This window comes from Vulpes vulpes, chromosome 5 (genome assembly GCF_048418805.1).
Source record: "Vulpes vulpes isolate BD-2025 chromosome 5, VulVul3, whole genome shotgun sequence".
Taxonomy (NCBI): Eukaryota; Metazoa; Chordata; class Mammalia; order Carnivora; family Canidae; genus Vulpes; species Vulpes vulpes.
In genome coordinates, this window is record NC_132784.1 from 114,106,901 (window position 1) to 114,175,669 (window position 68,769).

Consider the following 68,769-nt stretch of genomic DNA (forward strand, 5'->3'; position numbering starts at 1 on the left):
GATTTGGAATGACTTGGACTTGTTAATTAACCTAAACAGTCACATTCGTCTGCAAGGTGCATTATTGTTAATTAAAGCTGCGATTCTCCTTGTGCCCAGACGGCGGGCTGCTGCTGTCAGAATAATTAGATAGCGTGCGATGGTTTTCATGCAAATCCCTGGCAATTAGAGCCGGCGAGGAATTGGGTTTGAAATCCCAGTGAAGTTTTCAATCAGAATCCCCCAGAGGGTCGCCTCTGGGCGAAGGCAATGATGGGGCTGGGGCGGGCGGTCAGGGACTCGGGACTGGGAGAAAGGGTGCAAGGCCAGTGCGGTTCCTCCAACCCCTGGACGGAGCCCAGCCCGGGATGAGCGAAGTGCGGGCATCGCTGTGCCACTCGGTCTTCCCCGAGCAGTGCGGGTGCCCCTCCGGGACACGGCGTGCGCCCACCGCTGACCCCCTGCTCCCGTCTCTCGGGGGTCCCTCCTGCTGCGGGAAGGCCCCATCACTCATAGGCAGCTAGTGGCCCTGCCGACCCGAACACGACATCCAGAAGGATTGTAGGGAACCAGGAGCTGGGTTCCTCCGGGGTTGCTGGAGAGATGCCAGAGTGAGGGAGGCCGGCGGCAGGGAGCGGCTGGGTTAGATGGCCTGGGGTGACAGCCTGGGGTGGCAGGTCCCCGGGAAAGCCTTGAAGGACCGGCCGAGGTCAGGATGAGGCCTAGAAGCCTCCCCCACCCCAGGGCAGTAGGCAGTGCCCACAGGGCCCTGGGGAAAGAGTGGGGCCAAGCGACAGGGCAGGGGTGGGATGGGCAGGAGATAAACCCGCGAGGCTGCCCAACCGCCGGCCTCTTATCAGCCACCGGCTTCTGCTTTGGCCTTTGCTTGGTGACAGACGAGATAGGGGGCTCTCTGGGCTTCGCTCCAGCAGAACCCCGTGGGCACTATTTGCATCTGGGGGACTGGGCTGGGGCTGGCGTGCAGCCGCGGGGGCCTGGGGTGCAGCCCAGAGCATCGGGGTGACCCTGGAGGGTGCAGGACGGAGAGCACCCGCCGCAACGCTCAGCCAGGCCAGCGGACATGCAGTGCGGGGTTGGGGTGCCCTGGAGTATGGGAGGGACGGGGGCGGGGTCCCTGAGAGTCACCGCCCCCTCAGCCGGGCCAGCCGGGCATGCAGGGGGGTTGGGAAGGTCAGGGCACCCAGGAGGATTGGAGGGGGAGGGCGGGGGGACGGGGTCCCTGAGAGTCACCCCCCAGCCAGGCCCTGTGCACGGAGGGGGGTGGGGAGTGGGGTGCCCCAGAGGATGGAAGGGGCGGGGCTGGGGGGTCCCTGAGAGTCACCCCCCCAGCCAGGCCCTCTGCACGCAGGGGGTGTGGAGGGGGTGGGGGCACCCAGGAGGATGGAAGGGGCGGGGCTGGGGGGTCCCTGAGGGTCACCCCCCCAGCCAGCCAGGCCCTCTGCACGCAGGGGGTGTGGAGGGGGTGGGGGTGCCCGGGAGGATGGGAGGGGCGTGGCTGGGGGCGTCCCTGGGAGTCTCACACACACTCACACACTCACACACTCACACCCCCCCCCCCAGCCGCCCTTGCGAACCAACTGCCGTCGAGGCCCTGGCATAATTCAGGGTCGTGAATTGTCTCTTTTCCCCTGGTTCTCCCTCCTCTCCTCCGGGGCTCCCGGTGCTCCCGCGGCTCCAGGGGCCCCACATCCCGCCTTGCAGCTTGGGGCGCACCAATCAGCGGCCGCCCCGGGGTTGCTAGGAGACGGGAGGTGGGGCCGGAGGCTCCGCCCACGTGCCCTGGCCCTGCCCCAGCCCAGGGATGCGCCCCCGGGAAGCAGCCCCGACCATGCCCTTCCCACTTCCCGCTTCCCGAGCTGCGAGCTGCGAGCTGGGCTGGGGGAGGCCCCAACCCCGGGGGCGCCGGCCTGAGCACCGGAGTCGTCGGTGGGAGCAGATGTCCCCGCCGTGTCCTTCCAGCCACGACCCACCCTTGCAGAGAAAGCCTCCGGGATCACGATGCAGCCCCAGAGGCAGGGGATGTGTGGAGGAGGCGCCCAGGGCAGGGGTACCCGGGTGCCAAAGGTGGAGCGAGAGAGATTTGTCCCCGGGGGAAAGGCTTACTTGGGGAGGAGCCGGGGTTCAAATCGTCAAAAGGGCGACTGGGGGGTTGCAAGTAGAAGATGCACCAGATGGGGCCCCTCCCATTGAAGCGCCCCAAGCCTCCCGACTCCTTGAGACTCCTTGAGTTTTCGTTCCCTGTCCGCATCCCACACACACACAGGGAAGACTGGGCCGGGAAAGGAAACCTATCGGGTGAGGAGTGAGTAGTAAATCCCGAAACCACATCCTGAGAGCAAGGATGGAGAGTGGGGCGAGGCGGAGGGAGGGTCTGCGAGAGGGCACAGCCGGCTCGCAGGTGCCCGGGACCAAGGCAGAGGCGGCACATGTGGATGAGGCCTCATGGGCACGCAGCCAGCGTGGATGCGGGTCCCAACAGGTGGAGCCGGACAGACGCACACACGCACGTGCATACACATACATGCATAAGGCCTAGGGGCCCGCCGAAGCCTCGCGGACAGGACTCCTAGGAAGGGGCTTTTGGACTTAGGTTGACCCGCTCCCTGTAAGGGGGTTCCTGGGGATGCCCCCTCCCCGACCTCTAAGCAAAGCCAACAGGTGTCAGGACCTGGAAGGCGGAGAGCAAGGCCGCAGGGGCCAGACTGGGCCGGGAGCCACGCTCTGTGCTCTTCTCTCTTTTCTGCTTTTCTCTCTCCGGTTTCTATTCCTGTTTCATCTGCCTTCTGGAGCAGCTTGTCTTCCTTCTTCATCTCTTCTAGTTTTTCAGGTGTAGCTACTCCCCTTATACCCTGCTGGCCCTGCGCTTCCCCTTCGAGATGGTAGCAACCCCCTCCCTCTAGAGAACATCTGTACGCCCTGAGCAAGTTTGTCCATCGTCCGCTCCCTCCCCAGGCCAGCTAGAGGAACAGATGCCGGCAGGGACGTCTGGCCTGAAATGTCTCTCTCTCTCCATTCTCCTTCCTCTCCCCTACGTCCCCGGATAAAATAAGAAACCACCAGCTTCATAAAAGCAGCATAGACTTTAATGCAGGTTGACAGGTGGGGAGAGAGCTAGGACTTGCCTCCCTGGGTGTGCAGAGGAGAGGGCTGTCTTACCGGGAGAGGCAGGGAGGGCAGGGTTGTGCGAGCGGCCTGGTGGTAGAACAGGGCCAGGAGCAGGGGTGTGGCCACACAGTGCAGGATGGCCAGGGCTTCTGCCAGGTGCTGCAGCAGGTCCAGGGCCTGTTGGGCCAGGCATGTGGACAGTACCAAGGTCTTGGACCTCACCAGAAAGTCCAACCCCTGAGTCACCCCGTGAGGCCACCAGAAAACAAACCAGGCCCACAGGACATTAACCCAGGGACAGGGCCACCTGCCCAACGTCTTTGTCAGCGCCTTGGCTCCTAACAAACCTAGTGGCAACACGGTGAAGAAGGCAAAACAGGCCAGAACGTGCAAGATCTGCAGAGACCGGTAGCCCTTGCTGAAGGACAGGGAGCAGAATCCGCGGGAAGTGTCACTGGCTAGGGTGACCGGCAGCCCCAGGAGGACAGCCACGGCCCAGAGGCCCACACTGAGCCTCAGGGTGAGGTGTGGGACCCGGCTGGCACGCAACTTGGGGCCCAGGCAGGCGTGGCACCCTATCAGCAGAGCCTGGGCCAAGGCCGAGCTGTACCAGACCAGGTGGGCCAGGTGGCACAGGGCTGCGCTCTGGACGCTGTTCAGGCCCGGCGCCAGGATGGGCACCACCACACTGAAGAGAGTGCTGCCCACGGCCAGCTGCACCAGGACGGGCCGGTCGGGGCAGACCTGCCAGTGGAAGAGAGGCCTGAGGAGCGCGAAGAGGACCACTCCCCCGGCGAGGATGCCCAGGGCGCTGGTGACGATGAAGAAGGGCAGCGAGGAGGCGTCCAGGAGGCCACAGGAGCGGCAGGGGGCAGCGGCGTCCATGCCGCTGTAGTTGTAGTTCAGCTCGTAGGACTCATTAAAGTCATCCCACATGTCGTCCTTGAAGATGAGGTCCGTAGAGGCCTCATCCGCCGCCTGGAGGACAGCCCCAGAGGGGACAGTCAGGTCACCGGCTTACCCCACTGAAGAGCCCCTGGGGAGGAGGGGAGGTTGGCCCGGAGGAGTGGGCGCGGCAGGGACTGCGGGGCAGCAGCGCCTGCGGCCCTCGGAGCCTGAGCAGGAAGAGCGGGGACGGGGCTGGACCAGACTCTGATTGCTGGACAGGCTAGGGGCGTGGGCGCCAGGGGCCTGCGTGGAAGTACAAGGACCAGGATGGGGACCCAGGGCACCAGAGGGAAGGGGAGAGGCACGGCGGTGTGGAGGCCCAGGGGCAGACGGAAGAGGGGGCGCGGCCCCGCACCTACCTGCTGCTGCAGACAGTTCCCCATGGCCCGGGAGCTCAGGGAAGGCCCAGGGCTGCGAGCGTCCTGCCGGTGGCTGCGGCTCTGAGATAAGTGCCGGGGGCTAATGAAGGCCACCAGTTCTGGGCAGGGCCCTGGGACCGGCGGGGGGAGCCAGGCATTCAGGAAGCCTTCGCCCCACGCCCATGGCCTGCCCATGCCTCGGGCCCACGAGGGGGCACCAGCCCCGCGCTTCCTGTTTGCGAAGGATTCCTGGGGGGACCTGCCCTCGGGAAAGGAAGAAGGCGGCCAGCGAGAGCGCTGTTTTCCCCGAAGGTGGAAAGGGAGGCCCTGGGGCCTGGGGGGTTTCCAGCAAGGACGGAATCTTCAAGCAGGAGGAAGGAAGGGAGGCCGGGGGGTGACTTGTGAGACAGAGATAAGCGCGGTGCTGGGAAGGCGGAGGGAAGGGGCCGCCGGACTCTCATGGAGTCTCCATCCCCTTGAACTGGATCCAAGGAGAGGGAGCTCCAGGGCTATCTGTCTGCAGGAGCGGGTGCGAGCGGGCCTGAGGCTGCCACGTGTGTGGCTGTGCGTCCTGTGCACACCCCCCAGGGCAGGGGTGGGCGGGTGTCCGGGCGGGGGGGGTGCTGGGGATAGCCGTGGAGGCTGCATAATGAAGCTCCCCCCGGGAGCCTTCGGGTGCCCGTCTAGCCGCCCAGGGGCGCAGAGCGAGCATTTTCCCGACCGCGCACAGCAAGGGGCCTGCGTGAAGCAGGCTCAGGGGGACCATGGGACAGCACACTGACATGGGCCGGCAGCCTGCGGGGTACAGCGCGCTCACGTGACCGTTGGGAGACAGAAAGGCCTTGGGCCCGCCTGGCATCTCGGCCCGCTGCCTCCTTTCGGGGCCGGGGCCCTCTGGCTGTGCAGGCCCCGGGCCAACGCCTCTGCTTTTCTGGGGCCCCTTGCCCTCCCTCCTGGTCTCTCTACTTCTCCGTGATGTCTGCTGTTACTCCCAGGGGTGGGGAGACGCCCGGGGCTTTGGGAGGAGCGGGTGAGGGGACACGGCTTCATGCCCATGAGGCATGGGGCGTTGTCCACTCAGTTCACCAAGACGCTGTCCCGCCCTTATGCAGGGGTGCACGGGCCCGGACGCACAGACACACGAGGCGAGGCCCCCGTCATCCAGGGTCCAGCTCCAGGGTCGGGTTCAACGTGAGTGAGCCAGCGACACAGTGGCTCTGGGGGGCGGGGGGCTGCCCTGCAGCAGGGTCGGCCGTGTCTCTGCCTCCACCTCCACCTACCCGGGCTCGGCCGGCACAGGGCAGCGGGGTGCGGGCAGGTGCCCCCCACCCCGAACATGCTGGGTAAAGTGAGGACCCGGCCGAAGGGGTTGACCCCCTTCTCTCCCCGAGCGTGGGGGGTGGGTTCTGTGGTTTCCCAACAGAGATGCCCTTGGGAGAGGGGGTGGCAAGGTGCGCAGCAGGTGCACGGATGCCAGGTGGGGGCGAGACACGCACACGGCCCACGGGGGCAAGAGCAGCAAGAAGGAGGCAGCCGGACGACACGGATAATCCAGATATATTGAGGGTGGCCCCTCTGAGATTAGCACAGGAGAGTTAGAAAGATTATAAAGATACACGACCCCCTCCCTGCTCCCCCACAGACAGACGCACACAGCACAACGCCCCGCCCCCGCCCCCGTACAAATATGGCTTCTGTGTAATATGGACAGAGTGGTTCAGCTCAGAGAGGAAAGGTCGTTTTCCCAAAAGCGGGTGCTGGGAGACGGGGAGCCGCCAGGCCGGGGGCCCTTGCTGCCTTACTGCTGTGGGGGGGCTGGGCTGAGGTGGGGGGGCCTGGGGCGCCCAAGGGCCCTCCGTAGCGGCCTGGAGACCCGTGAGGGTGTTACCTGAACTGAGGGGCGGTGGGCGGGCAGGGAGGACGTGCTGGGGGGTGAGCGGCCCTGGGAGGGGGGGCAACCTCGTCTCCACGGCAACGAAGGAAGACAAAATCGTAGGCAGGGACGGAGGTGGGACAGACGGAGGTGTGGCTCCCCGCCCCGCGCCCCGCCCTGCCGTCCAGGGGGCACCCAGCCCTGCCATCCAGGGTGCGCAGCCCTGCCGCCCAGGGTGCACCCAAGCCCTGCCGTCCAGGGTGTGCCCAAGCCCTGCCGTCCAGGGAGCACCCAGCCCTGCCGCCCACGGTGCGCCCAAGCCCTGCTGTCCACGGAGCACCCAGCCCTGCCGTCCAGGGTGCCTAACCCTGCCATCCAGGGAGCACCCAGCCCTGCCACTCAGGGCGCGAACTGTGGGGAAGGCAGGGACGCGGCCCTCCCGGGGTCAGCGCCACGGACAGGCCTGAGGGGTGCATAGCAAACACTGCAGCACTGACTCCATGGCTCTGAGCAGGGAAATCGAGGCAGGGGCGGATGCTCTGCGTTTTCGGGAGAGACGAGGTGATCAGCTGAGCAAAACACGTCCGGGGACTGTCTCTTGCACGACAGGCGGGCGGGAGCCACAGCGCCGGGGAGGTAGGCAGCCCGGCTGGGAGCCTGCGCCCCAAGCCCTCCTATGCCCCTACACCCCACCCCCCGCAGGCCCAGGCCCTCCCTCTGGTCGCACACACACGTGCACATACACACAGACACCAGCACGGACACGGTACCCACGCACTCACACGGTTCACATTACTCCCCTCGTTTGGGCAGGAAACAGCTCAGCGCAGTGAAGCTCCATTTAGTATTTTTGTTGTTATGTCTGCCTGGCTGCTGAGGGGTCGGGACGGGGTCGGGGCGCGGGCAGCATGAGTCGGGACGAGTGGATGCTGTTTGACGGTGGGGCTGGTGGGAGCCAGGGCCGCTGGAGCTGGAGCTCGGAGGGGCTACCTGGCTCTGCTCCCCGCCCAGGGCCTGGCTTCCTCCGCTGCGGGGCACGGGGGTCACGGCCACGTCCCAAGCCTGCCAGCCTTCCCCGGCAGGGCGACCCCGCTCAGGGGCCTGCGTCCTCCTGGGGTGGAAGCCCTGGGCCCCTGCGTGGCTGCCTTCCAGCTGCAGGTGGCGTGGCCTCCAGGCCCCGCAGGTGGCAGAAGAGGGGAGACAGGGCAGCGCATAGCTCCAGGTGGGGGGCTAGCAAAGGGAATGCCCCCTCCAGCCTCTGCTCACAATCTCCCTGTTCCCCCACATTCCCCCAGAAGGCCAGGAAGCCACTCTGTGGTCGAGGCTGGGGAGCTGGGGAGGGCCCCCCATGCCTGCCCGGCTCCCGACCTCACCCCTCCGCCCTGGCTCTCCTCCTAACGCTCCAGGGGTTTTTGCTTTCCTCTCCCAGGGCCCCTGCCCCTCCAGCCTGGAGACGTATTTGATTTGGGATTGTTATAAAAATAATAATAACCCAAACGCAGAGAAGCCACGGAAAGGGCTGAGGGCAACCCTCCCTCCCTCCCGCCCTCCTCCCTCCCCATTCCAAACCGAGTACAAAACCGCACCCAAAGCAGACATTCTGTACAGGGGGGTCGGGGGGGCTGGGGAGCAAGCGGGAGGGGCGGCCCAGGGGTCGCTCTGTACAAGTCCAGGTTGGTGATGGCCCCAGCAGTGCCCACAGGCCCCTGGGGGACGTAGCAGGTGGCTGGGCGCCTCTAGATGAAATATTCCTTCTTGTCGTCCCCGCCCGACTGCCCGCCTTCTGCATTGATGATGGCCGTGTCTGCGTCTGGGGCGTCGTCGGAGCCTTTGGCCTCGTGTGTCAGGTAGGTTCCTGGGGATGCACAAGCACCTCCTGTCACGGCCCGCCCCTCGGAGGCCCCGCCCCCAGAAGGCCCCGCCCATAAGAAGCACCGCCCCTCGGAAGGTCCCGCCCCGCCCACCACACCTGCTCCCTACCCGAGCTAGCCTCCTCCCCACGGACCCAATCTGCATCTTGCTGCCAGCATCCATCACCTGGCACACCTCATGGATGGATGAATGACTGCTGCCCTAAATTAGACTCCCATGTATGAAATAGGGAAAAAAAATCTGTGTATGTGTGCATCTGTGCATGTGTATACACACGTGTACATATGAGTATAGGTGCACCTGTCTGTGTTCTGCATGTGCGTACATGCATGTGTGCGTGTCACGTATGTGTAGACATACCTGTGTATATGTGTACATGTGAGTACATACACGCACGTGTGTGCTCACAGGCATGTGTGTGCACCTGTGTATGTGTGTGCATCTGCGTATGTGCACACATGAGGAGTACATGTGCCCATAGGCGTGTATGTGTCTGTGTGCGCATGTGTGTATGTTTGTGTACAGGAAGACAATGAACCCATGATCCTGCCAATGACGGCGTGGTACGTGCGGGGGCACGAGGGCACGGGGCTGGGAGTATATGCATGTGCCTGTGTGTGTACATGTGTGCCTCCCTATGAGCATATGTGTACATGTGAGTACGTGCGTGCCCGCGCACACACACCCTAGATGGGGACGGGGAAGCTGCAGGTCAGCCCATGAGCAGGCCACTGAGACCCGGGTGAGAGCGTCTGTGAGGAGAGCAGGCAGGCGGCATGCAGGAGAGGAGAGGGCTGGTGGGGACAAGGGGCCAGGGGATCAAAGGACAAAGAGATGAGAAAGGAAGCGGGGCAGGAAGCGGTGGGACCGAGTGGCCATGGGGCAGGTCGCTGCCTAAGGCAGGAGCTCCCGGAGCCAGAGGGGTGATCGCCAGCAATGGGGCGCAGGGCGGGCTGGGGGAGCCTCCGCGTGGCGCTGGCTCCCTCTCCCTCCCCCACACCCAAGGGCCAACCCGGGCTCCGGGCTCCCTGTGGCCTCTGACCTTTGTGCCGGATCAAGTAGTGGCCGAGGAAGATGAGCAGGATGAGCAGCAGGAAGACGATGAACGCCACGATCCCACCGATGATGGCGTGGTAGGTGCTGGAGGACGAGGGCACCGGGCTGGGGTCTGCAGGGAGGGGGCACAGTCAGACCTGGGCCGCCCTGTCTTAGGGCGCCTCCGGCCTGGCGGGGACCACGGGGCCGCGGGACACGGGGAGGGCCGGCGGGGGGAGGGCCGGCGTCTGCAAGAGTCATTGTTGGAAACAAAACCACGTAGCCGTGAAGAAAATGGACAAATCTGCCTACACTGGGCCCTTTAACCTGTGCCTGCGGCAGTGAAGCTTGGGTCAAAGTTCATCCCTCTGACACCCACGTCGCCTCTGGTCCTTGTACTTTCAGGGCTTACAGACTACTCCTTCCGGCTCTCCAGGCCCATTTGCCATTCAGAGCTGGCCTCTCCGGGGTGGGGGGCGCCCCAACCTATTCCCCATCTCCCCAAGACCAGACAGGGGTGGGCAGTGAAACCCCGATGAAGCCAAGAATCGGGAACCTGGACGGCACCTCACAGAAGGTCGTGCACTGTGGACGCCGGGTGAAGAGCAGTGCTGCTTCTTGGCGGAGGAGTTTGGGGTTCCAACTAAATCCCAGTCCTCCAGGATGCGTCCTCCGGGAGGCCTGGGCTCCAGCTTCACGTAAGCCCCACCATCCAGAGGTTGGTGGGCAACGCAGAGACGCCCTCCATGGGTGCCTCCGCCCCCCTCCCACCCACTCTGTGCTTCCTCCCGGAGGAAGCGGAGACGTGGGATGAGAGAACCTGCTCCCCACGGCGGCACCTATGGGGGCTGGATGCTCAGAGCGCACGCTGGGCCAGGCGCGCCAAGGACAGCACCAGCCTCGTCGGAGTCCCAAATGTCCGAGGAGACAGTGCCCAGGCCCAGGACACGGTCCCAATGTGTCCAAAATCACATTAGCCATAGCCGTGACTCTCCCACCCACGGGAGCACTACTGTTTTCCCACAGACTCAGCTCGAGTCCTGATGCCTCACCGACTCCTTATATATTTTGTCGTTCCTACCTTATGTCTCCTCAAGCTTGACTGGGCCAGCTTTTTGGTTCCTTGCCTGTCTACGCCTAATTTGAAAAGAAAACATTTATGTTCTGTTTTTTTTTATGCTTTGCTTGGGCGGGAGGGAGAGAGTGGGCCTGGGGGCACCATGATACGATGGGGTGGCTGTGAGGGTGTCACATGGGAAGAAGCAGTGGGAGGTCACCCCCGGCCTTCTCCCAGGCTGTAGGTGACACACAGTCCACATTAAAAAAAAAAAAAAAATTCATCCAGGATAATTGTTTCAGGAGCTCTGCAAACGGAAATGCCTTAGAAGAACACAGTTTCCCGTGGCCCCAATGACCTCTGGGGTCCTTCTCTGTTGGAACTCCGTTTTTATTCCTTCCAGGCGGGTGGGTGGGATCAGGACTGCTTAGCAGACTCCTGGAAGGAGGTGCACGACCTCCTCCTACCACCGGGTGTCAGCACTGGAAGGAGATGTGGTCAGACAGGCCTGGAGGCGCGGTGGGGGGCAGGGAGGTGGACCAGCGGGAGACCAGCCGCAGGGGACCAAGTCCCCATCAGAATGGGTGCAGGGAGACCTGCGGGCTGACGCTGGAGTTCAGCGCGTTGCCGTCGCTGCCGGCACCCTGCAAGAGCTCTGCTGGTGGTGCTGAGGCAGCTCTCACAAGCTGAGGCCTGTCCCCGGGGTCAGAATCACCCCGTCTACACAAACACCCTGGTCCTGAGGTCTCAGGTCTCTCACCCACGGGAGCCGTGAGTGCCATCAGCTCACCAATCTAATGGGCATTTCCAATATGGGAGCCGCTGCTGTTCCCCCAGACAATGCATTTCTCTTAATCTGAGCTTGTAAGGTTTTCTGGAAGGACCCCACGGCCACTGGGATCCTCAAAATTTCTGCAAACTCTCCAACAGAGGGACCTCTGGGCCAGCCTGTCTCTGCTCCTGAGTCTTGGTGTTGCGACCACGCTGTTGGGAAGAACTTCAGGGAAGAAGCGTCATAGGGTCTCCAGAAGATATGGGGTCAGAGGAAATGCCCTGAGTGTGTCTCAGCATAGTACGAACGTATCTCTGAGTTCTCCCTGGACCACTGCACTGTGCCCAAGCTCTGCAGACAGGAGGTGACGGTGGCAGCACGTGTCCCGTGGTGGTCACGGGAGAAGCCGCCCTGAGACAGGCCACTGGAAAGGGAGAACCCCCCACCTGCTCTGGAGAGACTCTGGAGCCTCTCCACACGGCTAGAGTTCTTGCCGCCTGGTGAGTGCGGGGGCGGGAGGATGGCGTCATGGGACCACCAGAGCCAAGCAAAGGCCGATGACAGCCCGCCACTCTGCTGACGTTTTCCACATCACACATTCCAGAGTGGACCTAGTGCCTAAGGCCCAGGCCCTCCCGTGGTGGGCTCTCGTCCCCTCACTTGTCCCCCAGGCACAGCCAGCAGTGCTCTCAGGAGATGGAGACACAGAGCGTGGGGTGGCCAGAGAGGGTGAGGGGGACGCGGAGGGCTGGGGGGCTCACCGTTCACGTTGAGCGTGTAGTAAGCCTTGTAGCTGCCCATGTTGCTGGTGGCTGTGCAGCCATAGGTCCCGCTGTCGCTCTTGTTGAGGAAGGGGAAGATCAGGGCGCTCTCCTGGGTCATCTTTAGTGGGGGCACGCTGCCCTCCTTCTCCCACAGGTACTGCTGGGGGCTGTGGAGGTAGAGAAACCACACGTGTTTGGGAGAGAGCCGACCAGGGGGCTGAAGAGAGACAAGAAACAACTGGGTGCAGGAAGTCAAGGATGGTTCAATGCAGGCTCAAGGAGTACAGGGGCACCACACAAGCTGCTTGGGGGGTGAGCTCTTGGGGTTCAACTTGAGGATGAAGGCCATTTCCTAACTTGTGTCTGATTATGAGTCGATGGTTCCTACAGGGACCTCAGGGGCAGCCAGGGAGGGTCCCCCTTCTGCTGCTTTGCAGGAGAAACAGTCGGGGGACGGATGGTGCCCAATAGGGTTGGGGAAAGTGAGAGGCTGACGGTAGGGGGCAGAGAGGGAGGCTCTGAGGGAGGACCACGGTCTAAGGTAAGGAGGAGTGTCAGGGCCAGGAGGCAGGTCTTCTTACACGGGATTGCCACGACCCTCACAGTGTAGCAACAGCTTCTGGCCTTCGCGGGGATGTGGGGGGTCTGGCCTGATCTTCGCCGTCGGTGTGTCTGTGGAGAAGCAAATGGTGTCAGTGCAAAAACTGCCACACCATCTAGGAGAGGACCGCAATCCCGCCACCATCCAGAGGTGCGTTACGGCTTCTTCCCCTAGATGTCTCAAGAGCTTGCGGGGCTGGGGACAGAGACCTCCGCCCACTACCTCTTTCTGGCAAAGTCCACTACTGCTACTCAACATGCTTGGAATTCGAGCTGCAACCTTGTAGAGATTGGATTTCTGAAGATCAGTCTGGGGTGGGGACCTAAAGGATGTCCCAATGGAGAGCGCAGAAAGGGTCCTTGGCTCACCTGTGCCTACCCCATACCTGGGCCTTAATACGCATTTTTGATAGAACCAGCGAACGGGCACTGGACCATCTACTGAGCTCGCGATCTCTCAATCCTCTCTGCTCCGCCCGGGAGCTTAGCTGGAAGCAACACTTGAGCACAAAGAATCCGTTTGGGTGGCCAGTCCAGAAGCCAAGTAAGAGCTTTCCGACAGCAAGAGAGAGGGGTCATATTTTGGCTGCAAAAAGGCACTGACACAATCTAGATGAGTTCTGTGAAGGAATAATGGCATCTGCCACCGGTGCCAAAGGGCTGCTCGGAGGCTCGGTCCAGATGGCCGCGTGGAACAATACAACCAGATGCCGGTTTAGAACAACAGATAAAGAGGCCGAGCTTCCCCTCAGGACAGAGCCAACCTTAACAGCCAGCTAATGAACGTGTTTCTGTCAGATGAAACGGGACCAAGAGAATCAGGCCAGGTGAGCATACGGGTGTCTCAGGGCCCCTCGGCCGTGTGAACCTCCAGCACGGCGCCTGGAGAACAGCATCTGTTGACTGACTGTTGATCGCAGTGGGGCCTAGAGAGTCTGCGCAGGTGGTCTGCTCCCGGATGGAGAAGTCCACGGGGTTCGGGCCCAGGGCCAGACACCCCACGTTCATAACCAGTGAGCCGCGAAACACCTCACAGCGACGCAGGACTCTGAAGTCTGCAAAGTTCTTTCATAGGTGTCTCTCCCTTGGCCCTCCGGCTAACTCCAGGAGGAGACAGCAAGCCTTGGGGGGAGAGACCCCGCTGGTCAGCCGTGTCCCCGCAGCGGGGATCGGGTCGCCCACCTCCACTTGAGAGTCGCCAAGTGGGCAGTGATCCCGCCCCACACCCGCCTCCCGTTCAGGTGTCAGCCGCGGGCCTGGTGACCGATTTAAGGAGTGCCAGGGTGGCTCCTGGGTCTCGTATAAAGAAGACTAAGTGCTCGAGTTATTTTAGGGAAAGGCCCAGCCTCCAGGTCAGTTAGGACAAGAAATGCACTAGTTGACAACTCCCTACCTTCTCTCCCTTTGTACTTTCTTTCTTTCTTTTTTTTTTTTTTTTTTGGCTCCCCCACTCAGGAAATTTACAGATTTCCATAGGTGAGGCTGAAATTTTCCAGGGCAGATCCCACAGAGCGACCAGGACCCCTGGAAGGGCTCCTAGGAGTGGCCGCGAAGGTGGCTGTTTCCGGTGAGAACCCCCAGGACGCTCGCAGAGGCCTGCAGGGAGAAGCTGGGATCCTCACAGCACGGCAGTCGGTCCAGCAGGATGCCGTGCCCACGGCCACGTCCCCCCTCTCATGGAGCACACGGAGAGCCGAGTGCGCGGGTCAAGCCACTTTCCCAACCTCAAGCAGCCCGTGCGGGGCGGGGTCAGGGGTGAGGCGCGGCACCTGCACTTCCTGACTCCTGGCGTCTCCAGCCACCCGACGGTTGACCATCTAGCGGCGTGACCCTGGCCTAGCTCAGGCCTTGGTAAACTTGCCCCGGGGCCAAACCCTGCCAGCTTCGTGCTGTTGTAAATAGTTTTATTGGAACACAGCCACGCCAGCCGTCCACACACCCTTGACGGCTATCTTCCGACCGCGAGAGCAGAGTTAGGTAGTTCAGAGACCACGTGACCCCCCAAAGCCTGAAGAATGTGCCCTCGGGCCCCTCAGGGGAAGGCTCCTGAGCCTTGGCCCAGGGCCATCACCCCCGTTTCATGGCTTGTCTGCCTCACGGATGGACGGGGACTCCCCCCCCCCACCCCGCCCCATCTCATACCTGATTCTTCTTCAACCCCAAGCCCACGACCTACATAGAACTTCGATGCGTTGAGAGGTGGATCTGTCGGCCCCCTTTAGAGATTCGTGGTTCACGGAGCATACGATGTCCGCCCCATCGTCCTCCCGGGAGACCTGGAACGTCACTGAGCTGCTCACGGTGAAGGTCTTACCGTTGGGATCTTCCTGAACGCGGGTCGGTTCTCCTGGAGCGCAGAACAGACGCTTGCACGCGCATACACACGGACACGCAGTGAGCCCGGACGTGCGGGTACAGCGCGGGCCCCACGGCACACGTCACACGGCTGGTCGCAACTCAGGCAAACTTAGAAAGTCACGAAGCGGTAAGCCCTCCCGCACACTCACACGAGCGTGCACACGGTATCTGCCCTCCTTCTGCACCACGCTGATGTGCATGGATGCGGACATGCAGACACGGGGCCCACTCTTCCCCCCGCCCCCCGGCTGCCACCTCGAATGGGCCCTAAAGCGGAGGGAGCTTACCGTGGAGTTCCTGGTCGCCCTTCCGCCAGGTGAGCTGGGCTGCAGGTTTGCTCCCAGAAGACTGACAGCTCAGGGTGGTTGTCTCCTTTTCCCGTAATGATGACTTGTAGCCAGTGATGATGGGCTTCTGCGGGATGCCTGCCATGGAGGGGGGATGGCCAAGATAGAAGGAGAGGCGCCATGAGGTGACCTCGGCCCTCCCTGCAGAGATGGCCTCTCTGGGGGTCAGGATGCCGGCTGCCTGCTTTGCTTCAGAATGAGTAGAAGCCTAGAGGGATCCTCTTTCTCCTAGGTCTGCTCCCTAAAGATGGCACGGAAGGCCCAACACACAACCTGACGCCCCACCGCACAACTGGCTGAAGAACTGGCATGAAGCCCAGGGGAGCTGGGAAGAGCACAAAGCAGCTGTGGGCCTTGCACATCAGACTCGGACGCTGCAAGCACCTGTCGTGTTTCCCTCGCCATCCTGGGGGCTCCGTGGAAGAGACATGGGCATCCGTCTGTTCCAGGTTAGGAAATTCGGGCTCAGAGAGAGTAAGAGATTCCTCCCAGAGCAAACGGTAAGGAGAGGAGAGAGGATTGGAACCCAGGGCTCTTTGCATGTCATTCTAGCTCAAAGGAAGCACAGACCCAAGTTTTCCAAAAGGCCTGGAGGCTCACTGGGCCCCTGGCTGCCCCAGGGGCTCACCCAGGAGCAGGGTTTGCATGGAAGCACGCCGTGGAGCCCCCCTGGGGCCGGGGAGCCTCACCGAGCACAGTGACGAGGGACTTGGCGGTCCTCACGGGCATGGTAAAGATGGAACAGGTGTACTCGCCCTCGTCCGCCAGGGCCACGTTGCTGATGCTGATGCTGAGCTCGTGGGGGGTAGATCTGACCAGCTGGATCCGATTGTCGCGGAGGGCTGGGGACATCGGGAGAACAGGAAGTGGGGCTTTGACGGGCACTCTTCACGTTCACCTTTCCGCCCCAGGCTGGTGTCTTTGGGAGAAGGGCGCTAGCGTGCTTTGGGGCAGGGGCGACTGCTCCCTAGTTGGAGCGCTCTTTACGTGGTCATTTTCCTGAGCCCTTGGGCACAGCAGCCTTGGGGACTACTCAGAAAAGTAGGCTTGAGTCTTGCAGGGCAACACTGATACCAGGTAAATCTTGGGACTCCTTTGGGGTGTCGCCCTCGGGGGACCCTGTGGGACTGTGCGTGGCTCCGGTCAGAGCTGTGACACCGCGGTTTCTCCGGAGCCAGCAAGGAGGCCCTGGCTTGCCTTCCCCGGGCCCAGCCTCCCAACCACGGGCTCTAGATCCGGGGCCCCGGCCCACAGCTCCCCCGGAGCGAGGACACCTGGGACACTACCTCTCTTTTCTCCAAAGTAGAGAGTCTGCTGGGCAGGGTTAGACCACTGCAGAGATGAGTCCTCGTGATCTTTCACTTGGCACTTGAGCACCACGGTGCCACCGGCCACCACCGTCTCATCAGACGTCCAGGGCTGGCTATCTGCAGGAGTACGAGAGGGTTAGCTTCCCGAGGACGCCCTGGCCCCTCCTCCCGCTTCTGGGCCACTCTGCGCCTCATCTACCCCAGACCGTCCAAGGCCCGGGTGTCTGCGTTCTCCTAAGGCGTCGTGGGGGAGGGAACAGAGGTGGCGGGGACCAGGGACGGGGACACAGACCTTCTCGCCTCTCGCTTGGAACACACAGAAGAACAGTGGCTTGCTGCATATTTGCTGAGTGAACTGACAGGGCCACCAGCCCCGAGAGGAATAAAGGCGCCCAGCTCTACACAGAGCCCTGCACACGCATCTTCCCTGATGCCGTTCACTCTGAAAGCACGCACACGCATCTGTCCCTCTATGCGCTGCCTCCCTGCCTCCGCCCGCCGGGAAGAGCACGGACAGGAGAGGCGCTCGAGGCTGAAAATCCCCAAACTTAAGGTGAGCAGAAGGCCAAGCCCGCCTTGGGCCCCACGTTCGTTTACGTAAGAGGTAGCTGATAAAACTGTAGAACAAGCAACACAAAAGATTTAAAAAGAAAAGAAAGAAAAGCTGAAACATTTTGGCACAGACTTTTCAGTTCCTCCCACAATAGCTTCCCTTCATCGTCAGCTCACATTCTTTCGGTACCAGGACAACCGGCCTCTCAACACACAAACTCAAATCACCCCCCTCGTGCTATATTTGAGAGTAAGGGATTAAGGTTTTTTTTCCCCTTCTATGTGATGGAAGAGACCTTCTCGCCCCTCTCTCCTTAGTCAAATTAAACACCGAGGACGAATAAGACACCGTGCGGATGCAGCATCTGACTCCCCGATGTGCCTTCCCGCTGGCCTGGCCGGGAGCCACTCACCCAGCATGGCTCTGTGTCCCCCACGGCATGGATCCTGCTCCCAGTGCTGATTCCCTCATCTCCAGGACTGACTTTCTGGGACCCCAGAGAGAGCAGCGACCTCCACAGGACTCAAGCAACCCCGCCTCCCTGCTCTGATTTCTGAAGCATCCGCAGCCTCTCTTCTGGGGTGCTAAACTAGTTAAGCAGCATTCTTCTCTTCATAGGAAGCAAAGAAGCCTACTTCCTACATTCCCTAACTGAGTGATTTTAAAGGCTCCTCATTCTTCCTATGGCCCTGGCCTTCCTGCCGCCCTGTTACTCCTCTCCTTCTCGGTCACCGGAGCTCCATTTCCAAGAAATGCATGATGAACGCTTCTAGCAGAGAAGGGGCCTTGAGGAGAGAAGAGGGTGGCTGTCTCCACACTGGAGCCCAGAGTCTGGCCGCTGATGCTGGTGCTCAGAATTGTAACAGAACTGACAGGGGATCTTCGGGATCGTGGAATCCAATCCCCTAGTCTAACGGATGCAAACAATGAGGCCATGGAGGTGGAGTGATTGCCTAGGCATCGATCGGTGACTCCAGGGAGGACTACACCTCTGTTCTTCAACTCTCAAAGCAGTGGCCTATTCATGGGGATGCTCCTCAAGTGCAGTCTAACTTGAAAATGTAAACTATGATTTTTAAGAGCCAGGGACTGCGCTGCCTGAGTAAACTGGGGCGTGATTTATCCCTTAAGCATCTGAACAAAAGATTCGGGGAAACCTTTCATCCACCGCTAGCCACATACCAAGTTTTGATGGGTAATCCTGTTAACCCTGGGTCTCTTTGAAGAACTCTATGTCGACTGTGCCTTCTAGGCACCTCCTTATTCTGAATTAATACACTTGTAGCTGGAATCATTTTATTTTGGGGGAAAGGTGTAGGGGGTCCAGAGGTCTGTGTACTGGAGCAGGGGAAGAGGCGTAGGTGCGAGAGAAGTCGGTGGTGTGGAGCTAGAACTAAAATGTCGGATGGAGCTGTGTGGTAATGAAGGGAGTGAGAACATAGGGCAGAGGCAACATGAGCGGGAGATGATGTGAGGATGGTTGAGGGAACCGAGGGACATTGAGATGAGGGGCCTGGATTCTCACCTTGACTGGCCAGCATGTCAGGGCTGCTCCAGACTGTGGAGCTGATGGCCTCGCCGAGTGGGGCCAGAGTTCTCAGCTCCAAATCCTGCTCCTGCCAGTAGCCTGGGGAGAGAATCTCCATCAAGGATGAGCCCTACATACTTGCTGCCACCGCCTGGGATACTCTGGTTGTCGGGGGTGGGGGTGGGGAGAGGACAGGCCCTGGATGAAAAGCAGGTTCTCCAGGTACCTAAGAGAAGGTGGGTTACTCGCCAAGGGGAGACGTTCGCTAGAGTCCTCAAAAAGGAAGTGAGCTCTTCCTCCCAAGGGGGGGCTATGAAAGGAGGATGCTAACTTAGCTTTTCTTTAACCAGTCAGCCACACAATGTCAGAGCCAGAAGAGATCTTAAAGATCCTCTGGTCTAGTTCTCCCACTTTGCAGATGGGGACAATGGAGCCTAGAAAGGTTCAACGTCACTTGGTGAAGGTCCTTCCAGAAAATGAAAGATAAGCACAAAGATTTTTCATTCCTTATCCAGGACTCTTTCAGGTTCGCGGTCCTGTCTACTAACACAACAGATGAAGCCATCAGGAAACACGCTTACTCTTCGTCCTTTGAATAGACCCGTGAAACACACACACACACACACACACACACACACACACACGCTGGTTCCTGTTGTGCAGCTGGGAGCAGAGAGAAGGGACTTGCCCAAGGTCATGCACACAGGAGAACAAAGACTGGGAATCAAAGGCCCGATCCCGAGTCCAGAGCTCGCTGACTTTCCCGCCTAGGCCCTGGGCGCTGCAGGCAGGGGTGGAGGAGGAAGTAGGGGGTGGGGGTGGGATGGGGGAGGGGAGGGGTGCACGGTGCCACCTGCCAGCGGTCGCGGCCTGGGCTGCCCCGCCTGCCCCCGGCCCCCGGACTTCCCTGGCCGTGCTCCCCGCCCGCCCGGCCCCGGCGCTCCCCGAACCCGCCGACGGACAAAGAAGCCCGCCTCGCGAAGCCGCCGAGGCTCCCGCCGCAAGCCCCGGAGCAGCCAATCAGCGGCGCAGCGCTCCGTGACGTCATCGGCTGCTGGGCAGAGTCCGCAGCGGCGACGCCTCCCGGGCCGGGAGTCGCGGGAACTTGGCGGGCGCGGCGGGACCCGGGGAGGCCGGCGGGGCGAGCGCAGCCTGAGCAGGGCCGGGAGACAGGGGACGGGACCCCGGGGCACCGCAGAGCCGGGAGGAAGGAGGCAGGGGGCAGGGGGAGAGCGGGGGCGGGGGAGAGCAGGGGAGGAGAGGGCGGGGAGAGCAGGGGAGGGGAGGGCGGGGAGAGCAGGGGAGGGGCGGTGCGAGCGCAGCCTGAGAAGGGGGCCCCAGAAGAGAGGGGGCGGGACCCCGGGGGCACCGCAGAATCAGGAGGAAGGGGGCACGGGGCAGGTGGAGAGGAGGAGAGCAGGGAAGGGACGGGGAGAGCAGAGGAGGGGCTGAGAGGGGAGAGCAGGGGAGGGCCGGGGCAAGAGGTCTTGGCCCCAGAGTGCGCCTCGGCGGGTCCTCACACGCATCCTCCGGGAGGTTGGGGGAACCCTGTTCCTTCCAAGAGCGGGGCCCCAGGCCCCCCCACGGGCGGAGGGAGAGTGCGGGAGGGAGGGTCGGCGGGAACCCCGGGGCCGCGGGCACAGTGGGCAGTGGGGGGACGCGGGGGTGCAGAGCGGCGAGAAGGCTGCGGATGCCCGCCAGGCCCCAGGTGCCTGGGCGCAGGGCTCTCCCCCTCCCGGGCCTGGCCGCCCCCTGCCCTCCCGGACTGCAAGGCTGGAGGCCGCCTGACCTGGTGAGTGTTTCATCTTCTTGTCCAGGTTGTGCATTTGCGGGCGCGCGGACGCACGGTTGGAAAGCCCGATTGGGGTGCTGGGGGTACAGGGGGAAGCCAGAGGGGGTCCCCGCCCCCCAGTACCGGGACTGTGTGCACTAGGTAAGCACCAAACAGGCCTTTGCTCACAGGGACGGAGGGAACGGCCCCGCGTACTTGGGCACAGCACCCCTGGGTTTGCAGGTGGACCTCAACGTGAGAACCACCTAGAGAGGGAGGCCGCCCAACGGGACCACCGCTGCTTTTAGACAGGAGGTTGGAGTCGGCCACGGCTTCCCTCCAGGCCCACAAAGAGCAGCCTCTCGAGAAGCCTCTCTGTCTCCCTGGGGCCCCTCAAAGCTTTCTCAGCAGCTCCCTTTCCGCGTGGCCTCTCGCTGGTCCCCGTCATATCGATGCCGCGTGCTCACTTGGCAGTCCCCCCATCTCAACTTGGAGTGGCTGGGAGCTGGGGCCTGGCCCTACTCGCCTTTGTATCTTCAGCTCTCGGTGCTTGAAATGGGGTCTGGCCATTCCCGGGGCACACCTGGCGCCCTGCTGTGTGTCCCCCCCCACCAGGCAAAGGAAGTACCTGCCCAGCAGCCCAGCAGCACGGATGTGGTCTCCACTCTCCTGCTCCCCCCCTTTTTTTTCTGCATTCCCTCAATTGATTTTCTCCTTGCTTCTATTTCTTTCGTCTCTCCCCTCCTCCTGCATTTTGCTGGCATTGCCTCCCCCCCGCCCCACCCCTTATGGGATGAATACGTGGAATGGTGAACCACACCGAACCGTTCAGAGGAGGGGACTGATAACTAACACCAATAGTGTCCAGGAAACGGCATAGATCGTCTCTGTCCGTCCCTGAACTCACTCTAGTTTGTAATGTTTTTAGAAGCCGGGGAACAGCGAGCTGTGTGGTGTTTATTTTTTCCTTTCCCTGATGGGGTGATGTGCTTCCTCCAATTCTGAAAAGCACTTGTGATCTCATGCCTTCTCTTGAGAACTGTCTGTTAGCGTGCCTCCAAGTTTCCTCACTTCTTAGGACGTTGTACACCCGTAATGGGAAATCCTGATGGCCACTCCTCCGGCAGCGGCCGAGTGATGAGAATGCTATTAACAGAAACAGGCGTAAGTAGCAGAGATGGTGGCCGGGGCCGCCAAAGCCTTGTGCCTTTGGGTTCAGACTGCGCCGATCATTTAGGACCCCGGCATCGATTCCTTCCGTGGACCCCAACGAGCAGGGGAAGCTCAAGAGCGCTCCGGAAGGGCGGCATGGCCGTTGCAGTGGACACAGCGGATCTTCTGCTCAGAGCCATCAGCCCACAGAGCCACCTGTTTGGGGGCCCAGGCTACTCATAGGGAAGAGCAGCGAAGAGATTCCATTCATGGGCCTTACTGTCTTCCTGCTTCCCCTTCGCTGACATCCCATCCTTTGCGGATAATATCCAGCTGGGTCGGGCTGGCGTTCGAGACCCTGGGCAGCCTCATGCCACTGCGCCTTCCAGCTTTGTCTTTTCCTTATCCCACGCATATCCCAGACATGGTGCCTTTCTGAGTTTTCTAAGGACCCTTGGCTTGCCTGCCCAACCCCTTCCTACCGTAACCCTGCGGATAATGCCCTCCACCCATCTTCACACATCTAAGCCCTTCCTGTGCCCACAGCCTCCTTTCTGTGCCACTTCCCGGGAGAAGTCTTCCTTACTGTTCCAGATGGAAATCCTTTCTGGCTTCTCCGAGTTGCGACACTTTATCTACTTTTCTTAAGTTATGCTGCGAGTTTGGAGTTTGGCTTCCCCCACTAACTTACAAAGATTTTGCAGTTAGGGGCTGACATCTGATTCACCTCTGTATCCTGCACGGGGCCCTAATGCAGTGTATTGCACGTAGAAGGGGCTTAATAAATACATATTTAATAAATGAGTCAAAGACGCTGGGCATCGTCTGTCGTGAGAAATAGGCTCAGCATCTGGAAAGAGCAAACCAAACTGGGGAGGAGGACAGAGGACAAAGGAGAGGGTAGACCGTCCAGAGGCTGAAGCTCTAGAAGCAACGATATGGTGGGAATCGTATTTATTGATCACCTCGGGTGTGTCAAAATCCAAGTTAGGTGCCCTAGAATCGTTATCCAGTACAGCCCTCCTGATAGCTAGTGCTATGCACGAGTTGACCAAGACTCACAAAAGTTAAGCAGCTTGTCCACATGATGGAGCCACCAAGTGTCCGATGAGACCCCTCGGACTGCAGAGCCCAGGCTTTGTGCACATCTCTGCTGCCCGCCTTCCTCTGCAGGAGCGTGCATTTCATGTGTGTGTGGGGGGGGGGCAGGAGTTCTAGGGGAAAAGATTCCTTCCCGCGTCACTGGCCAGGGCTGGCTCACCTCGACAGCGGTCACACTGCTCACCTGCCATATGGTCAAGGTAACCAGTGTAGCACGCTGGGAATGGGGGCTTGTGGTGGCGATGGGATGGCTTGTACCCACTGAATGTCATCTTTAATTGGATTTCCTCATGTGGCTCATTGATACATCCGGGGGCTGCTTCATTTACCCCCAAGAGCTTCACAATGTGGGGCTTTTGAGCCAACCACGTGGTAAGAGGTGTCTAGTTAAAACTAACAGAATCCCATTACGCTTTCATAGGACTCCAGTGTCTGGGCTGAAAACAGAGTGAGCGTCTTGTTTGCTCTCACTTGCCTTGGGGGCTTCTTAGTTCTTGGTTTATTTACCAAGAATTTCCAGGATCTGTAGGACTCGTAGCATCGTAAAGGACAAAGTAGCCCTTTCACCCACCAGTGTCCTTCCGATTGATTGTTCACATTAAGAGTAGCAGAGGTGGGAATTGGAGACCTACCAGCGTGCCCTGGAAAGCACAGTATCACCTGTGACTCACTTTTTCGCTCATAACATGTGTCCTCACGTGTAGTAAGTGCTCAATAAATATTTATTGAATAAATAAATGAGCGACTCGAATGAATGGCAATGGAGCATGTCTCCTGTCTGAGCGATGCTAGGAGGGACGGCTAAGAGAAGGTGCCCATATGAGCCCCGATGGCTCGCCTTGCGTCTTCCCTGCCTTTCCGTTCTGGGAATCTACGGGGCATTGCCCTTAGGGCCCTGAGCAGGATTACAGGTGCCCGTGTGGGATGGTGGGACAGGGACAGCGCGCTCCCCTGTTGCCACTGCTGGCCTTGCCGGTGCCTGGGTCCGAAGCTTCCCTTCCCTGACTAGAGAAAACCAGCTCCCTGAGTAGGAGTTGATGATGATGGTGATGGTGATGATGATGATGATGAGTCAGCATTTCTAACTCCAGAGTTAAAAATATTCTTCATCCCAGCCTACTTGGTATTCCTCACGACTACCATGACAGGTGGGTGGAGGAGTGTTATCTCCAAGGGAAAAACACACTGGGGGCTGTGGCCCAAAATACTGAAGGGACCCACTTTTAGGATCATTTACCCACACCCTTTGCCAGGCTCCCCGGCCCCGGTGATCTCGCTCTCGTTCTTCCCCTGCCCTGAGCTACTAGTGAATCCTTGTGTGTATTTGGATCACACACGGGAGAGAATGGGCCCGGCAAAATCAGCTTCAGGACTCAGGCCCTGGAGCTCTGCTTTTTGCCCAGAGCCACAAGTTTCTTTAACAGTGAATGTCTGATTCTGCACTTGGAGGGAAGGAGGGCCGGGCCCCTGTGAGTCCTGACCTACATGGTAACTGCATGATGTGGGGGGAGTCACTTTGACCCGAGGGACTTTAGAACACAATACCCTGATCAAAAAAGGACTCCTTTTATGCTCTCACAGTTGCTCTTGGGCTGCTGGGAATTGTGTTACTTCCACGGGGGTCACCCTGTCGCGTCCTAATCTAAGGCGCTGAAGGCCTGAGTGTCGAGAAGCCTCTCCTGCTTCCACCTTCCAGCCCCTTCTAGCTCTGCCCTCCCCTGAGTTCTCAGCTCCCTACTTCTTTCTGAACTACACAGTGCAGTCAGACAGCAGCTGGAGGCGGAAAGGTGGAGTCCGTCCGTCATTCGGGATTGCCTGTCTTTTCAGGTGGATTTTCTGCTCTTTCTGCCGCTCCTCCTCCGGGATGAGCCTCTGTCCCCTCATGGGCTGCAGGACGTAAAGGATGCCCCAGCTCAGCTCAGCCATGCTCCAGCTCACATTTGCTGGGGGACTCAGTTATGCTCCAGCAGCCCGCCTCCCTCACCTGGCCTCCCCTCCACCCACCGAGACCTTGCTCCTTCCTTGTTCCCTCCCTCCGTTCTTTCTGTTGCCGTCTGGCTTCTCCTCCTGGAGCCTTGTTTATCTCCTTTCCCTCTGGCTCCCAGCAGCCTCTCGGGCCCACAAGGCACTACTCTCTCAGCTTTGCTGTGCTGTCCCAGGAGGCATGCAGGATATAAGTGAGGATAGATGGTAAATAGGGTGGGAAACGGAACTTGCACGAACACAAGTGCGTATTCCGCTGATTTGCCCCCGTAGCTTGGTGAAGTGTGGCCGAGAGGTTTGGATTGACAGAACCAGGGATCCTACACCCTTAGATAATCCCAGAGATTTGGGTTTGGAAGGGGCTGATCCAGGCTCCAACAGGTTTATTACTGAACGTTGGCAGATGCCTTCTGCTTCCATCCTAAGCAGGTCATTGGAAATGAAAGGCTTTTGTTTCCTGGGCTTGGAATGGTGTGTGGCTAAGCTTTTCCAGGCTGAATGAGGAGGAGGGAATCTTTGGGTTAGTTGGCTGGCTCGCCTGTGGTGGGCGTGAGGGTGGGGTTAAAACAAAAAGCTTATCTATGTGTTAACCCTCTTTTCACTAAACAACAACAACAACAACAACAAAAAACCAACAACCAAAAAAACTCCCCAAAACACCAAAAGCAAAACTTACTTATTCCAAATATTTTGTTTTACACAAACATTAGGGAAAAGTATCAAACTACAGTATGTCACGAATAAATATATTGTGTGTATTTCCTAAAACCCAGACACCCATTAGCAGTCTGGTCACTTTCTGCTGACCCCTAATGGCCAGAGGTGGTTAATCCTGGGATCTTTTTGATTCTATCACATGGAGGGTGGGTTCATGTCCTTTCTGATGCCCTCTTATCAAAATTCAGTAATTCCCCTCTTCCTTCTCTTGTGCCTAATCCTCCCCCAAATATGTCCCCCTCTATCATTCTTAGAAGCAAAGACTTTGAGGGGCACCAGGGTGGCTCAGCAGGTCAAGCATCTGCCTTCGACTCAGGTCATGATCCCCAGGTCCTGGGATCCAACCCCATGGGGAGACCTCTTCCTCCTCTCCCTGGGCCACTCCTCTCTCTCTTTCAAATGACTAAATTAAAAAAAATCTTGAAAAAAAAAAAAAGCCTAGACTTTTAGAGTGGACAAGAATCCGAAGTAATATCTAGTGCAAGTCTCATTTTAAAGAAGAAAAATCCAAAAAAAAAAAAAAAAAGAAGAAAAGTCCAGGGCTCAGAGAGGTTGAGAAACTTGAACGAGGCCACAAAGGCAGTCTGCAGGGCCCGCGGTTAGAAGCCCGGCTCCTGTGGCTACTGTCTGGATGGCAGCCTGTGGGCCAGGGCATTTGGAGGCGAGGCTGCCAGCTAGTGTGATTTTACTTTCGGCGACATCTACCCTCTCGGCTCCCCACCTGTCTGTGTGTGGTAGTGAGCCCCCCAGCCCTGGGAGACCTCACGGAAGGTAAGGCCCCTACATGCCAGGCAGGTGAGAGGCGGAGTGAGGTGGGGTATGAGCTCCTGCAGCTGTGACGGGCGGCACCTGTACAGACGCCGGGCCCCCCCCCCGCCGGCTGCTGCAGGTCTCCCCGGAGAGGACCCGAGGGGCAGAAGGTGCTCGTGCCCTCAGATGTGAAAGGGGCTGAGTGAGGACAGGCTGTGTGTGTGCACGTGTGTGCTGGCCGCTGGCGGTGGGGAGGCGCAGGCTGCTGGGCTGGGGGTGGGGGGATGCTACAGGAGGAGAAGGAGCACAGGAGCATGTCCTATTCTTGAGCTCAGGAGAGAGAAAACTCTGGAGGCAGAAGTGGGCTCGTGGTAGGCTGAGGGGCCCCTCAGAGACTTCGTTAAGATTCCGAGGAGCAGGGACTAGGAAGTGGGTGGCAGAGAAGGAGGTGGGGACAGCTGTTGCTTTGATTTGCTATTGAGTCAGTGTTCTCGGTGCATTAGCGCTGGGAGGGAGCCCTGGGCTGGCCCCCAACAAAAACAAGCCCCTCTGCAGCCAATACTGCGTCCTAGCGGGAACTGCAGTTGGGACACAAAGGGGAAGGGGATCGGGACCCCAGAGCGCCCCTTCCCCAGCTTTAGCTCGTTGCTTCCAGGCCCGGGTGTGCTGTGCACAAGCACGTACGGAGTGTTCTGGGCTGAGTGGCTGGAGGGCGTGAGGCAGAGTGCAGAGGTTGGCTCCGGAGGGGGGGAGGTTTGCCAGGAGAGCCAGAGCGGCTGGGTCTGTGCAGGGGCCGAGGCACCTGCCGGGTCTCAGGTAAGCAGGTGAGGCCGGGTGCGGCCCCCCTCCTTGATGGTAGTGCCGGGCCACCCGAGGAGTGTCCGTTCACACCACCTCCTCGCTTGCTTCCCACGCGCTCACACACCCATAAATCGGGCCAGGCCTTCGGGGAGCCTGACTTGGTCTGAACTCTCAGGCCTCCCCCTGCACCCAGTGCAGGCACTTCCCACCCCTTCCCCAAATTTACCTTGCTGCGCTCTCACACGGATGCAACCGAGCTGCGGAAAGCCCTCCCACCTTAGAACATACTTGGGAAAGGAAACAACAGAGGCGGCGAACGCAGAATCCCATCTCGCCCCCTGGACAGCGTGCATATGGCAGAGGAGGGACTGGGGCTTGCAAGGTCGCCCGGGGCTGGGAGGGGGCGGTTGGGGATGAAGACGGGTCCCCCGATGCCCCAATCCTCAATTGGTGCTGTGGGGCCTTGATGCCTGCCTCGGTGCACGGGGTGGGGGGCTCCCTGTCTCATCTCTCAGCCCTGACCACTTGGTGGCAGGCTGGGGGGGGGGGGCGCGGGGGGTAGCCATGCCTGGGGGAAAAAAGTTTAATCTGTTAGAAGTCAGGCGAGAACGCATTCATCTCTGCTGGCTCTGATTTTACGGACTTGTTTTCACTGTTTCCCTTCACTGGGTGATCGGAGTCAAGGTGTGGATGGCAGGTTCAGGGCAGTGGAGAGAGCATTACATGAAGACAGATGTGTTCCGCTCTGCACACCCACGCCGCTCCGGGCCCCCTCCCGCAGTCCTAACAGATTTAGTCTCTTCCCTTCACTTTTCTCTCTTAAAAAAAGAAAAAAAAATTTATTTTCCAGAGGGTGGCACCTTATTCAGTTAGCCTTACTTGGAGCTTCTGTGCAACAGACACCGTCTTCCGAGCCTACGGACTTGGTGGTCGGCACAGCAGGACCTCCAGATCTCCTGTTCCTCCCTGAGACCCGCGCTGGGTACCCTCTCTGACAAGGGCAGACACCCCATTTTGGTTCCCCGTGGTGCATCTGTATTCCAGCCTAGTTCCCCTTCTTCTCTCGTTCAGCGTGTGTCCCTTAACACACATGACACACTACGCTATTCACTATTCGCCTCTCTGTTTTTATTTTCTTTCTTTCTTTTTTTTTCTCCTGACATAAACACACAGCTTTTCTTATGACCCAGATACAGGGCCCTTCTTCTCCCCAGCCCATTATTAGTCAGAACCCCTTACTTCCAGAAAACCATATGGCTCAAACTCAGAGATTCTTCCCCAAAGCAGAATTTAGGCTCTCTCTTCTGCTCAGACTCCCCAGGAGAGGGCCAGAACCCTCTCCCCTCCCAAGGGCTGAGGCTCAGGCCATCTGTCACTGACACTGGACTCCAGGGCTTGGAGACCAGAAGAGGGTTGGCATGAAGCAGCAGTTGAGGATAAATGGGAATATGTGCGGCCTGGGCGCTTAGTGGTGGTGGTTTTTATATTTGTCTGAGATGATGGGACAGAGATGGGAGGAGAAAACATATAATATGTGTTTGGAAAGATGTCATCCTTAGGAATTAGAATAAGAGTAGGAATGAGTACAACTGTCCTGCTGTCATTTTTGCATCCACTGAGGGACAAATGATTAGGAACAGATGGTAAAACTGGCCCCTCGTTCCATAATAAGGAAAGGACTTGGCTCTAGGCTCTTGAGAGCTTGACCCAAGCTGTGCTAAGTCTCAGGTTACTTGTCTTCAATGTATTTGCTAAAATCTTGCTGCCGGGTTTCTAAGAAGTAGCAGGTATTTAAGTCAGAGACTCAAGAAACCAGTTCACCCTCTGGACCTTTTGGCTGGAACTCTAGAATCAGGACTGGAAGCAAAGAATCAGGGCAACAGAAGACAAATCAATGTTGGAAGCCAGGATTTGCATATTCACGATGAAACCCAGTACTGGGGGTTTGGGATCTCCAGGTGGCCCTGCTAATATCTGGGATTATATGAAGCAAGTGCAGAGCTAAGTAGTGGTTGGCTCGGAGATGAGTGGTGGAGATAGCAGCCTTCACTCCCTGTTCTTTTTATCCCTAGGGCAAGGTGATGCATCTGACCTTCCCGACCCTGAACAGGAAGTAAATGAGCCAAAGGTGCTTATAATTAGCAATCAATACACAATTAGTGCAGGTCTGGCCGGGGGTAAGGAAAAATAAATCCTTAGAGACGACTGCATTTTAGTTCTTTATATTATTTAGCGTTCCTATCATTCTCCTGGAGATCTCTAGGAGACAGAGAGGGTTAAGGAATCCCAGAGGGAAGAAGTTACATAGAAGAAATGGTGCACGTTTTGGGAAGAAAAAAAAAATTACTGGAAGCTCCGCATTAGAATCCCTTCTGCAATATGTCCGCTGTTCATGAGAACAGGGGGGCTCAGGGGGACGGGTGGATAGGAGATACTCCAGCTGTTACTGTAACCCAAATTCTGCCTTCCTGAAGGCTCGCTCATGGAGATAAATCACTTCCATTACCCGTCCTTGAGGAATGAAGTTTCTCCTTGTTTCCCATGAGGAGATGGAAGAGGGGCCCTGGAAATCCATCCTGGCAGCCTGCCTCCCCGGCTGGGTTCTGCTGTAGGTCACTCGCCGGCGTTCGCTATTCTAGGAACTAGTACCAAGCAACTGATAATGGGGAGGGGGGGGAAGCAGCATTTAGGGGAAGATGAGCTCGTGCAGTTCTGATGTGACGGGAGGAACAGGCTGTCTAGTCTCAGACTGGCAGGGGCTGAGCATTCTCGGCTCCTTGCCGCATTTGACGTCATTGGCATTGGCAGATACCCCAAAAGAGTAGCAGAGTCCACTTTAAAGATACGTCTCTCCTGAGACGTGGCCAAGGACTTGGGCTCTAGGATGAGATGCTCGTATTTAGTTCTGTACAAGGTGGTGGGAAAGATGGGGGACCGGAGTCAGGGTGTTAGTACTTGGTTTCTGTGCCCCTTGTACGTGAAGTTCCTCCATTATCGGCTCAGGTGACCCATCATCTGTTACGTGTTGTCTTTGTGTTTACTGCTAAGGTCGAGGGAAAAGGGGAAGTAAACACCGTGACAGGACAGTTTGAGCCAGCCAGCCGTCAGGCTCAGAGTGGCATGGGGAGGGGCCTTCCGAAACCGGGAACAGCGCGCTTTGCATTGCACATTCGCAGCATCAGTGTGGTACTTGCCCTATGTGAGCAACAGCGTCTCAGCCTGAACCATGACTGTGTTGTGGTTCTGTTTTGAGTTTACGGCTCCGGGATATGGCAAGACACCCAGTTCTCCGGAGGCCACGTGAGGTCACCGTAGGCCCTATTCCCCTACATCTGCTCAACCTCGGTGTCGCTTGCTCGTCCTGTGCCCTTGCTGCGGTTGTTTAGACGGCCGTGAGGACCTCTCGTGTCCCTATCTCAAGGTCTGTGCCCCTCATCCTGGTGGAGCAGACCGGGGCTCATGGCCAAGACCCTGCGTGTCTGTGGTGGGTGTGTGTGTGGGGGGCGAGGATGCGCGTAGGAGGGGTGGAGGGTTGGGAGGCTGGAGGGAGGGCAGGACCACGGAGAGCAGCAGGAGCAGCCGCAGAGGCAGGTGGGGGCTAGCACCATGGAGAGCTCAGCGCTCCCGCTTCCCTTCCCGGGCAGGGGCTCAGACTCGCACTGAACCCACAGACATGGGAGACATGGGGCCGCCGCTAGCATCGCCCTGTGCCCCTCACTTGCTCTCAAGGGCCTCCGGGAAGCACTTTGTTCGCACTTGCCACCTGTATGCCCAAGATCCTACAAGAAGTGAGGCCCACCCGCCGACCGAGTTAACCGCCGCAAGCAGCCTCAGTAATTAGCGACAATTACCTAGGTGTCCGTGGCAGTGGAGGGGGCTTTAATTGCTAAGTCAGTCGTGGATTAAAGCATCTCCTAATGAGGGAAATGAGGCCACGGGGCCTGTGTCCCCTCAGAGACGCTGGGGCGTGGGACAGCCGTGGGGTTTCTCATCCGTCACCTGTCTTTCAGGGTCACGGTGCCCTGAGGGACCCCGGATGGGCGTGAGTAGTGCCGTCTTCAGGGCGTGTGGGAGAGAGGAGTGGATCACGCCTCTTAGTTGGGACATCTGGTCAGTCTCTTTACACTTAGAGGAATTTTGGTAAAAGGACACACCGTTCTCTCTCCCTCTCTCTAGTACTTGTTGCTGCAGTGAAGAATAGATGCGTGGCTTTACTAAGCCTCTATTTTGCCAAAACCTCAACAGCTTCTTGTGTTCGAGACTCTTGAAAGCTCGGCTGCCCGGTGCTAGAAGGGGTGGGTCTGCTTGTTACAGCAGGACTGGGCTGGGGGGTTAGGAACCCCGAACACCAGCTGGTTCTGACTTCATAAAGAATCCGCACTACTGCCAACCCCAGAGGAAGAGGCAGGTCGTTGGCCCCAGAGACTTATTCTTCTCCATTGTACAGTTGCATGGGACTTATTTATTCTTAATTTGACTGTGTTTTCAGTGACCTGAATCCTTATCTGATGGTTTGACTCTCCAGGCTCCCTTTCGGAGGCTTTATTTCTCTCTATCCCCTATAAGCATTCCCGTGGGGACTGCCGTTCTCAGAGTTTATGGAGAGACCTCCAGGACATGACCTCATCCAGGAAACAGAATGTTCCAGTATATGGGCCTATAGCCAGGCGTTAAACAGGAAATGTTAAATTTTAACACGAAAGATGAAAAGGAGAAGATATGATCACCCAAACTTCCTAATGCTTTGGGTTTTTCTTTTGTTTTGTTTGTTTGTTTTTTTTGTTTTTTTTTTTCATTCGTGGTCAGCACGGAGGTAACCCAGGCCACCAGCTGCCTTCGGGGAGAGTCTGGAACCTAGGGGACCAGCCTTAGGCGACATTCCATCGCTGAGAAGCGGATGACAAAACGGGGACCATAGAACCAGTGAGCAGGAGGCTACAAAGGTGATGACTCACAGTGCCCCCCGCTCCGGCCTCCTCCCCCTATCCCTGCTCCGGGGGGTCATCTCTCTGGTGATAACGGTGCAGATACTATCCCTAGCCCGTAACTTAGCCACAAGCAGCTCTTGATTCCCTTCCGCCCGTCCTGTGGACTGCAGGAAAGTCGCACCGGCGAGGAGCCCCGAAGCCAAGTCTCGGGGTTTGCAGGGCGATAGCACAGCCGCGCACAGGCTGCTGTTTTGGAGTGACCGGAACACCCGAAAGATGCCATCTGTGGAATTTTATGGCTGCAGAACTGTGAGTCACTCCCCGAGTGAACAGGGAATGTTTCCAGCAAGGCACTCTTGAAATTAGACTTGGGCCTGCAGCCTCGGTTGGAAGAGGAAGGAGACAGAGAGAGAGCGTCTGAGGGCAGCGGGCTGGCTCCCTCGCTGGCGTCCCAGGGGGCGGAGGACCTCAGGCTGTGGGAGCAGGGCGCCCGGAGAGGGGGGGGGATCGCCCGCAGTGGGGCGGAAGGGCGGCAAGAAGGGTGACAGAGCAGCCACAGGTCCGTCCTCTCCCTTTCCAGAAGAGTAATTCTCCTCTCATCAGTTTTTGCTTATGTGAGAGAGGAATGTCTCAGCTTTAAAAATGGAAGTGAGCAAAGCACTGTCCTGGAAGAAGCTCCTCTGGGCAGCAGTGGTGCCTTAGCCCCCCCGCCCCCCGCCCCCCAGGGGGATCTTGGGACTCTGGAGAGCCAGTGGACGTGCTGTGGCCTGGGCCCCTCGTCACACAGACTGCTTCCTCCGTGGGGAGGTCCCGGAGCCAGGGAACCCCCCTACGGAGCCAGGGAACTGCCCCCCACCTGGAGCCAGGGAACCCTCCCCTGAAGCCAGAGACCCCTTCCTCTGAGTCAGGGACCCCTCCCCTGGAGTCAGGGGCCCCTCCCCCAGAGCCAGGGAACCCCCCAGAGCCAGGGAACCCCCCAGAGCCAGGGAACCATCCCTGGAGCCAGGGATCTCTCCCTCAGAACCAGGGAACCCCTACCCCGGAGCCAGGAAACCCTCCCCTGAAGCCAGGGACCCCTTCCTCCAAGCCAGGGAACCCTCCCTCAGAGCCAGGGACGACCCCTCCCCTGGAGTCAGGGAACCACCCCGGAGCCAGGGAACCCTCCCCTGAAGCCAGGGACTGCTTCCTCCAAGCCAGGGACCCCTCCCCTGGAGTCAGGGAACCTCCCCCGGAGCCAGGGAAGCCCGGGAAGCCCCCTCCGGAGCCAGGGAACGCACGCCCTCCCCGAGGGCACCCCAGGAGAGCTCAGGACGGAGCAGGTGAGCCAGGCAGGCCCGTGGGCAGCCGTGGAGCCAGTGCTCTCTGGACTTCTCCGGCGCACTGGGCGTGAGCCCTACACTGGGCACCTGGCCAGGGGGCTGGAGAATGGACAGTGGCGGACAGAAGGTCACTGGGAAGGGAACGACAGTCATGTGTGGGGCGGTGCAAGGTTAAAGGGCCACCAGCCGAAGCCGTCAGGCTGTCCGCCAGGCCGGGATGCTCGGTGAGCTCACGGGCTGGGAAGAACCTGGGGAAGGCAGACCCCAGGAAGGTGGCTCAGCGTGTTGAATGGCCACGCGCTCACCGGACAGCAGCACGGCCCACAGCAAGCTCGCAGGCCTCCAGTCTGCCGACCCTAGGGTTGACCCTGGGGATGCCCGCCGGCGTCTCAGCGCCTGTTCGGCCTCACGAACCCTACAAAAGCTGCCCACCCCAGCCGCGCAGGGGGTGGTTTCCTTCCTTCCGCACGGAGGTAGCCACTGCACCACACACCCCGGAGCACGCGGGCATCAGGGCCCTGGGGAGCGCTGTCCCCCCACTTTCACACCGCAGCCCCTTGCCCTGGCGCACACTACGGGGCGGGCCGCGGGCTGCCTAGCTCCCTGCCTGGGCCCCTGGTCAGGATGGCCGTCCACGCCCTGAGCATCAGATCTCTGCTACTGCCTCCCACCTCAGAGCTCGCCTTCGTGGGTCCAGAAACCAAGAGGCACAATTAGGCGAGGTAAAGCCTGCGTGTGGCCGTGTAGCCCGTACAGCGGTACGACCCGGGACGCTGCGCACAGACGGATGTCCGCCACCCCGACCGACGATGCTCTCCAAGGAAAACGAGGCCTCCTCGGACTCTTGCTCGGGAGCGGGCCTCCCTCCCCATCCCTGACTTGCCGAATCTCCTCTGGAAACTCCCGATTCCCCAAAGTCAGTGCCCGGCAAGCCTTCCCCCCAGTGCTTGGAGATATGACAACGGAGGGTTTCAGCCTTACTACACCCCGGGGTGAGGGCCGGGGCCCCCCCCAAGTGGAGGGAGGGCCTAGACGGAGTACTGCATCTGGGGAGGGGAGACTTGGCTAGCACAGGGCTTTAGTCCGTTCTTCAGTGGTCTGTCCTCGAGCTGAAGCGCTCCCGGCTCGCGGGGTGACCTCCCTCTGTGCAGGTCCCAGCCCGGGGTGGCAGTCTGCACCGCCAAACAGGTGCGGGGTGGGTCACACTGGCTGTGTCGAGCACACCTGGCGGGATGAGATGGCCCAGGGCTGCGGCCGGCCGAGAGTCAAGGCCCGGTCGAGGCCCGGCGCTGAGGCCCACACAGCGGCAGCCTGTCCTTGCCTCACACCCAGCCGGCCCTTGGGACTCCCCTCCCCTCCTCGAATGAGCCTAGTCCTCTGGGGAAGGGGGATTCCACGGCGGGGAGGGGCTGCTGTGTCTGTGGAGACTCCAGCAGGGACTCCCTTAGGGGTGTTGATGGGCACAGGGTGAGGTCAGCCAACCAGCCGGCTGTAGGCTGTAGGGGTGGGGATCCCCGGTGTCGTCCTACAGGCTGACGCTCCTCCATCATGATGGGGACAGGGCTGGGGGGCAAGTCAGAGGAGATGGAGCACTTATTCCTCCGGCACCCTGGCTCCCTGGCTCGGCACCCTGGCTCCCTGGCTCGTAGCCTGTTTTCTTCAGATGAAATTCTTTACATCATCCTCCCCAGTTTCACCCCTCCCCTCTCCACCCCCGCCCCGCCCTGGCCCCGTGCCCATCCCTGCTGGCCACTGGGTCCATAGCCCAGGAGCCGCCTCCCCTTTCTCCTCCCCTGCGGTTCTTTCTGTTTCTGGTTGGCATCTGTCCGGGCATAGCCACCACCCTCCCCCTCACTCTCCCCACATCCCTTTGCTCCGCAGAGGTCCCGGCCCCCTCTCGCCCTACCTCTCCCCCTACCTCTCCCCCTACCTCTCCCCCTACCTCTCCCCCTACCGCAGCCAGGCCCTCCTCCCACTGGGCGACTGGGGGGAGGAGACCAGAGGATGCATTCCGTTAGTCCCTCCAGGCCTGCCCTCCCTCCTCGGGAGACCTGAGGCTCTGAGCCACGGCTCCCTTCCTGGGCTCCCTACAAACTGTCCCCTGCCGCCCCATGAACCTGCAGCGGGGCTGTAAGGAAGCCGAGGGGCCCCCACGGCTGCGCTGACCTACATAGCCAGGGCCGGGGCGGGAGGGGCCCTTCCCCAAGTCCCCTCACCCTGGCCCCGCCTCCCTGCCCCCCCCCCCCCCCCACTGTCTTCCTTGTGTCTCACCCTTACAAACCCAGGGAGGCTTGAGTTCCCACCTGGGGCCAAGGGGCTCAGGCCACCTACCGCCCCCTCCCCTCCAATGTGGCAAAATCAGTGCTTAGCCCCGGGCAGCTTTGGGTTTTCTCCGGGCATCCTCCTCCCCAAACGTCTTGGTCCTTCCTTCTGCCCAGCCTTCCCCCACCTCCTCCGCTCCTGTCTGGGCTGCTTCTCCCAGCTGCTGCCACCGCCACGGGGACCGCCATCCCGGCCGCCGCCACCTCCCCGCCCGGTGTTGTTGTTTTGCTCCAAGGAGGAGCCCCCACCCCTTCCTTGCCCACGCCCCCCTCGGCGGCCTCACCCAGGCCCCCTTCCCGGAGCTGCGCCGCGGGTGGGTGGGGGTGGGTGGGGGCGGGCGGGGGCGCGGCGGTGTTTGCACACAGCAGGTTCGGGGGTGCACGGACTCTGCGAGCCCTCCAGACACATCCACAAACCCCGACACACGCCCTGACTCCGCCGGATCTCACTCCGCCCCCAGCGCACACGGACACAGACACACACGGATGCTGACACAGAAACGCAGAGGCAGACGGCGGCACCGACGCGCGCAGCCAGACACGCGCACACGGGACCCCCGGGCCCGAGCCCCCCGAGCCCCCCGAGCCCTCCCGAGCTCCCGGAGCCCCCCCGAGCCCCCCCCCGAGCCCCCGGCCCGGGAGCCGCGCGCGCAGCCAAGCGCGGAGCAGGTGCACGGCCGCCCCCGCCCCCGCCCTCCGAGGGCCGCCCCCGCCGCCCCCGCGCAGACAAAGCGCGCGCCCCCGCCCCGCCCGCACTCACCGTCCTGGGAGAGGTTGGCCCCCCCGGGCGCCCCGCGGCAGGCGAGCAGCAGCAGCAGCAGCGGCAGGGCGGGGCGGGCCCCCATGGCGCGGCCGAGCCTCCCGCGGCGCCGGGCGGGCCTGGGTCCCCCGGGCGCGGGGCGCGGGGCGCGGGCGGGCGGCGGGCGGCGGCGCGGACCGGTGGGCGCCCCGAGCCGCGTCGGAGCCCGGGGCCGAGGCGGGGACCGGGAGGGAGCCGGCGCTGCTGCAGTCGCGGGGATTAAATAGGGCGCTCGGAGCAAACCATTCGGCTGCGGGCGGAGGGGGGGCGGCGGGGGGCTGGGCCGGGCGCGGGGGGGCCCCGCTGCCGCATTCCCCGCCCCCCGCCTCCCTCCACCCCCCCTGCGCCCTCGTGGTGCCTTCCGCCTTCTCCCCCGGGAGCCCCGCCAGCCGGGCGCGGGTGCGGGGCCGAGGGAGCGAGCTGGCTGGGCGGCGGGGCCGCGCGCACCCCTGTCGGCTGGGGCGGAGGGGGCGCCGGGCAGGGCCTGGGGCCAGCTGGCGGGAGCGGCCACTGCAGGCCCGGGCAGGGGCGCGCCCACCGGCCCCGCGCCCCAAGCGCGCCCCCAGTGCGCCCCCCGTGCGTCCCCCAGTGCGCCTCCCGGTGTGCCCCCCGTGCACCTCCCAGTGCGCCCCCCGGTGCGTCCCCCAGTGCGCCCCTCAGTGCGTCCCTGAGTGCCCACCCCGGGGCGTCCCTCAGTGCGCCCCCAAGTGCCCCCTGTGCGCCCCCCGGTGCGCCCCCGAGTGCGCCCCCCCATGCGCCCCCGTGCGTCCCTCAGTGCGCCCCCCCGTGCGCCCCCCGTGCACCCCCCGGTGAGCCCCCGACTGCGCCCCTCAGGGCGCCCCCCCGTTTGTCTCCCATTGCGCCCCCCAGTGCGTCCCTCAGTGCCACCCAAGTGCCGCCCGTGCGCCTCCTGGTGCGCCCCCGAGTGCGTCCTCCAGTGCGCCCCCCCCATGCGCCCCCGTGCGTCCTCCAGGGCATCCCCCAGTGCGTGCCCCTGTGCGCGCCCCCGTGCGCCCCCCAGTGCGCCCCAACAGCTCGGCTGTGCCCTTCCCCTGACACAGGCATCCTGGCCCCGAGCCCCTGTCTGTCCAGCAGCAACTGGCCTGCGGAGGCCATCTCCCTGGAACGGCTTCTTCCCGCAAACCCGCAGGCCAGGGGAACCCACACCTCCCTCCATCCCTCCATCCCTCATCCCTCATCCCTCTTCCATCCCATCCATCACCTGGCTCCCCTTCAGGCTCCTGCCCCACCAGGCCGCCTGCAGAACAACCCTCCAGTTGGCCTCCTTGTTCCTCCCCCCCATATCGATGGTCTCCTCCTTCATCTTTCAGAGGACCTTGTTCTTTCTTAAATTTTGAGAACAGGTTTTCCGGTGAAGGGTCTCCGCTGCAGGCCCTCAGGGAAGATGCCTTCTTTACCAGCTGGGCCTCTGCCCCTAAGGCCAGGTACAGGATGGAGGAGAGAGGCGGGGCCTTGGCCCTCCCTCTCCTCTCCCCATCCTATTGTCCCATGTCCTAACCACCACTTGCCAGTTTTCTACTATCAAGTATCCGTGTAACCTTGGGAAGGCAGTTAACACCCCATCACTTCAGCGGCACCTGTAGAATCAGGAGTTGGACCAAATGTTGGTGAAGAATCCTCATCTCTCTTAACTATCTAAAATTCTTTGACTCAGGGCAGCCCAGGTGGGTCAGCGGTTTAGAGCCGCCTTTGGCCCAGGGCCTGGAGACCCGGGATCACGTCCGGCATCAGGCTCCCTGCATGGAGCCTGCTTCTCCCTCTGCCTGGGTCTCTGCCTCTCTCTTTCTGTGTCTCTCATGAATAAATAAATGAACTCTTTTAAAAAAAAAATAAAAAAAAATTCTTTGATTCAGAGAGTCTCAGATTTAGGAATGTGCACCCAAAAGCTAAGATTGCATCAAAAGTCCTCCCCTTTCTGTGCTGCTGACTGCCTCACCTTGCAAATCCTTAGTGTTTGGGCAATATCCCCCCTCTCCGACGGGCTTTCTGGGCCCTCTGTGACGGCCTTAGTTCAAGGCCGAGGATGTGGGGAAAGCTCTGTATCACTGTTAGTCACTGGCGGAGAGGCCTATGAATATCCCCTGGGAGGCTCCTTCACGATGGTCAGAATGGTCCCCACTGCTTCTCTGTTTCTAGAATCCGTCCTGCTCTCTGGGAGAAGAGACCTGCCTGCCTCTTGCCTGTTTCCTGAGAGTCTGGGTAGTTCTTTAGAGTTACTTGCAGAAGTTTTTGGCCACCTTGGGCTGTCCGACTTACTTGCTTTCCCATATTTCAGTGCCTCCAAAGCGTTCTCCCTGGGGAGGCGTCTTAACATCTCTGAGACACTAAAATGGAGGGAGGAATGTGGTTGAGGCTTGTGCAGACCAGGATGCAAGAGACAGGAGAGGCCAGAAGGGAAGATGGGACCTTCTGAGCATGGTGGGACCAGGTTGGCATGAGTTTAGGGGAACAGAGGGAAAGAAGGAGTGGGTGTGTTTTCAGAGAGGATGGGGCTTCAGAGGGGAAGGATCCGGCTCTCCTTGTTAAAGGGTCTTGATGGCTAAAGAGCATTATCTTTGGAGGTAGAAGAAGCCTTAGAGATCATCTGAGTGGGCTTAAGGGAGGACAGGTTAGTGTCGCGAGAGGAACGGGTGGGATGGGACAGCAGGATAGGGGATTAGGTCCCAAGCTCCTCTAACTAATCATCTTTTCCATCTGCTGCTCTGCCCTGAGCCCCTCCGGCCTGTCCTCCTTAATTCTCTAACCACTGCTGGCCTGGCCCCACCCTCTACTGTAACTGCTGGGGCGTGGCTGCTCCAGGAGGACCGGGGTGGGAGGAGAGGGGAGAGCTGTTTGGGAGAGAGAGTATTAAGAGCTAGCAAATGAGACTCTGGAATGCTCTTTTCCTACTGGCTCCTTTTCCCTTTTCTGCATCATCAGCATCAGTTTGGCAGCACTTTAGGCCTTGGGAATAGGAAGCAGACACTGGCTTTTAGAATCATAGAATGAAAGAGTATTAGAGTCGTAAGCAACCTTCAAGATTACCTAACCAATGGCCCTTGGTGGACGGACGAGGAAGATGAGGCTCGGAGAAGCTAAGTGACTTCCCCATGCTCCCACAGGTGCACACTTAGGGGCTTACCCGCCTCAGATAGGGAAGCCATAGATAGATAGTCCCCTCAGGGCAGGAGGCAGGAGGCACAAGGGGACGCCCCACCAGCACTTCCAAGCCGTGCACACATTGAGGAGGTGCACACTCCTGCGAGTCCCTGGGTGAAAGGGCAGTTTCTCCTGCAGCTGTGGCTGTCTCCGTGGGGAACGACTCCAGGCCTGTAACCATCCTAATGCCCTTTGTACACATGTGCACGCCCGGCATCTCACTCCTGTTCACTAGGAGCAGAGTTTGCAAAGCAGGACTGACCTACAAGGATTATCCCCATCACGTAACTAGGTGAAATAAAAGTATCCATGTTGGATTGTGATCTCTATGGTTACTTTGCACTCTCAAATGCTGTGGCACACACAATGTGCATTTCCAAGAGGCTTGCGTAGAGCGTGGAGTAGGTTGTCTGTGGGATAAAAGAGCTGGTGGCCACAGTGGAGACGGGGTGGGGTGCAGGGGGAGGGTGCAGAGAGGGAGGGTGGCGAGAAGGCAGGCATTGGCTCCTGGATGCTCCTGTCCACTCAGCAACAGCCTGGGGAGCTGGGGGTGTGGAATGTGGCGCTGGCACTGGTGCCGGGCTAGACGCAGCTGTGTGGGCCCTCGGCATTCCTTTCCCCATGCCGGTCCTGCTCCTGTCGGGATGGGAGGGGGCCTCAGCCAAATGGGGTGAATCCTGGGGATAATTCATCCGGAAGGGCGATGACCACACCTGTAGGGAACAGCCCCCCCGCCCCCAAGACCCAGCTCAGTTCTGTTCTGGACGCTAATCCTCCTTGTCTCTATGACTTTTCCTTTATCAGTCAATTCTGCGTGGGTTTCCACATCGCGTTTCTCTTTAATTTTCCACCCAACTAAACCAGTACACCTCATACCGCTTCCTTCTTCCATTATCCGGTTTTAATTAACCCCATCCTTAATAATCACCTCTGTGTGCATTTTAATTCTAACCTTAATTGAATTCTAATTCCAATCCTAACCCTAATCTATTACAGACTCTAACTATTCATCCTAATACCAACCCCAATTTAATTGTCAATTTGAACCGGCATCTTCATTCTCACCTGCTCTGAGCCTGCAACTAGGACAGCAACACACGTGTAATAAAAATGATCACAGGTACCGTTGCAGCACCCATTGTTTGCACGTTTTCGTTTTGCCCTGGGTGCTGTGCATGCGAGTCATCTCGCTGAGGAGCGGGTTAGGTTGGAAGTGTCAGCCGTCCCACAAATGCGAGGAAACCGAGGTTTAACGAGCTGATGTCATTTGTTCGCAGTGGGCCCAAGTCTGCTATGTAAGGTCCACTTGAGTGTAAAGCTTGTGCTCATTCCCGTTTCTGCAAACACTACTTTCTTTCTTTTCTTTTCTTTTTTGAAGATTTTATCTATTTATTTGAGAGAGAAACCAAGAGAAAGAGAGAGAGAGCATGAGCAGGGTAAGGAGCAGAGGGAGAAGCAGGCTCCCCGCTGAACAGAGAGCCCCATGCAGGACTTGATTCCAGGACCCCGGGATCGTGACCTGAGCTGAAGACAGACACCGAACAGACTGAGCCCCCTTCCCCACTCTGGGTGCCTCCTGTCACCCAACACTACCTTCTGATCAACCCTTTCCTAAAATCCTAACTAAACCTGACTGGGATGACCTCTAAAATACTGGGTTTCCTGAGAGCATATTATGAGTTTAGGGGGTTTGTTTGCTTAGTTAATGGTGGTGTGGAATAGAAAGCAAACAAATACAACCAACAAAAGAAAACCCCAAATCTCCCTGCCCGGAAAACCCACCGATGCTTTAAACACATCAATGTATTTGTGCGGTAAAAATGATCGAACTATAGAAAGAACCAAACTGAAAATAAAAGCATCTTTTTCCTTCCCCGACATGCCGAATTCCACCCCCTCACCCTCACCTAGGCCGGGGATGGGGGCGGGTGGAGGACATTGTAGGCGTTGGCTTTGTCCAGCAGCCCCAACTGCCCAAGATATCAGAACGGCAGGTAAGGTCCAGGTGAGCACATGCCCGTGAAGCCACCTTGCGTGTATACGTGACCCCTCAGGCGTGAGAACCGCTCGGCGATTTGTATTTAGGATGAACAGTAGCTGTTCGAGGCCCACGGGGCGACACGGAGTTCTTTCCAGTCCGTGCTCCCTTGGGCACTCCCGAGCCTTCAGGGCTGCGTGCATGACACCCGCCATGCAGGCAGGTATGATCGTCTCTAAGCCGCAGGTGGAGCAAATGGCCCGAGGACACAGAAGCACGGCTGGGAGATCCCAGGTTCAGATCCAGGTTCGTCCTACCCCGGAGCCCACGTGGTGAGCTCCAGGAATTTGCCAGAAGGCCTGTTAGGGAGGAAGTCATGGAGGTCTCTGTCCTGCAGGAGGGCCGACCTGAGGGATTGGAGGAGGACGAAGACGGATCCGGGAGGAGGCCGGGCAGGGGGGAGGCAGCGGGACCGGGGGAGCACGGAGGGGGTCGCACACCAGCTCCGAGTCATCGGGGGGTGGAACGGACATGCGCTGAGACTGGGGACCATTTTTTTGCGGTAAATTCAGGCAAACATAAAATCCCGCAATACCAGCGTGTGCCGCTATTGCTTCAGCGACAGGCCGGTCGATGTTTTTCGGAAAGACAGCGGGCACACATAATCATCTGCAAAGAAAAAGGCACATTTCTGGTTCCTTGGGTGCCCGCAGCCTCCCCAGCACGAGTCCCGTGTCCTCCCCCTCGCGTCCAGCAGTATGGGGTGGCTCGTCATTTCCCAAACGCGCGGTGTTGCGTCATGCCCCCGTGTCTTCACATGTGCCATTTCCTATGCCTGGATCGCCCATCTCATTAATTCCAATGAAACTGGTGCTTGTGTTTATCTCCCCAACCTGATTAGGTGCCGCTGCCTCTGAGAAGTTTTCTCGGCAGGGGTGTTCACCCCTCGCCGGGCGCTGCGGCCCCGAGGAATGCCCGCACCCCTGGCCTGGGCAGCCTCTCTCGCGGAGCTGCAGGGCCTCATCCGCGTGGCCCCCTTCGCTGCGGGCTCTTTGAGGGGAGGAGTGATAGTTCACGAAGCTTCTGATTCCCAGAGCCTAGCGTGGGAGCTGAAACATAGTAGATTCCCAGTTAATTCTACTGGATTTGGCTGAAATAGTGTATTTACAAGCTCACAGGCTTGATGAACCACGTTCCTCCAGAAGTACGGACGTGTACGCAGCCAGCCGCATTTCCTGGGCCTGCTCGCTGCAGGTATGTACGGATTCAAGTAGATCTGAAGTGTCCAAAATAAGTTGAATTATTCTAATACACAGGTCCACATCTTTTCGGCCACTTGTCCAACATGCATGTTTGTTCTCCTTGGAATGGGGTTGAGAGCTTGCCAACGTCCCTCTGCATGGATCTTCGGGCGGGGGTGGAAAATCTTCATCCTTTGATGATGGCTTTTGATTTTGATATTGATTTGATTTTTGAATATTTGATATTCAAAAAAATATTTGATATTTGAAAATAGCCGAGCGTCCGTAGGATCTGAGGTGTGTTGGGTACGTGGTGGCTCATGTTGAGTACGTGGTGACTCGTGTTGGGTATGTTGTGGCTCGTGTTAGGTACGTGGTGGCTCATGTTGGGTACGTGGTGGCTCGTGTTGGGTATGTGGTGGCTCTTGCTGAGTACGTGGTGGCTCGTGTTGGGTACGTGGTGGCTCGTGTTGGGTACGTGGTGGCTCGTGTTAGGTACGTGGTGGCTCGTGTTGAGTACGTGGTGGCTCGTGTTGGGTACGTGGTGGCTCGTGTTAGGTATGTGGTGGCTCATGTTGGGTACGTGGTGGCTCATGTTGGGTATGTGGTGGCTCGTGTTGGGTACGTGGTGGCTTGTGTTGGGTACATGGTGGCTTGTGTTGGGTATGTGGTGGCTTGTGTTGGGTACGTGGTGGCTCATGTTGGGTAATACAGAAGCGGGATTTGGCTGTGAACTAGTAGTGAATGACTTACAAGTTGACTAATAGGATGATTCTTAAGGCAGTTCCCAAAGATGCGTTCTAGAAGATGTCTGACCAAGGGCATTCGGGTCCATTTGTCCGTATAGACAGGATGAAGCAAGAGCGCCGTCATGGTGTAGTCACAGCTGGTGGACGTACATGCTTGGATATAAGGACACGAAAGATCACGTGGTTAGGAATGGAACCCTCTTCCTTTACCTGTAGCTGCAGGGTTTTTTATGTGCAATGCACGATGATACTTGAAATCAGGTGTTTTGTTGCAATCTATACTATATATATATATATTTAAAGATTTTATTTATTTATTCATGAGAGACACAGAGAGAGAGGCAGAGACACAGGCAGAGGGAGAAGCAGGCTCCACGCAGGGAGCCCGACGTGGGACTGGATCCCGGGTCTCCAGGATCACGCCCTGGGCTGAAGGCGGCGCTAAACCACTGAGCCCCCCGGGCTGCCCCAATCTATACTATATTAAAAAAAAAAAAAAGAAAAGATCTGTAAACACCCAGGTTTAATTTTTTTTTTTCAGCCACAAGATAAAATGACCAGTGGATGTTCTTAACCCCATCTCCAATTTCCACCCCAGGTTTGAGTCTTATTCTCTCCATGAGGACATACGTGAAAGTCAGGGATAGGATAATACTCAGGGATGCAAAATACTTGGTAATTAAGACCGGTCTGACAGTAATGGTTTGCTTTTTTAGAACCATACGATAGGAGTGAATGTTAAAAAATGCTACAACAAAATGTCAGTGTCTGGTGCCGGGCTCTTGAGATGAGCAAGTCTGAAACTAACCTTTAAGGAGCTCCCAGTACAGTCGGGAAGATCGTCGTGTAAACCTATAATCGCGGCGCCGTGAGGTACATAACCATGGTGCGATTCCAGATATGGCCCCGTAGGGTCACGGGAGGGGCGGAGATCATCACATCCGCACGAAACGCTGAGGAATGACCAGCAGTCGGCCAGGGACGAGAAGGACGAAGGCCCAAACCAAAGCGGGAGAGGGTGCGTGCCAGACAGCGGGAAAGCAAGAAGCAGCCGGGCCGCTTGTCACTAGGTTGTGAAAGGAATCCGTGCCAGGGACCACCCCTGAGTCTGCAGCCCAGGAGCCGCTGGCGGGGTTCAGGCAGGGAAATGTCGGTGCCGGGTTTGCATGTTAGAGCGATGACTCGGGCAGCACCCAGCTGGACGGTTGGACGGATGGATGGATGGACGGATGGATACCATCATGTGCTTCGGAAGGCTGGCCCTTCCGGGGACCGCCGATGCGGGACCACAACCTGGAGTAGGGCTCATCTGATGCCGTGGGCCGGGTAGAGACAGCCCCCGGAGCGCTCGCACCGCGTTAGGGCCCCGCTGCTGGCACCCCACGTGGACCGCGCTGTGCAGACAGCAGTTCCAAGCTGCGTAGACAAAGCGGGTAGGCACGCTGACCAGCCGCCCTGGCTTGCTGAGGACTGGGGCGCCTCCCAGGACCTCCAGCGCTACGGTTGGAAAAGTCCTGGACACCCCGGGACGGTTGGTCCGCAGGCAGTTCCTCGGTGGCACCTGTTGCTCGGACCATCTCCTTGGCAACCCGCTGGGGGTCATCTCCAGGGCGGACCCCGGGAGAAGGAAAGCGGAGTTATTCTATGTTTCAGGGGAGGGTGGAGGGTGGGGAGGAGCAGGGGGCGGCCGTGATTCAGAAGAGCTAGGCTGGTTGAATAGAAAAGAGAGAAGGGAGGCTAAATGGGAGGCCGAGTGTGGGGGCCCCACCTCCGCTCTCCGCCATCCCGGGCTCTCTGCAGGCGGCGGGGGGAGCGATGCAGACTCAAAAGAGCAGGCCTTGCAGAGAAGGAACATGTATATTTAGCTTTTCCTCCACGCACCCGTGCCTGCCTCTATTATTCCTTCGACGTCCACGGAGGGCCCCCTGCGCACGCGCCGGGTCATTTGCTCTTCACCTACGACTCGCAGGTGGTGTTGCTCCCGTTTTACAGGTGAGAAGAGCGAGTCTCTGGAAATGCGGTCACTTCCTTCGGGTCGCCCATGAGGCGGGCACAGCTGGGATCTTGGCTCAGCTGCGTCTCCCGAATGCTGAATCCTTCCCAGGAAGCCAGTCCCCCCCGCCGCCCCCCAACACTGCCACCGCCCCCGTAACAGACAATACGGATACTCCGTGCATTCTGCGTCTGCGTCTCGGCAAGTGCCGCCCGGTGAGGCCCAGACCCTGGCCGTCCTGAGAAACAACACGGTGCGGCCCGCGTCTCCCCATGGAGACCCCACTGGCTCGGGAGAGAGTCCACGGTGTGCGTAGCTCATTACAATACCGTTGTGCTCGGCTTTTTTTTTTTTTAATATTTTATTTATTTATTCATGAGAGACACACAGAGAGAGGCAGAGACACAGGCAGAGGGAGAAGCAGACTCCACGCAGGGAGCCCGATGCAAGACTCGACCCGGGACCCCGGGGTCACCTCCTGGGCCGAAGGCAGATGCTCAACCACTGGGCCACCCAGGCTGCCCTGTGTTGGGCTTTAAAAGCGACACATTAAAAAAAAAAAAAAAAGCGACACGTAACTGCGTTTTTCAGCAAGCCCTGCGCAGTCTGGCCCTTGGCTCCGCCTCTGTCCCCCGTGACCTGAAGGCCACAGGCCCAAGCCTTGGAGCCCGAGCCTTCCCGTCTGCTCTTGTTGCCCGTCCCAGCTTCCCCATCGCCATCGCCTCCCAGGAGCGGCCCTCCCGCTGCCCTGCAAGCACCTGTCACTCCAGGCTACAATGTCGGTGACACGTCTCCGGCTTGAGTGCCCGTCGTCCGTGCCTCTTCTGCCCGTAGGTGGAAGCTCTACCAGGAAGGAGGCCCCGCCGACCCAGACTGAAGGCACGCTGCGGGAGGCCTAAGGACATCAGCCACAACAGGGTCCGGCGCGTAGTAGGTGCTTACTAAGTGTCTGTATAAATGCATGAAACACTGTCACTCACGGCGCGAACGGTGTGGCCATGTTCTGTGACCGTAGGGTCTCGGGCCCCAAGCAAGCCTCTCTGGTCCTGAAGCTCTCCCCTCGAGTTCTGATGCATGGCCCCCGCGGCCCCGTCTGCTCCTAGAGCCTTTGTAAGCCCTAAGATCCAGAGCTCGCTACCCTTGCCTGCAGTGCTCCTGGCCGGGCCCACCTGGTGAGGTTTGCCAGCAGACTCCGACCCAGGGGTCCTCGGGGACCGGTGCTCCCCGCCACGCCTGCCGCTGCGCCAGGAACGGAGGCCGACGCCCTTGGGGGGCTTTGCAGTCCTGTGAGCCTGGCCCGGGGCGGGGGTGGGAGGAGGCTCGATGGGCAGGAATGACTGCATGTCCGGCCTGACGAGTGCGTGTCACACAAGCTCTAGGAGCCAGTGCTGGCTCGTCGGCCGGGCGGGCCATGCGGGGCGGGGGAGAGCGCCCTGTGAGCTTGGGCTCCCCTGCACTGGCCGAGGGCCAGGGCGCCCCTTCCTTTATCTGAGGTCAGTCTTTTCACCTGTTAGACGTGAGATGTCTAGTGGCCGCCTTGGCTTGTGGTGGAGAGCAAGGACGTTCACATTCACGTATAGCCCCTGGCTGAGGACCCCAGGGTGTGAGGGCCGGTGCCGTCCAGGTGCCCCTCCACCCCCGCCTCGAGCAGGGCTGTGAGGGCCCAGGCCATCCAGGTGCCCCCCCCTTGGAGCAGGGGTGTGAGGGCCGGTTCCCATCCAGGTGCCCCCCGTCGGAGCAGGGGTGTGAGGGCCGGTACTTTCCGCCTGGGGCCCCCTAGGCCCTTGCCCTGTCCCGAGCTCTGGATCTCCAGCTGCCTTCCCAGTCCGCCCCAGTCCGCCCCAGTCCGTCGTCCGGACCCTGCTCTCTGCTACCCTCCCGTGGCCGCCGACCTGCGCCGTTCCCGGTCCTCTGCTCCCTCGCTGTGGCCGCTTGGCTGTAGTGCAGCCTCTCCCTGCTCCCCGGCCATGGGCCCCGAGGCCTCTGTGTCACACACACACACACACACACACCACGGTTCAGTTTAATGGCAGCTCCTCTCCTCCGGCAACGGCTTGTCAGTTCTCCCAACTGCCCTGATTCGTGAGAGACGCTGTCGGAGACGGAGACAGGTTGGGAGTTTGGGTGCCAGGAAGGTGGCTCGGGGCTTCAAACCCCAGGATCTGTAGCTTTGTTCTGCACAAAGTTCTCTGACCCATGAGTGCGGAGACAACACTATGTTGCCATAGGTTTTTTTCTTTTTCTTTTTTTTTTTAAGATTTCATTTATTTGTGTGAGAGCGAGAGACAGAGGGCAGGCGGAGGGGCAGAGGGACAGGGAGAAGCAGGCTCTCCGCCGAGCAGGGGGCCCGACGTGGACCCTGAGGTCATGACCTGAGCCCAAGGCAGACCCCTAACCCAGTGAGCCACCCAAGGCTCCCGCCTTAGGTTATTTAGTCATAGAAATCCTCTCCTTTTGCCCCCTGAGTCTCTGTAGTCTCTGCTAGCACGTCTCCCACTTGCAGGCTGTCTGGCAAGAGGCACGAAGGGTTACAGGGGATCCGGGGAGTGCGGGGCTGTGTTTGAAAGGCTTTGAGGATGAGAATAAAGGGAAACTCATCTGGTGGCGCGGCTTTAAACCAAATTTGAGAGCGTAGGACTCAACTACCAGACACTAAAGAGGCTTGTGTTTTTGTTTTTTTGTTTTTTTTTTTTTTTTTGAGAGACAGTGAGGAGGGGTGGAGGGACAGAGGGAAAAGGAGACAGGATCCCAAGCAGGCTCCGTGTCCGGCACAGAACCTGACCCAGGGCTCAATCTCACCACCCTGAGATCACGACTTGAGCCAAAGCCAGGAGTGGGATGCTTAACCCACTGAGCCACCAGGCGCCCCGGCACAGTCTTATCTTTATCCCGCTGTCGGCAAGAAATTTTTTTTTTAAGATTTTATTTATTTATTTATTTATTTATTTATTTATTTATTTACAATAAGCATAAAGAGAGAGAGAGAGAGGCAGAGATACAGGCAGAGAGAGAAGCAGGCTCCATGCAGGGAGCCAGATGCGGGACTCGATCCCGGGACTCCAGGATCACACCCTGGGCCAAAGGCAGGCGCCAAACCGCTGAGCCACCCAGGAATCCCCTGGCAAGAAAATATTCGTAGCAGGATTTGTTGTGTGATTGAATTGGTGTTTTAAGGATTAACCCTCAGATTCCCAGTGACAAAGGTGTTAATTCCTTCTCCCTCTACATCTGTAAATTCAGTGCAATCCCATGCGAAATTCCAGTATTTTATTTTATTTTTTGAAATAAGTAAAATAAATTTCGTTTTGAAGGTTTTACTTATTTATTTATTTGAGAGACAAAGAATGAGAAGAATGAGAGAGACACAGAGAGAGAGCAAGAGAAAGTACAGGCAGGGGGAGGAGCAGAAGCAGACTCCACGCTGAGCGGAGCCCACTGCGAAACCATGACCTGAGCTGAAATCAAGAGTTGAACCACCCAAGTAACCCCCAATGTTTTATTTTTATTTTATTTTATTTTATTTTATTTTATTTTATTTTATTTTATTTTATGGGTTGATGCTGACATTCCTGTAGGAGAGAAAGTCAAGAATAGCCATATACATACATATATTTATTATATATTTTTATATATTATATATATTATATATTTAATATATAAATATAAAAATCATATTTATTTATTATTATATATTATATATAATTTTTAGTATATATTATATATAATTTTTTTATTATATATTATATATAATTTTTAGTATATATTATATATAATTTTTATTATTATATATTTTATATAATTTTTGTTATTATATATAATTTTTATATTTATATATTAAATAAATTAATATATATAAATTTATAAACGTGAAATATTTAAATATTTAAATTTATAAATATATTATTATATGTTATATATTATTATATATTATATTACATAACATATAATAAGTAAATATAATTTTAAATATAATTTTAAATATAATTTTAAATAAATAAATATAATTTTAAATAAATATAATTTTTATATTTATATTTATATATTAAATAAATATATAATAATAAATATATAAATATATAATTATATGTATAATAAATATATAAATAATAAAATAAATAAATAAATAATATATATATTTATATATAAATATATTTAAATATTTAAACATTTTAATATTTTTATGTATATATTTTAACACGTTGGGTTGGGGAGGTTGGGGAGAAGGTGCTCCAGCTACCCTAAGTTACTGTAAAATCATAGCCATGAACACACGGAAGTATTACATATGTCCAGGAACACACGAACAGTTCAGTGGAACGGGAACGGGATCGTGGTCACACGAGCAATGTGGAAACTGAGTGCATGAGAAGCATATACTACACCGGACACTACGCTTCTAATCCATGACTAAGGGTTGGCCTGTTTGAGAATGATATTAGAATAGCCGGTAATCTATGCCGTCGGGGTGTGGTAGGTTGAGGACCCCCCCGACCTTATACTATATACAAAACTAACTTTCAGCTGAACTGAAGCACTGAATTTTATACAGAAAACGAACCAAAAGAAATAGTTAAACACCATAGAAAAAATATCTTTAATCTCAGAGTGTCAAAGGCCTTCCTAAGCCGGACACAAAACCCAGAATCCATGAAAGAAAGGACTGACCAGTTTTACTGCTTGATTTTTTTTTTTTTTTAATGATATAAACGTAGATACCACAGACAAAAATTTGAAAGTAAGTTACGGTCTGGGGACATTTTATTTGCGACACATATAGCAAAGTGTTAGATGGATGACATGCAAAAAATCTAATAAATATACATAAAAAGCCAAACAATCCGAAAGGAAAGTAGACAGGGGATACGAGTAGGGATTTTCAGGAGGAGAAACAGTTATCTATTAAACACCTAAAAACATGGTCAGCTGCATTTGGATTTGGAGAAATACAAGGTAAAGCAACACGGACAGGGCCTCTGGGGGCCTCAGTGGTTGGACGTCTGCCTTCGGCCCAGAGCGTGACCCCGGGGTCCTGGAATCAAGTCCCGCATCGGGCTCACTGAATGGAGCCTGCTTCTCCCTCTGCCTGTGTCTCTGCCTCTCTCTCTGTGTCTCTCATGGATAAATAAATAAAATCTATAAAATATAAATTAAAGCAACACAGAGACCTGAGATTGTTAAAAAGTATTGGAGACTGAAGGGCGCCTGGGTGACGTGGCTGGTTAAGCCGTGGGACTCTTGGTTTTGGCTCGGTCATGATCTCAGGGTCATGGGGTCGAGCCCCAGGTGCTGGGCTCCGCCCTGAGTGCAGAGCCTGCGTGAGGTTCTCTCTCCCTGTCCCCCTGCCCCTCCTGCTTGTACGCTCGCTCCCTCCCTCTCTCTAAATAAATAAAGATTTTTAAGAAAGTATCCAAGACCGTTCAGATTGTTAAAAAAATTAAAATGATGGATCACATCCAGTGTTGGCAAGTGTTTGGGGAAATAGGCACCTTCATTGATCGTCGGCGAGACAGCAAATTGGGGCAGCCGTCTTGGAGGTCCTTTGGCAGAATGCGTCAGCATTAAAAATCGAAACACCCGAGGTGCCATCTCCACAAACCTATGGTATACGTCTAGTCACACATGAGCGCCGCAATTTATGTGCGTAGATGTGAATCGTGTCGTTGTTTCCGGTGGTGACAAATGGCAAGCGCCCTAAATATCCATCAATAGCGAATCGGGTAAATGAATTATACTCTATCCGTACTTTGTAATAACACATAACAGTTAAAAAGGATGAGGCGAATTTATAAATCCCAACTTGGAAAGATAACCGAGAGGTATCGTTAGGCGGGAATACAAAGACAGTACACGTGCTGTCATCCTTTTTGGTGTCAAATAGAGAAGAAGCCTAAAGGACGCATGTGCCTGGGTCACGTTGCATCTCCGCGTAAACGCGCAGTTAAGCATTCGAATGGCGACTCGGCTGGCTGTGGGGCTTGGGACCAGGCGCTTAACCTCCCCGGACTTTATTCTCCCTGCATGGACAACAGGGACGATCACAGTCACCCGGATCCCCCAGGGATCCATATAGTACGAGCCTTTAATCAATCAATCTGTTCAAAGTTCTTCGGATGGGATGCGGCACGTGGTGGACCCTCGGCGAGAGCTCCTGTGTTTCAGCTGGATACTCAGCTTGGAAAATTATGATTTCTGGGGTGGGAGTGAGATGGAAGTCATACGGGTGGGACTGTAATTTAGATGATATACTTCATTTTTTTTAAAGATTTATTTATTTATTTTTATTCATGATAGACACAGAGAGAGAGGCAGAGACATAGGCAGAGGGAGAAGCAGGCTCCATGCAGGGAGCCCGGCGCGGGACTCAATCCCGGGTCTCCAGGATCACACCCTGGGCTGAAGGCGGCCCCAAACCACTGAGCCACCTGGGGATCCCCTTAATTTGTTTTATAGTGATCATACGCTGTGTGCTGGGTGATTAAAAAAATGATTTCTGAAGCTTAGTCTAAGGCTATCTGTTCAAAGATATTTCTAGAAATGCGTAGAAGTCAGGTACTTCTGAGGTGGGGCGGGGGCATCGGGAACACAGAGCAGGTGCCGCGGTTGGTGTTGGCAAGTGAGGAGGGAGAGGGGGGGAAACGCAGAGGCCCCTCTCAGGTCCGGGCCTCGAGAGATTGATGGGGAGCACGTGGGGCCTGAATGGTGGAGTCGGGACACTTCGTGGGGGGTTGTCTTTGTGGATGAAGATGAGTTTTTGTTTACCCTATGTTTGAGGTCAGGCTTCTGGGACCCGGCTAGCGGTTAGCGTCGGGGACAAAGCTGACGGTGTGGGTGCCTGCCGCCTGGCGGGCGAACAGCGGACAAAGTCCTAGGTTCTGGGGTTCCATTTTAGGGTTCCCACATCATAGTTCCATGATAAAATAAACAAGTGTGGTGTTCTGGAACAGTCCCTAAGCCTGGGGACTAGTCAGCCGTTTAGCCGTTTAGCCATTCCCCCCTTCCCCCTCCCACCCCCCGCCAGCAAACATGTGTCCAGTAACTGCCACCTGCCAGGTGCCGCTCAGACCTCGAGATGCAAGGGGCACCCACGGCTCACGTCCAGCAGGAGGCGGACATGCAGGTGCAGGGCACGGGGTGGGGGGTGGGCAGCAAGTTGTGCAGCTGGGGGCACAGGCTGTGGGGGGGCAGGTTGCAGGGGGGCAGGCTGCAGGGGGCAGGCCCATGGGGGGGTAGATCTCACAGGAGAGGAGCGGAGGGAGCTGAGGCTGTCGGGAGGAGCAGCAGTTTGCAGGGGGATGTGAGAGTAGCAGAGGGAAGAGGAGACAGCGCCACCAACCAAGGCCCCACCGGAGCAGGGTTGGGGTTTGCGCGCATGCACGTTCTTCAATTTTAGGGAATTGGGAGTATCTCGCATGGTGCACGGGAGGCCGGGATCGGGCGGGTGTGAGCGCAGGCCTCGGGCCGCAGGGGCAGGTCGCTGGCTCCCGGGTCTTCTCTAGGCCACTGAGGATCATCCAGGGGCTCTGGTTCCAGAAGCATCTCTATTGCTCGGCGGCTGTGGGGCAGGTGGTGGAAGGGGCAGGGCCAGCTGCCAGCTGCAGATGCCAACGAGGGTGTTGGAGTCTTTGCACAGCCCTGCCCGGAGTGGGGTCCATGGGACCCGAGGGCCACGGAGCTGCGAGGACATGGGGCTGTGGGGACATGGAGCTGCAGGGACGTGGGGCTGTGGTGACGGGGATGCGGGGCTGCAGGGCTGGGGGACTGTGGGGACACCAAGCTGGGGGTACGCGGGGCTGTGGGGACACGGGGCTGCGGGAACATGGGGCTGCAGGGACACGGGGGCTGTGGGGACGTGGGCTGCGGGGACGCGGGACTACGGGGCTGCAGAGCTGTAGGGCTGCGAGGACGAGGCGCACCAAGCCGAGGCAGGCACAGGGCACCCGGAGGCTGGTCCTGTCGCCCTGGCACTGCTTCCTATTGAATTGGCCTTGTCCCTTCAATTGACCGAGTGCGGCCAGTTGTGGGACGGGGTGCAGACCTTGGCGGGGCCTAGAGCCCCCTTAGTCTGCTCCCCGCCTCCCCCGTGGGGTGACACTGCGGCCTCCCTCTGCCCCGGGGCGGCTCCCATGTGCTGTCCCAGCCCCCGGCTGTCCCCGCGCCCCAGCTGTGCTCCCGACCTCGGCGACCTCCCAGTTGTCCCAGTTACGGGGCAGCACCAGGGCTGGGGTGTGTCCTTGTCCTGCGGTCTCCTCTCTGCCTGGTAGTTTCCCCACAGGTGTGCACAGGTCCACGCATGAGCCACCCCTACCTTTGCTCCCGTGGACACCTGCCCGTCCTTCCTGCAGCTTCTGGGCGGCTCCAGCGGAGCCTGGCCTGGTCTGTCCACAGTCTGTTTCCGCCACAGGTCGGGCCACTTTGTTTTGTGATTGGTTTTCATCCCTGCCAGTGGCATGAAGGCGGCTGAATGTGGTGTCTCCAGCTCCTTCGTGTCCCTAGCGTCTGGCACGTCTCTTGGCACCTAGTCCACGCTCATGGGCTTGCGGGATCAATATGTTAATAACGGAGGAGGTAGTGGAGCCACCGTGAAGGCGGCCGTGAGGAGCAGAAGGGCTGCAGGGAAACGGGAGTTCGCATTTACCCATTTTCTCCTTGAAATGCCCGTGGGGACTCCCGTGGGGGTGGTTGTTGCAAGGTAGCTCGCTGGGCCAGGCCGGCCTTCAGGTGCCGTCGGGGCGGGCTCAGCTCTGTGCCCGGGCTGCTCTTTTGGGCAATTGAGGAAGAAAATAGAAGAGAAGAGGGGCCACACACACTTCAGGGTGGAGTGTCTGATAACCCACGGAGGAAATCGATTTACTTTTTCTTTTTTTTTTTAAGATTTATTTATTTATTCATGATAGACATAGAGAGACAGAGAGAGAGAGAGAGAGAGAGAGAGGCAGGGATCCAGGCAGAGGGAGAAGCAGGCTCCCTGCGGGGATCCCGACGAGGGACTCGATCCTGGGACCCTGGGGTCACTCCCTGGGCCGAAGGCAGATGCTCCACCGCGGAGCCCCCAGCCTGGGCGGCCCAAGGTGGCCGTTCTTAACTTGGGCAGACCCTGAAGTCAACAGGCACCCCGAGCCTCACAGAGGTTCCTTTAGGCGCTCACTGTCACACAGCAAAGTCCAGGAGCTGGGATTCGAACCTTGGTCCATCCTGACTCGAAAGTCTCTGTGTTTTTCCAATTGAACCAGAGCCGTTTGTCTATTTCTGTAATATTGGATAAGTCATTTACTTTCTATGGGCATGAGTTTACTAATCTATGTAATTACAGATGAGAGAGTTGACAAAAATTATAGACTAGAGAAATATGCAAAATAAAGAGCAAACATTCGCCCACTTAGCGTTATCAATCCAATGTTCAAACTAGTTTTGTTTTTAATTTATAAAAGTAATAAGAGCGTATGGTTAAAATTCAACTAATGCAAAAGGTCACAGATGAAACCTAATTATTTTATTTTATTTTATTTTTTAAGATTTTATTATTCATGAGACACACAGAGAGAGGCAGAGACACAGGCGGAGGGAGAAGCAGGCTCCATGCAGGGAGCCCCGACGCGGGACTCGATCCCAGGACCCCAGAGTCATGCCCTGGGCTGCCCAGGGATCCCATACTTAATTATTTTATTTATTTATTTTTATTTATTTATTTATTTTTTGTTTTTTAATTATTTTATTTTTTATTTATTTTTAAAATTTTTTTTAAACTTTTTTTTTACTTAATTATTTTATTATTATTATTTTTTTTTACTTAATTATTTTAAAATCTCTTCCCATTTTGAGCACTCGGTGAGCGATTCCAGGGCAACACTACTCGATCCTTTTGATTCCCTCATTTTGAGGAATGACCGATGACAGAGCACAGCATCCCTTCCCCACACTTGGCACAGAGAGCCTGGGGCAGGGGGTGACCCCGCGGTGGCTACAAAGAGCCCGGAGGGGAGTCCTGGGACCCGCTGCAGCTCTGGGCGACCAGATGACTGGCGTTGATCTTATTTATCTGGACGTAGGTTTCCTCCAGCGACTGAGGGAGAATGAGCTGCTGGGGGGAGGTGGCGGGGGGTGGGGAGGGGGGGCTTGCTCACCCTCACCAGGCACCGTCCTGCGCCCGTGGCCCTCCCACACCCACCTGCCCTCCTGTCCCTGGGGCACCCCCCTCGATGGCAAGGGCAGGGATGCGTGGGGCAGGTGTTCGACCAGTGTCGTGAGACGCCCAGCGCTCCGCACCTGCCACCTGTGGACGCCTGCCCTTGGCAGTGCAGAGATCAGGGCAGCATCACAGGCTCTGCTCAGCCCTGCACATCCCGGCCGGTGACTCCAGGCCACAAGCCTTATGGAGTGGCCTTGATGGAGGTTTTCCTTTTTGTAAAAGGAGATTAATGACCCTCTCTCTTTGCACAATCTAGGAGAGTTCTGATGATGAAGTGAGATAAAGAATTAAAAATACTTTTATCCTCATTGTGCTTCCCGTTAATACTGTTTCTTAGACTCTGATGGACAGCGGGAGGGAGGCCCCAGGGAAATCCAGCCACTTCCTTTTGAAGGAGGAGAAGCTGCGCCTGGAGGAGATTAACCGGCTTACTTGAAATAAGATGCTTCCCCTTGAGCCCCGTCTTCGGTGTGAGGGTGGACCAGGCACCGGGACAGCCTTGAGCGGGCCAGTCCCACGTAGGCCACGGCCAGCCCTCGTGTAAGCACGCTGACCCATCGGACGGGCCCCCCTGTGAGGACGGCGATGGTCCCTGGGATGGAGAGGGTCCTGGTCACACTTCCTGTGCCCACTGATGCCTTGTAACAGAGCAACACCTGTCTCCTCTTGCTGTTGCGGAGTCTGTGTAGGATGCTCACCTGTGGGCCCCTTCCAGGCTGAATGGGAAGTGGAGCCGAGGTGGCAAAGGACAAAGACATCCCCTTTACTCTTGTTAGGCACAATCGGTGTTCTTCAGCCCCTGGGCCTGTTGCCAGAGTCATTGACGCTTTAAGGGTCTGTCTTCTAAGCCTCTGGCCTCTGGCCTAGGGTATCTGCCATTTTATGGACCAGGGTCCCTGTGGTGGCTGCAAAGGGAGCCTGGTTGCAGCTCATCCCCAAGGTCACTCGGGGCTGGGGGATCAGCAGGGCCCAATCAGGGCCCCTCCGGCTTTAAAGCCAGGGATGCGTGCATGGAGCTCCAGGCACAGAAGCAAAGCAGACATGGGTGGTAGAGCAGGATGCTCCTCGGACATCGGAGGTGAGCGGGCAGAGGGAGGGACAGGACCTGGCTCCTCACGGACAGGGCGGAAGGAGGGTCAGAGGAACAGGCTCTATGGACTGAGGATTTGGGAAGCGGGGGAGATGTGGGCGAAAAGGCTGAGGGGGCATAGGGAGGTCTGAGAGCGAGATCTAGAGGAAGGGCTGAAGGGGCAAGACTTCAGAGCAAGTGGCAGGGTGCAGTCATCTCAGGCGCAGTCTCCTGGGAGACTCTGAGAGCCCTACAGCCGGGCGTGCTGGGGGCAGAGGCAGGAGCGGCAGGCTGAGCACCCCGGACCCCAGGGGGGCAGTAGTGTCGGAGCAGACAGGTGGGGTGTGGCCAAGAAATCGGGCAGGTCAAGGATAGACCCCGCGGGGAAGGATTAGGGAAGGCCAACTGCTCATGGAAAGCCAGGAGAAGGGAAATGGGCCGGAGTGTGGAGAGGTGCCCACGGGGGTGAGGGATCTAAGTCAGGACGTGACCTCGGGTGATACACCTGCCCTGCAGGAGAAGGAGAAACGGGACGGGGTGGCAAGAAGACACGGTGGGAAGAGGGGGCTGAGAGCTAGTACTCAACACACACGAGGATAGCGGCGTGGGGTCAGGGCTGCAGGCCTAGAGGGAGAGCCTGGATTCTAATGAAGAGAAGGGGCGACTGAGCCGGAGGGGTAGCACCGGGGATCCATCCCCTCACTTGCTGGGAAGTCGGGGTGAAGCAGAGAGAACATCTCCCTCCCAATTCTCAGACAGATCTGAGGGGACGTGATGGCTTACTGCCCGTCCTCTCAGTAGAGGCTGCTGGGTTCTGGCTTCCTTGCGCTTCTCGACCAAACAGAGAATTTATATTCCTGGAGCGCGCTCTCTAGAATTCCCTTCTAGACAATTTCCCAGGGGAGGCCGAGAGGGGAGGAGCATAGAGGCCAGCAGGAAGATTCCATCCCCACATTCTTCACCGTTCTTCAGACTCCCTTGGGGGAGGACCTCTGCATGGATTCCCCCATGTGACCTTGACTAGTGCCTGGAGGTCAGCCCATCATCAGGACAGATTGGGCCCAGGTCCACCTTTGGAGGGACCCGTGAGTAACCCATTATCCTGGCTAGACCTGGAATGGATGTGATGATTCAGGTAGAGCTTGCCCTCACTTGTCCTCCTTTGGCTTGACTCTCAGGCCCTCTCATTACCTGGATCACCTCAGTTCTTCCATCTTAGAGGATAGGAAAGGGGGCCGGGAGGGGATAAGCAATAAGCAATCTTCAGCCAGGCTCTTCGGCTGAGGATGGAAGGAAAGAAAACACCTTAGGAACATAAAGGCTTCATTATGACGAGTTAGAAAAATGCATGAGAAGAGGAGACTCATGAGCACACACCTATTTACGCACTAGGGCAAATAGAAGGAGAACTGGTCTAAACAACTGGGTATTATACACTTTTCTGAACCTTGCTTCTCATGCACCAATTTCTCACAGAAACCCACGCCCACCCCAAGCCAACAGTAACATAGCTCTAACTCTGTGTAGTGGCTGCATCCTGAGCCATGGTACAAATATCCCATAGGTCAGCCACTTTTCAAGCAACAAGCATCTGTATTTTCAATATTTTGCTGCTATGGTGGTACAATAAACAGGGCAAGACCCCACAAGGATGAAAAGTCTGGAAAAGAACTGATGGAGCTTTGATGTAGGAGGATGTCCATGCTCCCCTTCTTTAAGGGATGGGGAATTATGAGCTGACCCTCTGCTAGTTGTGCAGAGTGGGCCTGGCTCCATTGGCCTGACCCCACAGGGCTCCTTCCCAGCCTCCTGGAGAGGCGCTTAGCAGAGGGGGGAGGGTGGGGGTTAGAAAAAGGGACAGGAAGCTGGTAGTGACTGAGACATAGAGCAGGGGATATGAAAACCATGTCTAGAGGATGTGCCCACGGTGGACGTGGAGGAATGAGGTCTGGGACATTGCAGGCCCTGGAAGATGAGACCATCACGTGTAAACGCTGTGTTGTCCAAGTGTCCAGTTCACAGTTTTGCTCCATCTGAATCCCTTAGCAGATAGAACACGGGCTGGTAGGGCTAGGCCTCCAGGGAAGTGGGGAGTAAGACCACAGTAAGGTGTAGGACGTGGCTGTTATTCGTTCCTGGGCCAGTGGGAGACATTTTGGGGCCACTTATCATAGGTATCCCGGCCACACTTTATGAATGAAATAGTGTATGAGCATCACCAGTTTGTGGGGTCAAAGGTGGGGGGCATGTTCAGTTAGAGGCATGAGGAATGCTTGAAGTCACAGCTCTTTGGAGAATTTTTTTTAAAAGATTTTATTTATTTATTCATGAGAGACACACACAGAGAGGGGCAGGGGCACAGGCAGAGGGAGGAGCAGGCTCCATGCAGGGAGCCTGATGCGGGACTCGTTCCCAGGACCCCGGGGTGATGTCCTGGGCCGAAGGCAGACGCTCAACCACTGAGCCACCCAGGCGTCCCATCTTTGGAGAATTAAATTGGTACTAAAATGTTAAGAAGGGGAGCTCAGGGTCTGCATAAGGCAAATGGCACACTTAGTTTCAAAGAAGAAAACGTCCCAACCATTCTGAATGGCCTGGCCTCACCTTTCCTGCCTTATTAAGACGCTCTTTGATCCTTCCCCTCCTTATTTCTAAATCAAAAACCAAGCTTCGAGACACCATTCACCCTCGCCAAGGAGCGTTAGCAGATTCATGAAAGAGCACGTGAAACAAGAAACGTCGGAGGCTGCTCTGATTCGAAAAAAGCCCTTTTGGGCAGTGCAGAGGATTTTTGTCCATTAGACATTCTGAGTAGGCGGGAGGCCCAGAAAGGGTTTTATACTTGTTTTTTGTTTTGTTTTGTTTTTGCTGGAAAGGGGAGATTGCTGTGGGAGTGAGGGGAAGATGAAGGAAGGTTATTCAAGAGGAAGGAGGCGACTCAGGCAGCCGAGTCCAGGCTTGTTACTCTCGGGGCCGAGGCAGGAAGCGGGTGACAACGTCTGCACCACGGAGCCTCAATTAACCTTTATCTGTGGCATTTGTCGTTGCCCCTAATGTATAACGAGGAGGCGTAAGGCTGAGAAGTTAATTTTCACAGGGTTTTGGGGCAAGTGAGCTACAGTTTCCTCCTGCACCTGGAGCTTTCTGCTACCAGAGCACTTGGGAACTTGACCCCTGACCTCGTGGGCAATAGGATGGACTTTGTCTTTTCTTCCATACACCTCGCGGGGCAGTTCCCGTGTTGAGATTTGCATGCAGGATCCTTGAGGATGAGACCCCGTCGTTATCCCCCCACCCCGTTGTCGTCCGGAGGCTCCGGGAAGCTGCTGGGGGAGCTGGGACTCTTCACCCAGGGCGTGGAGAGCACGGGACGCCTCAGAGGCAACGACGCTTTGGGCAAAGCTCAGGAGACAGAGGTTTCTTGGATCTAGGACATATTTATGAGGACTGTGTGTGTGTGTGTGTGTGTGTGTCTGAGAGAACTTCGAGCCTGGTGGGACGTGGCCTGAGGACCTGTTTTGCTTCTTTGCTTCCGCGTGGTTCCTGCCGGCACGTGGGTGGGCTCAAGCTTCCCTTTACAGGCACGTGCACCTGCCAATGAGCCCGCCCACCTGTTGCTGTCCCATCCCATTGGCGTCTTGGGACTAGTCGCCCCAGGTTACATGGGATCTGGCCAGCCGTGGAGCTGGGGGTCAGGCTTTTGGAGCGTCTTGAGCAGGCGGATCGAAAAAGGCCCATTCCGTGCCCTCTTGCTTCGCATTTAGTGTAGACGCACCCACCAGCCTCCCTGTTCTGAGCTCCCGGGTCTGGGTCACTGGGGTGGGGGGAGGGCTGGGGGGGCTGCTTTCCCCCGGGGGCTGGTCTTTTCCTTGCCTGGCCTGGCCTAGCCGAAGCACCTTGTCCCGTTCTTGCCCAGTTCTTGCCCAGATCACGTTCTTGGGGCTGCATGAACTCAGTGGGCAGGGGAGGGTGAGGTTCGGCCCCCGGGGTCTTAGAGTTCCAGGAGCCCTTCGAGATTTTCCAGTCTGAGCATTGGGTGCGCTCACGTTGCTCCTCACGGGCCCTCCAGCTGGTCTCACAGGTTAGAAAGGAGCCTCTGGAGTTGGGATTGGCGTTGGGATCCGTGTTGGGATCTGTGTTGGGATTGGTGTTGGGATCAGCGTCAGTAGGCCTGTCCAGAGGGGCGGGCGACAGACCGCCCTCCATGTCCAGGGAGGGAAGGCGGGAGGGTCTGTGCCAGCTCTCCGCCTCTACTGCGACCTCGTGGCGGGGGGCGGGCTGGCAAGCGCTGAATCAGCCTTTAAATCAGTGCATTGTCATGGGGAGCATAGAGGCCAATTGTCCCCTGGTGTGTGAGGGGCGATCAAACAGGAGAGAGAGAGAGGGAGAGGCCTGAAGGTGAGGTCAGAAGGACAAGGACTAGCCCTTCAGGAGAACCAGCTGGGTGACACCTGTAACCCCCAGGGGTCAGGGACTGCATCTTCCCAGGGAGGCTTTTAAAAATAGGGACTGTTTTGTTGGGTGTGGGCGGGGTATGGGGGTAGTCATGAGTGCCGATGGATGGACAGATGGACGGCTGGCCAGCGTGGCGGTCCCGGGGTGCCCGAGGAAGCCTCCCTGGAACTGGCTGTCCTGGGGACAACCGATGGCATCAGCCTTGGGGTTGGGGAAGGTGGGGGAAGGGGGCAGGTAGTGTCCCCGGAGGGCTGAGCACCACCTGTGGTTCAGTGGGGAGCCACCAGCCTGTGCCTTCCTCCCTGGATGCCCCCCTCCCTGCTCTCGCTCCTGCTCTCTCACACTCACCACTCTCCGGTCTCCTCCCCATCCTGCAATTCCAGTAAAGACACTGAAGCCACAGCACACAGACCCCGGGTACCGCTGGCCCGGGCTTGACAGATGCCGCCCCCTGAGCTGAGACCGCGCCCAGGGTCCCCGAGCTGAGCGCTGCTCCCCGGCCTGGCCCTGCGGCGGCAGCCCCTCAGCACCTCACTGCTTTCTGGGAGCAGCTCCTTTGTGTCGGGATCCAGGGCTTTCCGGAATCCCCAGCTTTGCGGCCCGGCTCCCCGAGAGAGCTTGGGGGGGCCTGGGGTGAAACCACAGAGAGGGAGAGGGGTGGAGGCCCGGGCGGTGCGGCGTCATTAGCATGAGAATACCCAGCCGGCGTCCTCCCGGGATGCAGAGGAGGGAGCCAGCGCTCCCGGCGCCCTCGGGGCCTCTGGGGCGGCAATGACCGTCGCCCCGTTCCCGCGGTCCCCGGGGACCCGGACCCCCAGCACTGGGGAGAGCGCGACCGAGCCGGCGGGTGGATCTCCACTCCAGATTTTCCAGCTGTCCCTGCCCCCCCACCGCTCGGGAGCGAGCAGGATGCCGAGATGGCTGGTGATGCAGAAGGTATGTGCTTTTTCAGTTCTGGTGCTGATGCTGTGTGTGTGGTGAGGTCTCTGTGGCGCAATGGACGAGCGCGCTGGACTTCTAATCCAGAGGTTCCGGGTTCGAGTCCCGGCAGAGATGGTCACCTGGCAGGTGCCTCTTTTATTTTGTGTGCCATCACGCCAGGTTGCTAATTGTCTTTCTGAGTCCCTGGAGGTTCTGGGGAAGAGAAAGGAAACCCCTTTCCTCAGGAATCCAGGACCTCCTCTCCTTTTCCCTTCCCTCCCCCTTCAGTCTCTCTCTGTTCCTCCTTCATTGTCTAGCGAAGGCTCAGACGCCTGCCGCCCGGCTCTGCTCAGCCAGACTGATACAGCCTTTGACTCCTTGGCTCCCAGGGAGGAGCCCTGGCACACAGGGGCCGGGGTGCCAGGCCACGGGCTCCGGGACCACTGTGGCTCCCTCCTTCCCCTCTGAGAACGCAGCAGCGCAGGCTGACCCAGCTGCCTGGGGGGATGCGTCCAGCCGTGCTCTAAGGTGAGGGTCCCCTTGACCGGGGTGCACCAGGAGCCCGATGGGGGCATGCAGAGGACCATTCATTCACCAGCTTTCTCGTTCCTGGGGCTTTCGTGCTGAAGCTCATCACTCGCATTCTCGCTGACAAGGTGAGCTGCTCGCCTTGCTTTGTCTCCGTGAAGCAAACGGCGGCGCAGCAGCTCACGTGTTACCAGTGGCGGATGACCCTGTCCCGGGAAACTCAAGGGTCTCCGGCAGCTGTGAGGAGTTGGTGGCCTTTCCCATTTGCAGGGCGAGCTGGGGGGGGGGGCGGTGTGTGGGGTTGTTCCCATAACTCCCGGTTCCCATCAAGACCTCTCCTCACCCCTCTCCAGTCCTGCCTTCCCTTCTGCTCCTCATTCCCGCCTCATCTGATGGCCCATATTTTGCAAGGTGGGGAGCCTGGGTTTCTCTTCAGGGCTGGGCTGGCTGTCTCTCCCTTGCACATTGTGGCCTCCAGCCTAGTAGCGAGAGGGAGCTGTCCATGCCAGGAAGTAACCTCCGCCCCAGGTGAGCCCAGGACACCTGAGACACACACCTGTCCTCCCTCTGCTGGGGAGTCAGCATCTCTCCCCCTGGGGCTCTGCAGGGGCGTCCAGCGGACACAGCCCCGCACGGGGCGAGGGGGCTGAGATGTGGGAGTGGATAGGGCAGAGAGGAAGATTCTGGGGGGGGACTCATGTTCGCTGCCTATAGGGCACCTACCTACCTGCACGTTTGTAGCAAACGGAAACCCCCGAACTTCCTTGCAAGTGCGGTGGTAGCTTCCGGGGTCTTAAGATCCTTGCACTCAGAGCCCACAAAGCGTGACCGTCCCAAGCTCTTTGGGCAGAACATCAATTCGGATATTAGCAATCCCCACCTGCCCCGTGGGTGTGCCCTTAGGGAGATGCTGGCGCGGACCAGAAATTCCCAGGCAGACCCGTCTGAGGTCTTTCCTTTACTGTTGGCTCTGCCTATGCAGGAGATATTTTGCTTTTTGCTTTAAGGTTTGGCCTGAGAGGAAAGATGGGCGCATGTGGGGTGGGGTGGGGTGGGGTGGGGTGGGGAGATGCTTTGGCAGCGCTGCCTTTCACCTTCTTCAGCTCCGTCCATAAAACCCCGTCATCCTGCTCCCCCTTCATTGAAGTTCTCTCGTAACAGGACTGCTCCCAGCGAGAGGTAGGGAGGTTGTCCCTGTACCACTGTTCAAGGTCAGGGCAAGGGTACACGTTCACTGGGACCCGTCCCAAGCTTTGCTCGATTCTAGAAGCTTCCTAGGAATGAAGGCTTCATGAAATTGTAGGGGCAGGGGGTTGGGGGTGGAAACGGGGAGGGGACGTGAGCCCAAGCAGGCGATGAACTGAAATTTGTTGAAATTTGTCTGATCAGCGTGCAGCGTAGCCAAGGTCCTCAGGTGAGGCTCGCTTCCCCGGGAGGGGTTAAAGCCCATGGACAGCCCCCCAAACCCCGTTCCCGCCCATCATTTCCATTTTAGACCTCGGGGTTCGAGGACCTTGGTTCAAGAAAACCTGTCTGAACTTGGAGTGCTTATTTAGAACCACATGGTGGTCTTGTGCGTCCTCCAGGTGGGAACGTGAGTGAGAAGGTCCGGGGTGCGGCTCTGCACAGGTGCACAGGCAGTGTCAGTGGTGCCCGCGTCTCTCCGCAGCCTGCCCGAAGCGGGCCTGGTGGCCACGCGGGGAAAAGGAAGGATGAAGCACATCCAGCTGTGTGCCAACGGCTGGGGCTGATGTGGACCCCTACTCCCCCGGAAAGAAGATGGGCTGGACTTTCCAGCGGGTGGACACAGCCTCCAGAGCCCAGATGTCTCCTCTGGGTCTTCGCTGGGAGCCGCATCTCCACCAGGTATGTAGAGGCCCCTGCTAGCTCCACCACGCAAGGGAACTAGAAGCTTCCACTTACTCACACGTCAGCCAGCCTTACGCTGCCTCTGCCTCGGAAGCGTGGTGTCCTGGGCCCCAGAGGAAGGCTACCGCCAGCCGTACAGTCAAGATTTCCTATATTGGTCCACGTTTCTTTATATGAGAGGATAGCTTTCTTCTTGACACCCGAGAGATGAGTCCCAATTAACTATCACGATCCCTGTATTGTAAAGACACGCGGGAGGGTACAATAGAAATTGGTGTTTTTTTCTTTTTTCTTTTTTTTTCTTATAAAGTCACTTCACTGGAGGACTCGAACGCTTCCGCGGTGCTGGGGTCGGTCATTCATTACAAGGTGTGCAGGCAAGATGTGCCTTATTTATTATTGTATTCTCAGTGCCTGAAGTATGGTAGGCAGCTGATGGATATATTTAAAGAATTACTGCTGACTTAGATTGGCTATAAATCATGTAGATGGGAGAGAAAGCAATGTAGCTTGTAGGGATCGGGAACGCAGGCAATATCTTCGCGCGTTAATTTATTCACTTTGCAAAAAAAAAATTTATTCACTTTGCAAATATTCATCAGGCTTCTGCTTCCTGCCGCTTTCCAGGTCCCAGGTGGTGGGATCCACAACAGCATCACCCACTTCTCACACGGGGCACGTGTGCCCACGGCGGGGATAAGGAACAGGGGGGCAAGGACCCTTATGACAACATTGTGGGTAGAGGTACTTGCAGGAAGAACCTAAGTGAGGGTAAGAGGTAGAGTGGTGTGAGGCACGGTAACCATGGCAGACTTCACAGGAGGTGACCTCCGGGTGATGAATGAGGGGAATGAGGGGAACCAGAGAGGTCGGTTAGGCCCGGAGGGTGGGCATTCCAAACAGAGAAAGAGCCAGAGCAGACCCGCAGGTGGGCGCTGGCTGCATGGCTTTAGAGTACAGCACCAAGGTCATGTATGGTTGGGGCAGAGAGAGAGATGGGGACACTGGTTCATGCATTAACACGGGGCACAAAGGGACGCCTGGGTGGCTCAGCGGTTGAGCATCTGCCTCAGGCTCAGGACGTGACCCTGGGGTCCAGGTTGAGTCTGGCATCGGGCTCCCCGTACGGAGCCTGCTTCTCCCTCTGCCTGCATTTCTGCCTCTTTCTCTGTGTCTCTCATGAATAAATAAATAAAATCTTAAAAAAAAAAATACGGGGCACGTGGTAGAGGGTGATGTGCTCGGCCCTGTCACACCCGACTCTGCCCTGTGAAGCAAGTCCAGGATTGGCTCACTTCTCCTTTCCAGCAATGGAAATCCACAACAGCATCACCCACTTGGACCCAAGCTCAAGCTTGTAAATAAACCCTTGTGTGTTTGCATCAAAAAAAAAAGGGGGGGGGGGGAAGTAGGTGGGTGGGGCGGTTGGGGTGACCCAGTGACAGGCACTGAAGAGGGCACTTGATGGGATGAGCACTGGGTGCTCATTATACTATATGTTGGCAAATTGAATTTAAATAAAAACAAATGTAAAAAGGAAAAGTCTGGAAAAAATAAATAAAAAAGTACTACTTTTTTACATCATCCCATCCCTTTCCAGCAATGAAGTTCGTAGGGAATGTAAGCTTAAGTCAATATAATATATCCTCATGGCGCTAAAATAAAAGCAAGTTTGCAATCATTGATTTGCACGCCACGCCAGGAGTCTTACACCTATGTGAACGGTCACCGTCAGAGCCGCCACAGCTGAAGATATATATGACTTAAAAGTCGTCACGGGTCTCATGTAGCAGCAGTGTTGTGATTTTCCAAACTGGTGGACCCTGTCAATAAAGTTGTGATTAAAACAAATTCGGTCTTTTTGCAAAGGTCGCAGCGTTTGCATTCATGAATAGTTTAGGGCGTTTTTAAACCGTTTTCTAGCCCTTTGCATTTATACGTAAAAACAAGTTAGATTCTAGGCCCAGGTACCAACAGGGAGCTTTTCAGCAAGTCCTTCAAAAGAAGGGAAAAATTAGAGAGGGAGATAAACCACGAGAGACTCCTAACTTTGGGAAACACACAAAGTTGTTGCAGAAGGGGAGGTGGGATTAGTCTCGGGGTCCAAGTCCCTGCTCCACTGTGTCGGGTATACTTGGACCCAAGCTCAAGCTTGTAAATAAACCCTCGTGTGTTTGCATCAAAAAAAGAAAAAAGGGGGGAGGTAGGTGGGTGGGGCGGTTGGGGTGACCCGGTGACAGGCACTGAAGAGGGCACTTGATGGGATGAGGACTGGGTGCTCATTATACTATATGTTGGCAAATTGAATTTAAATAAAAACAAATGTAAAAAGGAAAAGTCTGGAAAAAAATAAATAAAAAAGTACTACTTGTCAAAAAAAAAACCCACAAAAAACAGAAAAACAGTGCAAAAAATAAAAAGAAAAATAAATAAAAAAATAAAAGAAGTGCAAACATGAGGGAGGAGTGTCCCTTGGGTGAAGTCACCTGCCCATTGTGGGACACACAAGCTCCTGGTCCCCTTCCTCTCTACAGCCAGTTGTGGCCACTGAACAAAAATGACAAATTGTTTTTCTTTTTTCTTTTTTTTTCAAAAATGACAAATTGACCAAACCAAAAACCACACCAGATTCTCAAAAATACTTGCCCAGCACTGGCTTCGGGCTTGTGTAGGGCAGGCTTTCCTTCCTGTGCTAATGAAAACCATCAATGGGAAAAAAAAAGAAAGAAAAGAGAGAAAGAAAGAAAGAAAGAAAGAAAGAAAGAAAGAAAGAAAGAAAAAGAAAGAAAGAAAGAAAGAAAGAAAAAGAAAGAAAGAAAACCATCAGTGGGTTTGCGTGGAGGAGTGATGGAACCTCATTCACATGTTACGAGGCTAATTTTGGCTGTTGGTGAAGATCGTGTGGTTGGGACAGGGCGAGCCCGCAGGTCCGCTGGGTGCGCGGCCTTCTTGCAGCAGCCAGATGTGGCCCCGTGGTTCCCAAGTGCCCGTGTGGGTGGCACCTGCAGCCGAGAGTTGCAGAGCAGCATCCACCTGCAGACGTGATTTACCGTCTCTGGAGAGCTCAACTGGCGTGGATCACGTACTCTTGTCTGAGAGCTAATTACTTTTATTTACTGCCATTGCAATGGCTGTCCCCGACTAGTGCAAACGCGCGTTTTGTTTGTGTTCGGAAGCCACGACAGAGGGAACTTACTCCCCCAAACATTATTTTGGCGTTTATGTCCTTGGTGATTTCCATAAATTACAGTGGAACAGGATGTGTCGAAGCCCCCCCACTCCCCCCGTGTCCTCCTTAGGAGGTGGCTCTTTGTGCTGCTGCGATGCTGACGACGAGGAGGACCATGAGCGGGGTTCCCGTGACGGCTCGGCGGTGGGACGCGTGTAGGGCGCGAGGTGCTGGAAGCAGAAGCTCCGCGGGGGAGGTGACAGCCTGGGGACAGCTGACCTGGGCCTGAGGCCCCGCTGCGTACTGGCAGGGTGACCCGGGCACGAGGCATCTGGAGCCCCTAGAGATGAGCCGGGCAGTTCCTAAATGAGAAGGTGAAGTGGGAACGTGGTGGACAGTCAGATGCGCAGTAGGGGCGACCACGCGCTCCGGCGTCCTCTGCTTGTGGACAGGGTTCCAACCATCGGGCTGGTTTCCTGGACACCATGGTGAGGATGTGGGGGCTTGGCCACTGGCCACCTGTCGCTGTCCCTGGGAAGTGGCCGGGCCTGGGTGGTGTGCCGGGGAGACGCAGTTACCCTCTGTGAGCGCGTCCTCCCCCGCGGTGGCTGTGGGGGAGCCTCGTGGGGAGCAGGCCTGTACAGGCCTGTGGAGAAGCCCCCGGGAGGCCTCCTGGGCCAGCCAAGCAGGGCTTCAAAGACTGGGATGCGGCTCCTTGGTCCCCAGGGTGTGAATGGAGGGACGGAGCGGGGCTCCCGGGCTCCTGGCCTTGCCCCTCCTGGGAGCGGTCCCCCTGCAGCCCCGCTCCATCCCTGGGGACCACTAATGCCCCCCACAGTCTACTCTTTCTCCTGATGCATCTATAGGCCACCTTTCTGGAGAGAGAGGTGGCCTCCAGATTCGCAGGCAATTTAGGACCAGTCACCATTTATTTTGAAAGAATACAAAGCTTTTTTTTTTCGTTTCTAATTATGCACAGACTTCTGTGTTTTCAAAATTGCGGCACATTAGCACGCTCCTAACAGCGGAGGGCAGTGAGCGCTGACCCCGGGCGCCCGAGCGAAGGCCAGGCGGCCCTCCCAAGCCCGGCGTTCCCTTGACGTCTTGTGCTGTGTGCCAGATTCTAGGACAGACTGGGGGCTCTGATTCCTTATATCTGCATTTTTTTTATTTTTTTAAAGACTTTATTTATTTATTCATGAGAGATACAGAGAGAGAGAAAGAGCCGGAGACACCGGCAGAGGGAGAAGCAGGCCCCATGGGGGGACTAGATCCCTGGTCTCCAGGATCACACCCCAGGGCCAAAGGTGGCGCTAAACTGCTGGGCCA

General features: G+C 57.3%; 2 protein-coding genes and 1 non-coding gene across 4 annotated transcripts; 1 reads left to right on the plus strand and 2 right to left on the minus strand.

Moving 5' to 3' along the window:
• Positions 1–3,061: 3,061 nt before the first annotated feature.
• Positions 3,062–5,954, minus strand: ACKR1 (atypical chemokine receptor 1 (Duffy blood group)). Its single transcript, XM_025986385.2, has 2 exons — positions 4,413–5,954; positions 3,062–4,083 (listed from the first exon to the last, which is right to left on the minus strand). Exons 1-2 carry the CDS (start codon positions 4,605–4,607, stop codon positions 3,112–3,114), a joined length of 1,167 nt encoding a protein of 388 aa, XP_025842170.1. The 5' UTR covers positions 4,608–5,954; the 3' UTR covers positions 3,062–3,111.
• Positions 5,955–7,115: 1,161 nt separating this feature from the next.
• CADM3 (cell adhesion molecule 3) lies at positions 7,116–36,277 on the minus strand. Of its 2 annotated transcripts, XM_072759770.1 has the most exons (10): positions 36,085–36,277; positions 18,479–18,580; positions 16,377–16,517; positions 15,780–15,932; positions 15,031–15,168; positions 14,562–14,732; positions 12,367–12,457; positions 11,783–11,952; positions 9,200–9,325; positions 7,116–8,140 (listed from the first exon to the last, which is right to left on the minus strand). In XM_072759770.1, exons 1-10 carry the CDS (start codon positions 36,167–36,169, stop codon positions 8,022–8,024), a joined length of 1,296 nt encoding a protein of 431 aa, XP_072615871.1. In that variant the 5' UTR covers positions 36,170–36,277; the 3' UTR covers positions 7,116–8,021. The 2 variants fall into 2 exon arrangements, with proteins under 2 accessions (XP_072615871.1, XP_072615872.1); XM_072759771.1 differs by lacking the exon at positions 18,479–18,580 and having other exon boundaries at positions 36,085–36,273.
• Positions 36,278–61,935: 25,658 nt separating this feature from the next.
• On the plus strand, positions 61,936–62,009 carry TRNAR-UCU (transfer RNA arginine (anticodon UCU)). Its single transcript has one exon. It is a non-coding gene; the product is annotated as a tRNA-Arg (tRNA).
• Positions 62,010–68,769: the final 6,760 nt, after the last annotated feature.

What these genes read in the sequence shown, in the direction of transcription:
- ACKR1 (XM_025986385.2), bottom strand. Translation starts at nt 4,607, where the DNA reads ATGGGCAGGCCATGGGCGTGGGGCGAAGGCTTCCTGAATGCCTGGCTC. An exon ending in GGAACTGTCTGCAGCAGCAG is followed by an intron (nt 4,084 to 4,412) that starts GTAGGTGCGGGG and finishes GCTGTCCTCCAG; the next exon opens with GCGGCGGATGAGGCCTCTAC.
- CADM3 (XM_072759770.1), bottom strand. Translation starts at nt 36,169, where the DNA reads ATGGGGGCCCGCCCCGCCCTGCCGCTGCTGCTGCTGCTGCTCGCCTGC. An exon ending in CTACTTTGGAGAAAAGAGAG is followed by an intron (nt 15,933 to 16,376) that starts GTAGTGTCCCAG and finishes CGATGTCCCCAG; the next exon opens with CCCTCCGCGACAATCGGATC. An exon ending in GTCCCTCGTCACTGTGCTCG is followed by an intron (nt 15,169 to 15,779) that starts GTGAGGCTCCCC and finishes CCTCCATGGCAG; the next exon opens with GCATCCCGCAGAAGCCCATC.